Source organism: Panthera uncia, chromosome E1, assembly GCF_023721935.1.
Source record: "Panthera uncia isolate 11264 chromosome E1, Puncia_PCG_1.0, whole genome shotgun sequence".
In the NCBI taxonomy this organism is placed as follows: domain Eukaryota; kingdom Metazoa; phylum Chordata; class Mammalia; order Carnivora; family Felidae; genus Panthera; species Panthera uncia.
The window spans coordinates 31,082,245-31,153,490 of record NC_064814.1 but is presented as its reverse complement, the minus strand read 5'-3'; the positions used below and the strand labels follow the sequence as shown (position 1 = coordinate 31,153,490).

The 71,246-nt window shown below is 42.6% G+C and overlaps 2 protein-coding genes across 4 annotated transcripts; both read left to right on the top strand.

Annotated features, from left to right (window-relative positions):
• The first annotated feature begins 22,308 nt into the window (after window positions 1-22,308).
• Window positions 22,309-29,308, top strand: SRSF1 (serine and arginine rich splicing factor 1). Of its 2 annotated transcripts, XR_007459154.1 has the most exons (5): window positions 22,309-22,981; window positions 23,391-23,575; window positions 23,944-24,116; window positions 24,318-25,000; window positions 25,922-29,308. XR_007459154.1 is itself a non-coding variant. In XM_049636509.1 (4 exons), exons 1-4 carry the CDS (start codon window positions 22,788-22,790, stop codon window positions 24,510-24,512), a joined length of 747 nt encoding a protein of 248 aa, XP_049492466.1. In that variant the 5' UTR covers window positions 22,309-22,787; the 3' UTR covers window positions 24,513-29,308. The 2 variants fall into 2 exon arrangements, 1 of the variants encoding a protein (XP_049492466.1); XM_049636509.1 differs by having other exon boundaries at window positions 24,318-29,308.
• Window positions 29,309-41,690: 12,382 nt separating this feature from the next.
• On the top strand, window positions 41,691-55,962 carry VEZF1 (vascular endothelial zinc finger 1). 2 transcript variants are annotated; one of them, XM_049636507.1, is made up of 6 exons: window positions 41,691-41,993; window positions 46,719-47,413; window positions 48,184-48,247; window positions 49,327-49,528; window positions 50,798-50,944; window positions 53,834-55,962. In XM_049636507.1, the coding sequence occupies exons 1-6, from the start codon at window positions 41,961-41,963 to the stop codon at window positions 54,259-54,261; spliced, it is 1,569 nt and encodes a 522-aa protein (XP_049492464.1). In that variant the 5' UTR covers window positions 41,691-41,960; the 3' UTR covers window positions 54,262-55,962. The 2 variants fall into 2 exon arrangements, with proteins under 2 accessions (XP_049492464.1, XP_049492465.1); XM_049636508.1 differs by having other exon boundaries at window positions 41,696-41,993; window positions 49,345-49,528.
• The last annotated feature ends 15,284 nt before the right edge of the window (window positions 55,963-71,246 follow it).

Sequence of the window (71,246 nt, the reverse complement as noted above, 5' to 3'; positions counted from 1 at the left end):
ATTTTCTCCCTTTTTTTTTTATTTTTTTAAATTTTTTTTTCAACGTTTTTTATTTATTTTTGGGACAGAGAGAGACAGAGCATGAACGGGGGAGGGGCAGAGAGAGAGGGAGACACAGAATCGGAAACAGGCTCCAGGCTCCGAGCCATCAGCCCAGAGCCTGACGCGGGGCTCGAACTCACGGACCGCGAGATCGTGACCTGGCTGAAGTCGGACGCTTAACCGACTGCGCCACCCAGGCGCCCCTATTTTCTCCCTTTTATCACTTGTGCTTTTGATGACATAGCTAAGAAATCATTGCCCAACCAACCCAGAGTCACGAAGATAATCATTTGCTTCTCTGGGCATTCTGTTGATGTGTGGCAATTTTGGGTCAATTATAAAATAGAGACAGAGTTAATTAATGCATTATTATATCTTTGTTCTATAAAACTAATTTTTCTTGCCTTTATGTCAGCAAAATCATGAGTTATATCGTTATGATCCAAATTTTTCACACAATTCACATTGTATTGACAGTAATGATCTAAAGCAAGGGTCAGCAAATTAGGCCCACTGGGAAAATTCAGCCCACCGTATGTTTTTCTAAGTTAATATTTGCTGTCACACAATCTCAGTCATCCATTTATTTATTGTCTATGGCAGCTTTCCCCACAAAAGCACAGCTGAATAGTTGCAGCAGATATCACAGGCCCCGTTAGGCCTGAAATATTTACTATCTGGCTTTAAACAGAAAAGCCTTGCCAACCTTCAATTTAAAAGATTAAAAAACAAAATGTAATTGTATTCAAAATATATACATTTCATCAAAAATGTTAAAGTAAGTGTCAAATATTTTTTTTTTTTTTTTTTTTTTGGGACAGAGAGAGACAGAGCATGAACGGGGGAGGGTCAGAGAGAGAGGGAGACACAGAATCAGAAACAGGCTCCAGGCTCTGAGCCATCAGCCCAGAGCCCGACGCGGGGCTCGAACTCACGGACCGCGAGATCGTGACCTGGCTGAAGTCGGACGCTTAACCGACTGCGCCACCCAGGCGCCCCAAGTGTCAAATATTTAAAATGTAAAGTTATAGTCATGTTTCGGAGTTCCCTCTAAAAATTAAAAATTATCTATTGAAATTCAAATCCAAATTATAATTGGGGACCTGGGTGGCTCAGTCGGTTGAGTGTCCGACTTCAGCTCAGGTCATGATCTCACAGCTCATGAGTTCGAGCCCCGTGTTGGGCTCTGTGCTGACAGCTAAGAGCCTGGAGCCCGCTTCTGATTCTGTGTCTCCTTCTTTCTCTGCCTCTCTCTCTCTCAAAAATAAACATTAAATTTTTTTAATTAAAATTATGATAAATAAACACCAACCTTTAAATTAAAATACTCTAGGGGTGCCTGGGTGGCTCAGTTGATTGAGCATACAACTTCTGCTCAGATCATGATCTCACGGTTCATGGGTTCAAGCCCTACATCAGGCTCTGTGCTGGCAGCTCAGAGCCTGGAGCCTGCTTCGGATTCTGAGTCTTCCTCTCTCTCTGCCCCTCCTCTGCTCACACTCTCTCTCTCTCAAAAACATTAAAAAAAAGTTTTTTAAATAAATTAAAATACTCAAACTGATGTTTTAATTTAATTTTTTTGGAAATTTTAATTAAACCTTTTTTTTTAGAAAGAGAGCACGAGTGGGGGAAGGGGTGAAGAGGGAGAGGGAGAGAGAGAGAGAGAGAAAGAGAGAGAATCCCAAGCAGGCTCCAGGCCCAGCGAGGAGCCTGATGCGGGGCTCCATCTCACGACCCTGAGATCATGACCTGAGCCAAAATCAGGACTCGGAGGCTTACCTGCCTGAGCCAGCCAGGAGTGTCAAACTGTAATATTTTTACAAAAATAAAACTGTTCTCAATTCTAGCATTCAATTGTCCATCTAGTGATAATGTAAGTTATCTTTATCATGCTTCACGTCATATTACCTACATACATGCCCATTTAAGAGTAATAGGAGTTGTTTAATATTTCAACATATTTCTCAGTCCCTCTGTGTAACTTTGGCAAATGCCACACTAACCAGTGTGAACCATAAACGGAACATGAAGCAAGAGAAATGGATCTTTAGCACGACTGGGAAATGCTACATTATGTAAAAATCTATTGCATTTATGCCGTCTGAGAGAAAGGACTTAACAAGTTAGTTTGTCTTTTCTCTTACCTAAACCCTCTGCCACTCAAATCCACAGCATTCTGTCCCCAACACAGAGAGCAGCACAACCCATTCTGTTTCACAGACACTGGGCACAAGCTGTGGAGAAGTGCCAATCTGGGGCCTGAAGAGCATCTGACACGAGGGTCGATATTTAGAAGTCATGCTGGTTCCACACTGAGCATAGAATCGAGAGTAACAGAGGCACTCATGGAGTTTTTTGGTTTTTTCTTCTTCTATATGTAGCAGGTACTACCACTTATGTGGAAAAAAAAAGAAAGAAAGAAAGAAAGTTACCACATTCAGAGGCCTGTTTATGCCTAAAATAGGCATATCCCCTTTCCTAAGGGGAAAAGGGATTTTTTAATACTTGGTAAAATCTACATAACAAAATCGAGGCACCTGTGGTTTTGTTTGTTTAAGATTTTTTTGAAGTTTTAAAAAAATATTTATTTCTGAGAGACAGAGAGACAGAGCACGTGTGGGGAAGGGGCAGAGAGAGAGGGAGACACAAAATCCAAAGAAGGCTCCAGGCTCTGAGTCGTCAGCGCAGAGCTGGACCTGGGGCTCAAACCCCCAAGCCGTGAGATCATGACCTGAGCCGAAGTTGAAGGCTTAACTGACTGAGCCCTCCAGATGCCCCTAAGATTTTTTTTAATTATTTTTTTTAATGTTTATTTATTTTTGAGAGAGACAGAGACAGAATGCGAGTGGGTTAGGGGCAGAGAGAGAGGGAGACACAGAATCAGAAGCAGGCTCCAGGCTCTGGGCTGTCAGCATAGAGCCCGACGTAGGGCTCGAACTCACAAGCTGTGAGATCATGACCTGAGCCAAAGTCAGACACTCAACTGATTGAGTCACCCAGGCACCTCCCTAAGATTTTTTAAAAGTAATCTCTACACCCAGCATGGGGCTCGAACCCACAAACCCAAGAACAAGAGTCACATGCTCTAATGACTGAGCCAGCCAGGTGCCCCAAGGTGCCTGTGTTTTTAAAATAAATGTGTATTTGTGCTATGTGCTGAGACTAGAGCAGGAGCCTCTCCTGCCTGTGTCTGAAGGCCGCATTCCTGGGACAGGAAGAGATTAGCATGAAAACCTGAAGTTTAGGTAGAATCATTGTGGAATTAGTAACTAGGAACCAATGTCTCAGTACAGAATATCTTATTGTAATTCCAATCTATAACCATATTGTGGTCCTCAGTCTTTAAATAAGTCTGGTCGGTTGGCTTCTCTTAGATAAGAGATCTTACCATCCTATAAAGGTATAGAGGATGTAGATGTTTGAAATGTTTTAGAAAAGCTAACATATTAGAGAATTTAACCTATCAAATTTGTGATTTTAATTTGAAATGTTTAATGTCATTGGATTTTTTTAAGTTATATTTCTTAAGCTTATTTATTTATCTTGAGAGAGAGAGAGAGAGAGAGAGAGAGCACGGGGGAAAGCAGCAGAGGGAGAGAGAGACAATCCCAAGCAGGCACCTTGCTGTCAGCGTGGGGCTCCATCTCACAAACCTGTCATTAGATATTTTAAATTTTTTATTAAAGTACTCCATGCCTATGGGGTGCCTGGGTGGCTCAGTCGGTTGAGCGTCCAACTTCAGCTCAGGTCATGATCTCTCAGTTCGTGAGTTTGAGCCCCGCGTTGGGCTCTGTGCTGACAGCCTGGAGCCTGGACCCTGCTTCGGATTCTGTGTCTCCCTCTTTCTGCCCCTTACCCGCTCATGCCCTGTCTCTCTCTGTCTCTCAAAAATTAATAACCGTTAAAAAAATTTTTTTTTTCTTTTTAAGTACTCCATGCCAGGGCACCTGGGTGGCTTCCAACTCTTGATTTTGGTTCAGATCATAGTCTCACGGGTCATGGGGTTGGAGCCCGGCATCAGGCTCTGAGGTGACAGCATGGAGCCTGTTTGGGATCCTCTCTCTCTTTCTCTGCCCCTCCTCTGCTGGTGCATGCACCAGCACACCGCCTGCCCGCCCCCTCCCCCCGCCCCAATCCTCTCTCTCAAAAGAAAATAAATTTTTAAAAAAGTATTCCATGCTTTGCAGTGTAAACTATGTTCTTTTTAAAATTTTATTTGTTTGTTTGTCTGTTTGTTTTTATTTGAGAGAGAGAAAGAGACAGACAGACAGACAGACACATGGGGCTCGATGTGTGGCTCGATCCCACAGCCCTGTGATCATTACCCGAGTCAAAATCAAGAGTCTGGCCGCTTAACCAATTGAGCCATCCAGGCGCCCCAATGTAAACTATGTTTTTAAACGTAGTTTAAAAAGTGAAACAGCGACTTGAGACAACAAAAAACAATTGCTCCTGGTCGATTCCAGCAGTAAACATTTTCCATTCTTTTAGCTCTTCTTGTAATTGCCTCCATGTTTCTGTGATATACTGTTCTTTTGACTCATCAGTTGCAGATGATATTCAGTGACTTCTTATGATGTATGAGAGTGTTTACTTTCTTACATCCCCTATCCAACTTCCAAATATAGTAAAATCACAATTTTTGCTCGGATCCACATTTCACATTTTAGTTACCATGACTATGTAAATATTGTTCAAGGCTGATCCAATAGTATACAATGATTTTACTTCATCTCTTGTAAGTCTGTTTAGTTTTCCTGGAATTAATAATTAACTCAGTTTTAAAATAAACATTTCTATGTTAGAACCGTTTTAGATTTACAGAACTATTGCAAAAATATAACAGAGAGATCCCATAAAGCCCTCACCTCGTTTCCTTTATTATTAACAACTTACATTACTTACACTAGGGTGTAGTTGTCACAATTAATGAATCAGTAATGATGCATTAAACTTAATATTCTATTCAGTGTTCCTCAGTTTTTCCCTAATTTTCTTTTTCTGTTCCAGAATCCTGTATCCTTGGACTTCTCCTGGTCCTAAGAGCTTCACAGACCCTCCTTTTTATGAGTTCGACAGTTTTGAGGAACGCTAGCCAGGTATTTTGTAGAAAACCATCAGTTAAGATTTGTCTTATGTTTTTATGATTAGGCCGGGGTAATTTATTTTGGGGAAGAAGACCATTCTCATCACATCATGCCAAGAGTATGTTATCATCAAGCATATCATGTTATTGATATGTTGGCATTAACCTTGATCCCCTGGCTTAAGGGAATATTTACCAGCTTTACCGCTATAACATTAACTCTTCCCCCCGCCCCATTTCTATACTGTACTCTTTGGAAGGAAGTCACTATGTTCAGCCCACACTTAATGACTGAGGAGTTAGCTTTACATAAATTATTTGGAATTCTTCTATATGGGAGATGTATCTATTCTCCCCATTTATTCAATCATTTATTTGTACAGTATGGACTCACAGATATATATTTTAAGTTTATTTATTTGTTTTGAAAGAGCCAAGCAGGCTCCCTGCTGTCAGCACAGGGCCACAAACTGTGGGATCATGACCCGAGCCAATATCAAGTGTCAGATGTGTAACTGACTAAACCACCCAGGGCCCCGTGGATATATATTTTTTATACTTTGGGTTATAATCCATTACAAGGTTTTTTTTTCATTATTGTTTAAATTGTCCCAGCTTGGCCATTGGGAGTTCTGTTGGGTACCACCTGCATTCCTTTGACATATCTCCATCGTAGCAGGATTTTTTTTTTTTTTAAAGCATTCTCTTACTTTCTGGCACTAGAAAATGCTACAGGCTCATATTGTGTTTTTCCTGCTCCAGTTCTGGAATCAGTCGTTTCCCTAACGAGTCCCGGCTCCTTCTACTGGAGAACAGTATTAGAAGCCGAGATCTGGATGCTTGGTGTGCTCACTGCCACTGGGGTGTCTTGCTTCTAGGCCCTCTCAGCTGACAGAGATAGGAGATACACATGGTGTACTAAACCATGTATACATACATATCTATAAATATTTTTATATGTAGCTATATAAACATGAGTTCATACCATCTCCAACTCTACCCTGTTACCACAGGGATCATTCTAGTTCTTCCCTTTGCTTATCTGTAAGCTCCTATTCTGACAAGGACAACATAGCTCTCACTATCAGCCATCCACTTACCTGCTGGTTCAATTCCAACACACACACAGTTTTTTTCAGAATGATTAACCTGGGAAGCAATTAGTTTATGTACAGTTCCTTTTGTCTTTAGTTTTACAGACTGCACTCATTTCCAAAGGTACTTAGGTCAGATCTTCATTCTCCCACCACCTTCAGAGAAGTTGCTTCATATATTTGCAATATATTTAGAATCGTTTGTTAGATTCTGCATTTTGTACTGGGTTCCCTCAATCTCCTAAGTGATATTTAAAATTTGCATGCATTAAACTTTATACTCTTTATGCTATAAAGTTCTATGGGCTTTTGAGAAAGTTCTACAGGTTTTAATGTCTTATATTCACCATTAGAGTATCATACAGAACAGTTTCATCACCCTAATAGCTTCATTCCCCTCCTCCTGAGCCCCTGACAGCCACCAATCTGGTTATCATTTCTGTAGTTCTGTCTTTTCCAGAATGTCATATAAATGGAATCATACAGTATTTAGTGTTTCCAGACTGGTTTCTTTCCCTTCTCAGTATGCATTAAGACTCACCCATGTCTTTTCATAGCTCATTTCTTTTAATTGTAATTAAATTATCCCACTGTATAGGTACACCCATTGTATAGGTACACAAATCTCATTTTTCATGCACTTAAATTTCTCTGAACTTACCATTAAATCTTGTAATACTCCTCAGTATTGAAATGTTTTTCTTTTTTTTAAGTTTGTTTATTTATTTTTGGGAGAGAGAGACAGAGAGAGTGAGTGGGGGAGGGGCAGAGAGAGGGAGAGAGAGAATCCCAAGCAGGCTCTGCACTGTCAGCACGGAGCTCGATGTGGGGCTCGAACTCATAACCCTCGAGATCATGACCTGAGCTGAAACCAAGAGTCGGATGCTTAACTGACTGAGCCACCAAGGCACACCTGAAATGTTTCAGTAGAAGTTTAACATGGTCAAGTTTTTTAGATGATCTGTCTGTTACTTTTTTCCTGTTAGAGACGCCACACCAGCAGTTTTCCAGTCCTGCTCCAATCTAAACTAGCTGTCCTCAAAAGAGCTGCAGAATTGTCCTCCTGGGTTTGTCCTCTGACATCATGCTGGAAATTCCTTTGTCTCTTTCTACATAAACTTCTTGTTTTCTGCAACCAATGTCTTCTTTTTTCTTGGTTTACTCCTTTTAGTGAAACATATCCTCCGGCACCTTGCTGAGAAATAATGAATGGAAGGTATATCACTGAAAATTCTGGCTTCACTCATGATCAAGAGTCTGGATGTGTAAAGAATTGAACGTTGAAAACAAATGTTTACTCAGAAACGTCAAGGAATTGTTCCATTGTTGTTGTTTTAGCTTCCAGTGTTGTTAGTGAGAAATCTAATAATGTTCCGATTCAGGGCTTGGAGTGGGGGTAGGTGACCTGTTTTTTTGTTAAAAGCTTTTAGAATGTTTTATCTATAGGATTCTAAAATTTCACAATGATATAATTTGGTAAGAGTTTCCTTTTTGTTCATGGTGCTAGGCATTTGGTGGTCTCTATCCATTTGAAGACTCATACCTTTTAGTCTGGAAAATATTTTTGTACTATCTCAATAACATTCTCCCTACCATTTTGCCTTTTTGGGTGGGGGGAGGACACTCAGTAGTACTTTTTAACCTGCTTGAATTCTCTGATTTTCTTACCTTTTCTCTCCTTATTGTCATCTATTTGTTTTTCTAGTTTCTGAGAGGTCTCCTTGATTTTATCTCTCAATTCTTCTGTTTTGTTTCTTTTTCTTCTTCTTTTTTTTAATGTTTGAGAGAGGGAGGGAGAAATTCAGAGTGTAAGTAGGGGAGGGGAAGAGAGAGGGAGACACAGAATCTGAAGCAGGCTCCAGGCTCCGAGCTGTCAGCACAGAGCCTGACGCAGGGCTTGAACTTGTGAACCATGAGATCATGACCTGAGCAGAAGTCAGATACCTAACCGACTGAGCCACCCAGGTGCCCCATGTTTTGTTTCTTTAATTCTTACTATCATACTTTGAAGTTTCAAGAGTGTTCCTTTCTTAGGCGCCTGCGTAGCTCAGTCAGTTAGCTGCCACACTCTTGATCTCAGCTCATGTCTTGATCTCAGGGTCATGAGTTCAAGCCCCATGTTGGGCTCTGTGCTGGGCATGAAGCCTACTTAAAAAAAAAAAAAGTGTTCCTTTCCATGATTGTTTCATATATACACCATATATACATGCATGATCTCCTTCTTTCCTATTTATTTTCTTTAGTCTCCCTCTTTCTTGTTGGACATTTTCTTTAAACATCTGGCAGTTCTTGAAAGAATATCCAATGGAAAAAAGACAGTCTCTTTAACAAATGGTGCTAGGAGAACTGGACAGCAACATGCAGAAAAATGAAATTAGACTACTTTATTACACCACTCACAAAAATAAATTCAAAATGGATGAAGGACCTGAATGTGAGACAGGAAACCATCAAAACCCTAGAGGAGAAAGCAGGAATAAACCTCTCTGACCTCAGCCGCAGCAATTTCTTACTTGACACATTCCCAAAGGCAAGGGAATTAAAAGCAAAAATGAACTGTTGGGACCTCATCAAGATAAAAAGCTTCTGCACTGCAAAGGAAACAATCAACAAAACTAAAAGGCAACCGACGGAATGGGAAAAGATATTTGCAAATGACACATTGGACAAAGGGCTAGTAACCAAAATCTATAAAGAACTCACCAGCTCCACACCCGAAAAACAAATAATCCAGTGAAGAAATGGGCAGAAGACATGGACAGACACTTTTCTAAAGAAGACATCCAGATGGCCAACAGGCACATGAAAACATGCTCAATGTCGCTCCTCATCAGGGAAATACAAATCAAAACCACACTCAGATACCACCTCACACCAGTCAGAGTGGCTAAAATGAACAAATAGGAGACTATAGATGCTGGAGAGGATGTGGAGAAAGGGAACCCTCTTGCACTGCTGGTGGGAATGCAAACGGGTGCAGCCGCTCTGGAAAACAGTGTGGAGGTTCCTCAAAAAATTAAAAATAGATCTACCCTATGACCCAGCAATAGCACTGGTAGGAATTTACCCAAGGGACACAGGAATGCTGATGCATAGGGGCACTTGTACCCCAATGTTTATAGCAGCACTTTCAACAATAGCCAAATTAGGGTAAGAGCCTAAATGTCCATCAACTGACAAATGGATAAAGAAGATGTGGTTTACATATACAATGGAATACTACTTGGCAATGAGAAAGAATGAAATCTGGCCATTTGTAGCAACATGGATGGAACTGGAGAGTGTTATGCTAAGTGAAATAAGTCAAGCAGAGAAAGACAGATACCATATGTTTTCACTCTTATGTGGATCCTGAGAAACTCAACAGAAGACCAGGGGGGAGGAGAAGGGGGGAAAAAAAGTTACAGAGAGGGAAGGAGGCAAACCATAAGAGACTCTTAAATACTGAGAATAAACTGAGGGTTGATGGGGGGGGGGTGGAGAGGAGGGGAAAGTGAGTGATGGGCATTGAGGAAGGCACCTGTTGGGATGAGCACTGGGTGTTGTATGGAAACCAATTTGACAATAAATTTCATATTAAAAGATAAATAAAAATAAATAAATAAACAAATAAACAAACAAACATCTGGGAGTTCTTGACTGGCCATTCATATTTACAAGTAGGCACCACATAGTTGACTGAAAGCAGCATATATATGGGTAGGACTTGACCGTAGGAAGAACTGGCTACAATTCTTCTGCTTTTGGTCAAATTGAAATTTTCCAGAGATTCTATCATGGTGTCAGCCTCTACCACCTACGAACATGGTACCCTGTTTCTCTTTCATGGGTTGTGTGAGGGAGTTTGGCTTGTGGTTCAGGTGCTTAGGTTTGCCCTTCTGGGACTCTACCAGTCTGCTGAGTCATCTACTGCCCCCTTCCATTTTCTATTTTCTACTTTTCCCACTTTCTACTTCCCTGGATGGCTTAAGGCCTCAGATGTCTTGTACGTTTTATCCAAGACTGATCTTGTATTTGGTCTTTATCCTCATGTTTTTTGAGATGAGAATGGGACCGAAATGTCCATACTGTACCGTCTGAAAATCTGGAGTCTTCTGGAATCCTGCTTGTTTAGAAAGGTTTAATATTTATGATTTTAATCTGAAAAGTTGAAGAGAATTTGGTTAATTTTCTACATGGAATTGTATAATTATTGGGTTGGTAAGGAGTGTTACGTTAGGAAATTTTGTTTTGTATTAGATTTTCATGATGGCCATAAGTGGCATATATGGGTACCATTCCCATCACACTTCTGCACCCAGGGTTCTGGATTCAATGAATTATATCAATTAGATGTACTGAAGCCCTAATACAACAAACCGTAAAACTTTCTGCTACAGACAACCATCTATTATCTAAACATCTATTATCAGCAGCAAAATAGCTACATAGTAATGTCCACACTGAAGGTCTCTGACCAGTTGCCAATGGAAATGATCCAGCTCTTCTCTCCCACTTCAATAATACTTACTGCACACGCTCAGTTGCTTATGGTTGGCATACCAGAAATTAAGCTGAAGGAGATGGAAGATTGGGATAATCAGTCAAAGCCAAGACATCAAAATGACAGTATCAAATGTCAATATACTGAATACCCAAGCATCGGTGTGTATTTACTGGGCAACCTCTTTGTGCCTGTGCTGCAGGCTGAAAAGAAGAAGGCATGACACCTTTCCTCTTGAGGGTTTCAATTTACTAGAAGAATCACGACCGACCCCTGAGTGACAACGACCAAGTAAGACAGAAGATAGAAGTGTGGCAAGGTCCATCTTCCTAATAGACACTTTGCAGTGTGTAGTGCTGGTAAAATCTGAGGTTGCCAGTGTCCAGTCTCTAGCTTCTCGAGTGTTGAGAAGCAGTTGCATCAGTGTCAGTCAGATAGCACAATTCAGTGACAAGGCAATGTGGTGGTGGCTACTATGACTTCCGAATGGCATCCTAGGCAGCATGCTGGATTTTTTGTGTCTCAGTAGTTCAGGTTCTGGCCTCCTCGTCTCCGCTTTCCTGATTGTGGCGGGGGAAGCAACATTCTTGATGGGTTCTGCAATGCTCGGGGAATCACACCAAGAGGTATGCCTTGAACCCACTCCTCCATTGCTCCCAACAATTTTGCAAGTACCTAATTTCCTGTATTTAACCCCTTTCTGCTTAAAACACCCAGAGTGTTTCAGTTTTCTGCACTGAATCCTAACTGATGTAGGAGTAACATTAGGAGTTAGGGTTACTCCTAATGAAGGGTTGGAGAGAATCAGTTAGATTAAATATGTAATTACTTTAATTTCTTTAATGTTTTCTTTATTCTTGAGAGAGAATGTGTGAGCAGGGGAGGGGAAGAGAGAGAGGAAACAGAGAATCCCAAGCAGGGTCCACGCTGTCAGCACAGAGCCCGACGTGGGGCTTGAACTCACAAACCATGAGATCATGACCTGAGCCAAAGCTGGACGCTCAACTGACTGAGCCACCCAGGCACCTCGATATATAATTACTTTAAAAGTTGATGAACTACTTATTTAGCATGCAAAATGTTGAGGATTTTATCTTTTAAATATAAATATTAATTGAACGTTAGTCATAGAATAAGTAAAAATAATGGATGTTATCAACCTAAGGTTGATCTTAAAGACTTAAGAAAAGCTAAACTTTGAAACTTAAGAATTTTGGGGGGCGCCTGCATGGCTCAGTCGGGTAAGCGTCTGACTTCGGCTCAGGTCATGATCTTACACTTCATGGGTTTGAGTCCTGCATTGGGCTGTGTGCTGACAGCTCGGAGCCTGGAGCCTGCTTGGGATTCCGTCTCCCTCTGTCTCTACCCCTCCCCTGCTCACGCTCTGTCTCTCTCTCCCTCAAATAAACATTAAAAACATTTAAAAATAAAAAAATAAGGGGCGCCTGGGTGGCTCAGTCGGTCAAGCGTCCGACTTCAGCTCAGGTCATGATCTCATGGTCCGTGAGTTGGAGCCCCACGTCGGGCTCTGTGCTCTCAGTTCAGAGCCTGGAGCTTGCTTCAGAGTCTGTCTCCCTCTCTCTCTGCCCCTCCCCCAGTCACTCTCAGTCTCTATCAAAAAATGAATAAACGGTAAAAAATATATATATATTAAAAATTAAAAAGACTTAAGAATTTTAATATGTTGAATATCAACTGAAACGTAAGTAACCCCTTCCAACAGAAATCTCCCCTCAGATGTTAAAAACAACATTTAGCACTACCTCTCCGGTCCCTCAGAATCTAATATTGGAGAGTGTTCAATGAAATCTGTTGAGAGAATAAACGAGCAACAATAACATGAGACAGATTTCATCGCCACGATTTTCATGATGAAGAAAGTGAAGTTCAACTATGTCTCTTCCTCTGTGGGCTCAAACCTAGTTTGTGGGGACAGGGCTAAGCGCACCAAGAAGGTCGGAATCACTGGTAAATACGGGCCCTGTTACGGTGTCTCCCTCGCAAGGGAAAATGGTGAAGAAGAATGAAATAGCATAGCTATTGCTATAGCAATAGCTATAGCACAGCATAGCAGAGCATAGCTCCTTCTGTGCCAAAACCAAGGTGAAAAGTTGAGCTGCAGGGACCTGGCATTGTGGTTCCTGTATTAAAATGGTAGCCAGTGGGGCCTGGACCTACCCCGCTACTACTGCCGTCACAGTCAAGTCCCCCATCAGAGGACTGAAGGCACTGACAGGCCAGTAGAAGCTGCACCACTTGAAGCACTTCTAGCCTACAGTAAATGGGTTCGTTTGTGTAACAACAACAACAACAAAAAGTGAGGTTCAGAAAAGTTTATCACTAGACCAGTAGCCTTTATATTTGGGTGTATGCACCCAGACAGTATGTGATAAAATACTGTATTTAAAAAAATTTTTTTTAATGTTTATTCATTTTCGAGAGAGAGAGACAGAGCACGAGTGGGGGAAGGTCAGAGAGAGGGAGGGAGACATGGAATCCGAAGCAGGCTCCAGGCTCCGAGCTGTCAGCACAGAGCCCCACGCGGGGCTCGAACTCACAAACTGTGATATCATGACCTGAGCCGAAATCGGACACTTGACCAACTGAGCCACCCAGGCGGCCCAGTACTGTATGTTTTTTAATCAAATGTCTTATTATGTACACAATAGTGTAAAAGTCGTGCATATAATATATAAAAACATACATACGTGAGAGATTTGTGCTCAAAAGTGTTTTAATGATGGTGTGAGTGGTCAGGAAACTTTGTAGCCGTGGTAGACCAAAGGCACACTGTCAGGATAAGTGTCACGTACCCCTGAAGTCCAGCCTCGGGCCTGACAGAGTAAGGGTGTTCCATAAGTGTTCAGAATGAGAATGAATCCACGAACAGATGAATAAGTGAACAAAAGGACATTTATTTATTAGTCCAGATAATACAACTAGTAAGTGAAGGCGTCAGGATTCAAATTCAAATCTGCTCACCTCCAAAGTCCGTACTGTTATAAGAACATGTCACTGCTCAGAAACAGATCAGCAAGGACAAACCGAAGATGTTTTTCCAACTAGTTAGTTTTAAAACACACAGGCATAAACACACACACACACACACACACACACACACACAGCCCCGAGCAACAGAGAAAAGCATTACGTTAATCAGGAGGTTTTTATCATCCCGTCAGCTTTTCCACAAGGGAGACATTCTTCAGAAACATAGAAAGGCAAAAGAGCTACATCACATTCCCTCCAGTTATATATTTGGTTAGCACTAGAGGCTACATCCTGCATCTGACTAGAGGCCAGGGACACTTTTGTTTCTCTATGTGATATGTGGAGGGAATTTCAGAACTTTTTTTTTTTTTTCCCCACAGCATAGGCCATATCTCCCCCCTGAAAACAAACAGAGAAATTTAATTAAGACAAGAACTTCAACCTACTTTCCACTAAGCTATATACCCACAATATCAAGTTAGTCGCAAAACAGAGTTGAGTTTCACTTATTCCTTCCCCAAAGAATAGTACAGGGGACCACCAACTGAACCACAAATGGTGATAATCCAAGGGCATAGGTCTTCAGAGCCTGAATAAGAACCCCTGTAAAATTAGTGGGAACTTCTGTGTGAAGGGCATTCTACTGCTAGTTGACTTCTACATGCTATCACATTTAATCTTTACATCGACGCTGGGAAGTACTATTATTATCCCCATTTTATAGATGAAGAAACAGAGGCTTACGTTAAGGGACTTGTACAAAATCACACAGCTAGTAAATAGTACAGGGGATTTCAACAGAAGCCCATCTTTCCACCACACCAGAGTCCTGGATTCCAGAATAGGACACAGAGAGTAATGCCATTGCCTGCCCATGGTTGCCATTACGTAACAAGTGAGACCTTGGTTATTTTGTTAAGCCACTGAAATTTCTGGGACCGTTGTATTACTGCAGCCTTACCAAACAGAAGTTGGTTGAAGCATGTTTATTCACTGTTTGTTTATAGTGGTGTAAACTTTGGAAACTGATTTAATAACTTGGTACTGTGCAAATCATGCTTAGTGAGAGCCTCTGTTACTTTATACTATCCCCAAGTACCTCCTTTGATTTAGGAGAAAGGCTCAAAAATGATCGGCACTCCACAGGGAAGACTGAATCTGTGGCAGTATAGCTTTGGCATTCAAATAGTTGAATATAAATTGCTGCATCAACATCTAGATAAATAAATTGTTTGAAGGGCAATTAGAGTATTTGAAGAATACATTGTCACATGGAATTGTAACTGGAGCCCCAAATATTCCTATGTGTAGTTGCAAACTAAGAGTTTATAAGAAACTTTCTGGAACTGTGACTTGAGAAAACAGTATTAGAAGAAATGCCTAGGGGCACCTGGGTGGCTCAGTCAGTAGAGCATAAGACTCTTGATCTCAGGGTTAAAGTTCAAGCTCCATGCTGGGTGTAGAAATTCCTTAGAAATAAACTTTTTTAAAGAAATTTCTACAATTTTTTTAAAACCTGGATTTAGTTGAGGCTTAAAAAACCACGTTAGAGTGATAAGCAGTTATTGTATCCAAAAAGGTGAAAGATCTGAGTAATCTTTTAGACTGTTTCTTTTGTGTTAAGAAGCCTACCTAATGGGGCTTTCTAGTTGCACCAATTTAAAGCAACACCCACTTGCTCATTTTGAGAAAAACTATAAAGAAAGCTTTTTTCTAAATGCAGATATTTTAGACTGAGAAGCTGAAAATACTGCTTGGGCATATAAATTGTTTTCGGTGAATTCGTGCCATGCCTCTATAAAATTATTATACAGGCTTAGGAACGTATGGATAGAAATACTTCTTACCTCATTACTAATGTAGATATGTTTTTGTGGGGATGGCTTGTTTAAGCTGTTGCTTGCACTGTCCAAACTGAGATCCAAAAGGTTACATAAAGGCTATTGAGACCTGTTTTTCAGCTCTTATTAGAGGAACCGGAAAAGGAAAAATGTACTGGACTATGTTGGGCTGGCAAGGTTCGTCCTTGCCTATGTACTGAGAGTGTCCTACATGTGGTTTAAATTGTGAACAATCCAGACTTCAGAAAATACATCAATGTCAGCCCATTATGACCTGATCAAATTTTCTGGTGGAGTTGGAGGGAGAGGTTATATTTCTGCAGAAAAGAGAGGAAGTTCCTCTAAAGGCAAACATTCTCATTCTCAATCATCTTATATAAAGACAGATTCCAAGACAGGAAATGCAGACTCTGAGCCAAGGGAAAGAATTTTTCTCCCCTGGAGTCTGGATTCTATGGAGAGTAGACAGTAACTTGGAAGAAATCGCAGCCGGTGAGGCAGAGTGGCTCCTGGACACATGCAAGCAGGTGTGAGCCAGACAAGGAAGAACCTCATGGGCATGGGTCTAGATTATAGACTACCCAGAAGTCCAGCATGATGGTACCAACACCAGCCTAAAAGCCGGTGGGATCCTAGAACTGCAGAAGACGATCTGCAACTTTTAGAAATTTCATCTGCAAACCCCACAGTGAGTGGACATTAACAGATACTTCCTTAGACCAAAGCCTGTTATGAACTCTTTGCAGGTCACATTACTTCCATGCAAGAATGGTTCCAAAGACCTGCACTCTTGCACTGGCAATCCTGAGTCCACTAGGCTACAAAAGAATGTAGCCCAAAGAAGCAGAGCAACAGCTCCTCTTCAAAGCTGGTCCAAATGGCAGGGCAGCTGGTTGCCAGCAGGTCTTGGTACCCTATCCCTAAACTGCAGTAATGGCTGATGAAGCGTGAGTAAACAATGAGTCACTTGAAAAGCGTACTACTTATGTTTACAAATATTAGCAATGTAAGTAAGATATTACCCATGACAAAAACACTATAGAGAGAGGGAGAGAGAGAGAGAGAGAGAGACCATGACAAAACTGAATTTTTGAATTAGGTTTAAGTATTAAAAAAAATAACAAAAGCAGGTTATTTTTCCTCTCAGTCAGAGGTTGGCAAACTTTTTCTGTAAAGAACCACATGGTAAATATTTTAGGCTTGTGGGCCACGGAGTCTATGTTGCAACTACTCCACTCTGCAAGTCTAGAAAAGTAATTCTAAGAGTTTTCAGCTAACCTGGAATATCTTTTAAAACAATAAAGAAAAAATAGTCATACTCTCAAAACTTCAAATAAAAAATTTTATTGAAATTATTTCAGGGCGCCTCGGTGGCTCCATCTGGTAAGCGTCCAACTTCAGCCCAGGTCATGATCTCATGTTTCATGGGTTTGAGCCCCACGTCAGGTTCTATGCTGACATCTCAGAGCCTGGAGCCCACCTTCAGATTCTATGTCTCCCTCTCTCTCTCTCTCTCTCTCTCTCTCTCTCTCTCTCTCTGCCCCTCTCCCACTGGTGCTCTCTCAAAAATAAATAAATACACATTTTTTAAAAAGATACATTTTGGGGTACCTGGGTGGCTCAGTTAAACGTCCAACTTTGGCTCAGGTCATGATCTCAGGGTTTGTGAGTTTGAGCCCCACACTGGGTCTTGTTGACAGCTCAGACCCTGGAGCCTGCTTCGGATTCTGTGTCTCCCTCTCTCTCTGCCCCTCCCCAGCTCCCACTCTGTCTGTCTCTCTCTCTCTCAAAAATAAATATTAAAAAGAAATTTTAAAAAGAAATTATTTCCAATGCTTGGCAGCATTAACATATACTACTACTATTACTACTAATAATCATAGCTAATATTTACATAGGACTCACACTATTTGTCAAAAAAGGGTAGCATTTCTAGCAAATAAAGCATACCTGCTATTTTTTAAAAGATTTTTTTACGTTTATTTATTTTGAGAGTGAGTGAGCAGGGGGAGGGGTAGAGAGAGAGGGAGAGAGAATCCTAATCAGGCTCAACCCCATCCGCACAGATGTGGGGCTTGAACCCATGAACCATGAGATCGTGACCTGAGCTGAAATCAAGAGCTGGACGCTTAACCGATTGAGCCACCCAGGTGCCCCTGAAGATTTTATTTTTAAGTAATCTCTATATCCAACACGGGGCTCAAACTCACAACCCCCAAATCAAGAATTGTGTGCTCTACCAACTGAGCAAGCCAGGTGCCCGTCGCCATATTTTTTTAACAAAATTCCTTAAAGAGCCAATTATCCCAATTAGGGAATGTACAACATGAATAGAGTTTTAATTTTTAAGAGAAAGAACTAAGCAGGAAAAGGGAGTAATAATAGTAACAGGAAGAAGAAGACGTGGTGAAAATGTATCTTTGTAACAGACAATTTTAAGAGCTGTTTTCTGGCAAAATCATATTCTATTGTTATTAATAATGGGACCTTAAAGATGGGAAGAATTAGCCAAAAACAAAACAAGAAGAATCAAAGAACAAGGGAAGCCAGTCCTAAAATAAGATTACCAAGGGGCACCTGGGTGGCTCAATCAGGTAAGCACCAGACTTTGGCTCAGGTCAAGATCTCACGGCTCATGAGTTGAAGCCCCGTGTTGGGCTCTATGCTGACAGCTCAGAGCCTGGAGCCTCCTTCAGATTCTGTTCTCCCTCTCTCTTTGCTCCTCCCCAGCTTGCATTCTGTCTCTCTCTGTCTCTCAAGAATAATAAAAAATAAACAATTTTTTAAAAAAATAAGATTACCAAGACTGTATTATTAGATGACTTATTTGGGCCTGTAAAGTGGCCATCATTATTATGCTGTGAAATGAAAAATAATGCTTGTACCCATTGGGTCTACCCACTGGTAGCAACATGACGAGGTTTCCATAGAAAACTTCTCATCTAATTCTGCTCATCTAATGCCCCACCTCTTTCAAAAAGCAGTCAGCAAATGGTCAGTAATATTCATTTTAACAGAGATTTTACTGGTAGGAAGTTATAGTAGAAATCTGTCCTCAATATAGTTTATTAAAGAGGAGACAAATATAAATGAAATAAAAAGATATATACTATTTCTTCCTTTTTCAGAGAATATTTTTAATCACTGAAACAAGCGGAACAAGGGAAAAGAGTCATGCAAATGAACTGTTCCTGGAGGGAACTCCTATACACAGCAGAATCAAGTGCTCCTAATCTTTGGGTCTCTTCGCCCAGAAAAATAACAGTTATCCCCAAGGAAGACAGTAGGGATTGACACGTGTGTATGGAAAACAGGATTTCCAGATTTGGAAAGACGTATTTCAGTGCAAATTACTCTAGAACACTCCTAATCCCCAATGCCCTTAGAGAAATGGTACTAAAAAACTAAAAATGGTATTAAAAAAACACAATTTTATTGAGTTATAATTTACATACTATACAATTCATTTGCTTTGTGTACAATTCAATTACTTCTAGTATGTTTACAGAGTTTCATAACTATCACCATAGGTATAGAGATTTAAGTGTTTGGCAAATCACTGAAAACCTGCGTCTTGTAATTTCAACTTTCATGGTAATTAACTCTTTGAATTTTTCTTTTTTTTTCTCAAGTAATTATTTCCAGAATAAAATATAGTGCTGACACTAGTATATACTTACTAAATTGAATCAAAAGGCTTGAAAATTTTTTGAGGAAGTTTTCATAAATAGCAACAGTGCTGAAAATAAGGCAGTTTCTGAGAATTAAGCTAGTAAAATCTATACTTAGTAGATTAGTTGGTTGTGGGAGCAATCCATAAAACTGCCAGTGAATGTGTAAGTGAGGAGTTTACAAACACTCTGAATCCTTAATTAAAATGAAGATGGGGGTGCCTGGGTGGCCCAACTCTTAATCTCAGCTCAGTCCATGATCTCAGGGTCCTGAGTTCAAGCCCCACACTGAGCTCTGCGCTGGGCATGAAGCCTACTTGAAAACAAACAAACAAACAAAAAAGATGAGGATATAATCTCAGGAGGCAAGGTGGAAGTGGCTGTAATTTGGTCCACAGAAATCTAATCAATTGTCTAGTATACTGTTTAGACAAAGTTTATATGCAGATTAGCCTACAGAAAGAGAATTGCCAATCTTTACCCAGCATTGTCCAGGAAACAGACCCACAAAACCCATGGGGGTATGAGTTTTCCTGTCTTTGAAGAGGCATACTCTGAGATGGGGCAGGGATTTTTTCAGGCCTCGCCATTGTCTGAATGAAATCTCTCAAAACAATTCGTCTCATTTTGCTTTGATTCCTCATTTACTAAGCAACTGTCTGATATGCTTTCCAGACCCGCCAAAACAGTTATCTTTGGTTTGTATAATTTGAGCATCCTGGCTACCAAAAATTAATCTGTCCCCAACAAATGAACAAATGACTTGGTTTATTTTCTTATTTTTTGCTCTTGTGGACTAAAATATGTTAATCAACTCTGGGACATTGATATTACTATCACACCCTGAACTGTAATAATCACCAAACTAACGTCATCCTGGGAAATCTCGATAAACAGCCAGACTTTTCCTGCTACATCCTGAACTCATCATGGACCCCAGAACCCATAATTTGGTTACGTTCAAATACAATAAAAGAAGCCAACAGAGGAACAAGAATGTCTCATTCACTCTATATTAAATTCTACTTGGGGCGCCTGGGTTGGCTCAGTCGGTTAAGCGTCAGGGTCATGTTTGGCTGGGGTCATGTCTCACCGTTTGCGGGTTCGGCCCCGTGTTGGGCTCTGTGCTGACAACTCGGAGCTTGGAGCCTGCTTTGGATTCTGTGTCTCCCTCTCTGTCTGCCCCTCCCCCACTCACACTCCGTGTCTCTCAAAAATAAATAAAATTTTTTAAAATTAAAAAAAAAAATTCTACTTGTATTCCTCTGAACTGAACAAAATCAGAAATAACTGCATTAAATTGGAAAAGAATAAATCAAAGCCAATTCACAATTTTCTTATTTTTCTGGAACAAAAATGTCTTGAAATTAAAAGCAACTATGTTTAAATCACTTCAGTTATCATTAACATTATTCAACAGATGAACCTGAATAACTCTTAAGTGGAGGTATAAAATAACAAAGTGTGCTAACTAAATAACTATTGAACGAACCAATCAATACATGATATGCCTGCAACTTTTTAAAAAACTCTCATCTCTTCTGCTACTAACTGAATAGGACAGGGCTAGAAACTGAATCAATTTGTTGAAATAGTGTCTTTTTTGGTCAGCTTCTCATTTTAAAAACGATCAGGTTCTTTTGTTTTTATTAAAAGCTCACTGTCAAAAAATATCATTGAAGGATACTCAGTGAAGGATGGTCTGAAAGATAATCTGTCCTTCCCTCTAAAATTTTCAGAGGTTTCTTTTTCCCCTGTGAGAATCTAGACACCCCTTTAAGAATCTGATTACAATTTCAAATCCTCTTTGAAGAAAAAGTACATGCACATATACACAGAATTTTGGAAACCATCACAGAGAGTTCAAACACAACCAGAGATCCTCTATGGGTCCGTTGAGGATCAAATTGAATTTGTATTTTGGGATCACTCAGACGTTTGTAAAATGCACTGTCAACTTTTAGAACTAAGAAAACATGCCATTCTCCTAAACAACCTATTTATTTTCTAATTTCAAAGGCATTTAGACTTTTGAATATACTTGTGTTCCCTTCTTTATCATGACTTCCGGAATGAGCGGAGTGAGACTTGCAGTGCGTCTTTAGGAACCGATCAGGATATTACTGCTGGCATTTTGTGTAGTAACCTCACCCTGATTTCACCTTAATCCCTCCCTGCTTATTTTCCCATTCGCCCTGAGTTCTTGGTCCAGTTCTAATAATGTGTTATGGTATCTCTGTAAATTGCCTCACACACATCCTTGGGGACTGTTGCAAACAAATACAGAATATGAAGAAAATCATCCTTAAACACAGGGTGCAGATGTTTTAGCATATTTATGACTGCAGAGTTTTCTTAAAAATTGAACTCATTACTAATATTTTAAAATCCCAACACTTCACATAAAAATCCAGACTTCAGAGGTCTCTCTAAAAAAGTTCCTAACTCCCTGGGCCAGCAGGCAAGAGGGCTCAGTCCTGAGCAGCAACAGTGGTCTCCAGTGGTCACAGTTCTCACACATCCATTTTGCTTGTTTATATTACCTGAGAGGCCCGGAAGGAGTTCATAAAAGGGAACAAACTTCAAGATTTTGCATACACACACACGCTTTTCTCGTTCTTTCAAAGGGCTGGATACATAACAGGCACGTCACTCTTCAAGCCTTCACTGGACCTCTCCTCTGCGGTAGGGCTAGGCAATTAAAGAGAAGCTGAGGTCTGAGTCCTGGCTGACTGAATACAGCTCAAACCACCGCCACTACATCAAGGTGTGTTGAATTGAGCCATACAAAGTTAAGTTTTAAACCGACGGTGGAACGGTACTTGGTGCAAAGTATTTACCAAGGAGTCTAAGCTGGGTTGCCCTAAATTAGACGCTTATCTACGCAGCTCACCGCCTGAGCGCAGGAGAAGGGGCGGGAATACAAAGTCAAGCCTCGGCTCCTGATTGAATCACAAGCCTGAATCACAAGCGGCGGAACTCCTGGACTGGCCGCACTCTCCGAGAATGTCCGCGTTTCCGGAGCAACGGCCAGGTCCCTTCCCCTTTAACTCCGCCCCCGGCAGTCTTTCCCGCCAAAGGCCGTTAACGCCGCAGAGCATTGTGGGACACAGCTCAAGGCTAGGTTTCACCAAAGGCTTTCAAGGCGCGGACTTGTTTTTAAAAGGGACTCATTCCTGGGAAGGTTGACTATCCTTTAAGACTCATCAGGGATTAGTAGCCCGTTTACCGATGGATCTGTGTTTAATTCTTACCAAACGACTGGTCACTTCACTGGCAAGCCACTCCGCAAATCGGGAACGCGGGGAACTTTTTTCTCCCTTCGCGCGGAGGGTGACGTCGCACGTGCGTGAGCGTACCTATCGCAGTACCCGTTACGCTCTTGCGCGTGCGTACTGAGATCGAATAGCTGCTTCCTCCCGCTTCTCTTCCTCCCTCCCCCCATATCCGTGCGCCGAGCTGATAAAGGCGCCATTTTGGAGGGGCCGCGGGAGACGTGGTGTCGCTGCGGGCTCGCTCTGCCGTGCGCTAGGCTTGGTGGGAAGGCCTGTTCTCGAGTCCGCGCTTTTCGTCGCCGCCATGTCGGGAGGTGGTGTGATTCGTGGCCCGGCAGGGAACAACGATTGCCGCATCTACGTGGGTAACTTACCTCCAGACATCCGAACCAAGGACATTGAGGACGTGTTCTACAAATACGGTGCTATCCGTGACATCGATCTCAAGAATCGCCGCGGAGGACCGCCCTTCGCCTTCGTTGAGTTCGAGGACCCTCGGTGAGGCGGCCCGGGGCTTGCGGCCTTGAGGCAATAAGTTGGGAGTAGTTGGGAAAGGCCTTGATACAAAGAATGGGGAGGTGGGCTCTTAGGTTGGGGGTAAGACGATGTCGCCCATGCAGGAGTCGAGTAAGGAGCCGAGTCGCTGTGGCTTCTCTGGTGACTGGGCCCATGGACGTCCCCAGAGCGGACTTTCGGTCTCGGAGCGGGAAACTGAGGCGCTGAGGGCTGGTGTAGTGGTCGGGAACCTGGCGTGCTTCTGGGTGGGGGAGGGGCCATTCCTATTATGCAGCGCATGTGGGCTCTTCCATGCTGGGTGCGCATGTGCGGGGGGCCGCTAGTTCCCGACTGAGTTAGCTGCCCCTCCCGGTCCTTTTTCTTACGCCTTTTGCTTTCTATGATCACGCAGAGACGCGGAAGACGCGGTATATGGTCGCGACGGCTATGATTACGATGGATACCGTCTGCGGGTGGAGTTTCCTCGAAGCGGCCGTGGCACCGGCCGAGGCGGCGGCGGGGGTGGAGGTGGCGGGGCTCCCCGAGGCCGCTATGGCCCCCCATCCAGGCGTTCTGAAAACAGAGTGGTTGTCTCTGGTGAGTTTACTGTTCGTGTGGGTTGTTGAGAAGGGACAGAAACCACTTTTAAGTTTTTCCTTGCGTGAGCAGTGTTGACAAATGCAAGTTTTTGTGATAGGTCTTAAATTAGTTGCTCGGGTAAATTTAGTAACAAGGAACACTGTAGTGGAGATATACCTGTTACCACGTAGTTATTTACTATTAGGTTGAGTACCTAGAATATGAAGATCTTTGCAAGTAAGTTTGGACTCTGGATTCCAGGATCTTAGCAGCTCTTAACCTAGGATCTTGAGTCTAATTAATTTTAAAGTAGTTTTTGTTCTAGTGTAAATTTCAAGTTTAATGTGAAATATAGAGTGAGTGGTGTTGAAAAAATACCTTTTTAGGACTGCCTCCAAGTGGAAGCTGGCAGGATCTGAAGGATCACATGCGTGAAGCAGGTGATGTATGTTATGCTGATGTTTACCGAGATGGCACTGGTGTCGTGGAGTTTGTACGGAAAGAAGATATGACCTATGCAGTTCGAAAACTGGATAACACTAAGTTTAGATCCCATGAGGTAGGTTTTTTACACTTACTGTTTTCTTTGGCCAGAATTGGAAACAGTGGTCTTAACAGTGGAATTTGAAGGTAAGATTCAGGCAAGGGTGTCCAAGTAAAGTACCAGATTTCTGGTTTTAGTTACATTGTATTCGTTCAGCATGCCTGAAGACAGGTGAAAGCTTAGATCTTTCAATCGAAAGTTCTGTCTATTCAATAGGGAGAAACTGCCTACATCCGGGTTAAAGTTGATGGGCCCAGAAGTCCAAGTTATGGAAGATCACGATCTCGAAGCCGTAGTCGTAGCAGAAGCCGTAGCAGAAGCAACAGCAGGAGTCGCAGTTATTCCCCAAGGAGAAGCAGAGGATCACCACGCTATTCTCCCCGTCATAGCAGATCTCGCTCTCGTACATAAGATGATTGGTGACACTTTTTGTAGAACCCATGTTGTATACAGTTTTCCTTTACTCAGTACAATCTTTTCATTTTTTAATTCAAACTGTTTTGTTCAGAATGGGCTAAAGTGTTGAATTGCATTCTTGTGTAATATCCCCTTGCTCCTAACATCTACATTCCCCTCATGTCTGATAAAATGTATTTTAAGTGATGTCATAGACAGGATTGTTTAAATTTAGTTAACTCTCCATGCTCTTCAGACTGTGATATTGTGTAAATGTCTATTCTGCTCTGGTTTGTGTGAACTGGGGATGTTGGGGGGTGTTTGTGGTTATCTTACCTGGGGAAGTTCTTATGTTTATCTTGCTTTTCATGTGTCTTTCTGTAGACATATCTGAAGAGATGGATTAAGAATGCTTTGGATTAAGGATTGTGGAGCACATTTCAATCATTTTAGGATTGTCAAAAGGAGGATTGAGGAGGATCAGATCAATAATGGAGGCAATGGTATGACTCCAAGTGCTATTGTCACAGATGAAATTGGCAGTATTGACCTTATACTAAAAGGCAAGGGTTTAAAGTGATTATATACATCTACCTTAAAACACTTGCAAACATCTTATGCAGTTATCTTTAGCTACAATTGCTTTGCTCTTTAAACCTTGGCAATTGTGGCAAATGTTACATTGCCCATTTTGTAACAATTTATTTTGCTCCCTTCCCCCTTTTTTTGTTTTAATAGGGACTAATGTGGGAAGAACTGGCTAATTTGTCACAGTGCTTAGTTACAACTGTTAATGTGTGACCTGCTGTTGGTGTACATGTGGGTACAGGGTGTCTTTAATTCCAACCAGATAGAGTATAATATCAATACTGCTAAATCTGCATGTCCTCTGTGTGACTGATATAGCGTTGCTATTTCATTTTTTTAAGACAAAATGAAAGCAAAATAGAGAATTCCAATGTATTGGTGTAGATAATCTAGTTGGGAATACTTTTTAAGTCTCACCTTCCCCTTTTAACTAATATTCATAATTGACTCGTTTAAAACACTTTAATTTACAAATTAAATTGCAGATGGGAGCATTAGGTTTAGTTTAGACTTAGGGTGGGTAGCAATACCAGTAAACTTTTCAACTACATAACTTTTTGCAACCACAAAACCTGTAATACGCTGTACAGTAACAAGTGTTGGCATTATCAGTTGAACTGTAAATATAAAATGCTTCTTCCAATTAGTCTCTATGATGATTAAGTTTCTAAAATTTATCTGAACACCATTCAGAAACTTGTTTTGGGGAATTTGATAGTTATTGATGTACATCTGTTAAACTGATGACAGACATAACTCATCATTCCCCAGAAACCTTTTTTGATTACAGTATCTAACATTTTGCCTCCTCTTTTTTGGTTTTGCTGGTTATAAAGGTTTGGATTGGAGAGGGCTCACTGGATCCCAATCCTTGGAGCTGGATCATTGGATTCAAATCATAATGTGGATAGGATAGGGAGGATGAATTACAAGGATTCATGGAGCGGGATCAGATTACCAGGAACATAGGAGTGGATTCCTGCCCCAACCAAACCGCATTCGTGTGGATTTTTTTTTTTTTTTTTTTTTTTTCAATTTAATTGGCTTTTCCAAAGATTTTTTTTTTTCCTATTTTTGACGATTGGAGCCCTTAAGATGCACGATGGAATTGTGTTTTGCATTTTTTGGTAAAAGGAGCAAAGCGAGGACCTGGAGATAATACGCTGGAGCAATCTCCTTGGAAGGATTCAGCACGAGTAGATGGTAAACATTTAAAGGGGAAAGGGGGGGTTTGTTTAAAATAGTAAATCAGTAAGTCACTTCTAAATTTAAAGAACAAAATTGGAGTTGAAGAATAAGTAGGTTTCCAATTGGCTATTGCCGTTTTTCTTTGAAAAAAAAATAAACATTTTTTAAAAAACTATGCATGGTTGTCCTTTTTCCTCTTCATGTAAAATTTTAAGTGGGTGACTATCCGTTAATACTTTGATAAGATACTGATTCTTGTGTTATGTATTAGTAAATTAAAGCTTCTTGAAAGGTAATCTCTAATAAATGGTATTAGCCATCTCTTAATGTTAATTGTGAAAGTCTTCAGGGAGATAAGAAGGAATTTGGTGTATATAATATGGTAAATGGGATGATCTAGTTTCTGAAAGATAAGTTTCCCGTACTTTGACAAAAATGACTAGAAACTTATAGATGTTTATTTTTTGGTGATAATCTAGACAGCATAGGTTTTTGTGCAAAATTTGGGTAGTGACTAGTTAATGTTAACTTGGGGATAGTGTTGGAGATTGTCAAGCTCTTCTCAAAAATTGGTAAGTATTAAATGTTCAATTCACAGATTAAAAACAAATTACTTTGTTTTGAAATGTGAATACTACACTAGAATATTAACTGCTTATATTTGAGTGAATTATTGTTAATAAAAAGCTGGGCTTTAAAATTTTGCCTGTGAACCCTTGTCAACCATAAGATTATTCTGTATCCAAAACCTACCAAAGCAGTGATTTATAGCTTAGTCTGCTATTTCTTGTATCTTTTTACTTGACAGCCCCTTGGTGCTAAATTTTCAGTGAATTGGGGAAGTAGATTTTTAGTTAAAATCCCTAATCTTTTTCTTTTGATTTCCTCATAGCTAGTCAAAAACCATCAAAACACATTTTTTGCACCCAAAAGAAATAACTAAATCTTAACATTTGCCTTGGATGCTAATCAGAGTTGGAAGCTGAATTTAAGACCACTATGCAGGTGACATAATTTCAGACCTAGAAAAAACTAGACCTGATCTTGGTGGTAGAGGAAATGGGCCCCGAGAGAGATTTGCATAAGGGCACCTAACCAAAACAAGTAGATGAGCCTTGTGGAATGTAGGGAGGAAGGGAAGGGATCTTAAGTTCAAAACAGATTATTTAAGTAAAGAACTTGGTATAGACTAAGAAAATTACTAGTTCTTATGCAAGAATTTAAAATCCAATGTTCAAGAAGTGGAAAGATTTTTACTATTAAAACTGGCAAGTTCTGTTTTATGTGTAGAACATAAGTATTTTAAACAACTAATTTTGGGAAGGTTAATGTGAGCTAGGCTTAAGCCTGTGTTCATTGAATGTGTTGGAAATCAGACCAAGATGAAAATGCCTTCACTCAAGATTGAGTGCATTAAACCTGAGTTGAAAGATGTACTCTACTAAAAATCGTAGTAGTTCTAACCTCAGAATTGAAGTGAGATGAGAAATGTGTCATAAATAGGCTGTCTGAAGATGAGAGAACTTGACTGCATATTTATGAAAGAGAGGGGTGCGGGTCCAGACCGCTGGAAGCTGTGAGGGGAGATGTAGGCTTTGTTGTTTTTGTTTTGTTTTGTTTTTTCCAGTCTTAGGAAATGAGTCCTAAACCTCTCCTGTTTTGGCAGCTACTAGAAGAAAGTCATATTGTTTTAGAACTAAAAAAGCTGCCCTGTAACTAAAAAAGCTGCCCTGTATTGTTCCCCTTTTCTCTCCCTATTTGTGTCTCCTTAGAATAGTGTAGGGAACCTATAATTAGTTTGTTATTTTCTAACCAAGGAAAAACTCCTCTAAGTCTTTCTAAGAAGCAATTATTTTTCATAACGTCAGATTGAATAACCCACCTTGCTGTTCAGCCCACATCCTTCTGGAAACAAAAGGTAAGAAACCCATTTTCTGATTCGTAATTGTTTGGGATCTGAATTTTATTTTAAAATTTTGTTCAATAATTTTTTTTAATTTTGTATAACAGATTTTCCTCATTTAAAATGTTTTTTCTCCTAAGTTTTATACTTTTATAAATTTTGAGTGTTCCCATGGACACTCATTGTAGTGTTTAAGTTGAATAAGATTGATTTAGAATTTCAGCTTTCTCAGTTTTATCTTTGAAACATCTTGCTCATTAGGGCTGACGTGGGGTTTTTTGTTTTTTTTCAAGTTTTCTGTGTAGATGAACTGCGTCTTTTCACTTTGTACATGAAGCGCTGAAATTACAAATTAAGTTATATGTATGTATTTTTCATAAGTAGTAGTAAAAGCTATTAGGCTGAAGTTCTGTTGTTACATAACCATCCTTTGGTTTCACTTAGTTTTATCCCGGTATAGAGTGCAAAGGCAGAAAACAGGTTCACAATCTCTTATCCAAAAAACTCTGAAAACAAAATTTCTTGTTGAATGTAAAACCTGACCAGAATTGATGGCTTCATTTTGCACTTTCTGGGGCTACGCTGTCTTCTGCAGAAATATTGGTGTTTTGTTACACAGTTGCCATAGGCTTTGCTGAGGGTGTTACATGATACAGGGGCTATATACCATATATTTTAATATTATAAAGTGAAAATGACTCTAAATTTCAAATACATTTGCCTCCACAAGTTTGGGTAAGAGATTGTAGAGCTAATAGAATGAAGAGCTAAACCTGTATAACTTTGGGCTTGTGAGTGAAAAACCTGTTAAGTGTGGATCCTTTATTGAGATGTAAGTTCCCCATCTTTTTAGGCTGAAGCAGCCACGAGAAAAAAGGTATGACCCACATTTCTTTATATTCTGTCGCTGTTGTGGACTCAACAATTGTACTCCACTGAAGGAAATTCTGCCATCCTAGTGTATGTAGTGGTACATTTTATTCTTGGGGGGTAATTTTTTTCAGTACTTTACAGGACTTTATATTGATCAGTCTGATCCTATAGGAGAAGCTGGGATTGGCATGAAGTAATGAGATTATAAGGAAGCATCTGTTCATTGTGTTCATTTTGATTGCATATTGAACAAATAGCAATCCTGGCAAAAACTTTAAAAAGAGGCCCAGGAAGTTAGACTTATTCCCGTGATTGAGGACTTTGGGGATGCTTCTTGATTAACTTCAAAAGCTATACCTGACAGGCTTACATTAAAGGTGGTTGTGATTTTGTAGGAATCGAATTTTTGTTACAAAAAGCACTTGATGCTTCTGAAAAAATAAATTGAATAAATTAGTCTTTGTCATGTAGAAGTTAATTTAGGCAGAAATAACCTCATAATAAACATTCTAATAAGTTCTGCAGCTGGGTTATTGGGGAGAGAAAATTTACACTTAACGCATACCTTTGCATAAGGTGGTTGCAGTTGTAGGTAGGTGTGCAAAACGGATAGATGAAACAATACTTAAGATCTTGAGTTCTGCAGATCCTGGGTGTTTGTCTTTATCTCTTAAGCACAAAGGAGTTAACGGTCAACAAAGTTAAATGTCTTAACTCCTATAATTTAGGACTGTAATCTGTCAACTATTGATAGAACTATCGGTGTGAAGATAGTGGAAATTGAGAGCCTCTATAGAATGCTATATTTATCTTCACCAAATATGAACAAAACCACTTGTAGGGATGCCAGATGTCTAATTTTCTTTCTTTTTTTTTTAAATATTCCACTCCTGTTTGAATAAATGCTAGGGAAAACCGTATGGCCACTAGAGGGGGCTATTACACAAAATCAACCAGGAAATTATCCCTACTGTAAAACATCCCAAAGCAAGGTGGAAAGCAACTGCCTTAATCCTATTAGCTTCAAAGTTAAGTGGGGTTTTTTGAGTAAGTTTCCTTACTATAACTTTACCTTTTGCCTTCCCATCTGTTGAGTAGGAATCCATTTAGGTCTTGAATAGAGATTTACTAGTACTGAACGAACCTATAAAGAAAAATAGGTCTAGGTTTGGGGACTTAGGAGAAAACGCTGTAGATGTGAATTTGCTTGTTTTCCCTTGTACACCTACAGGTATAGATCAGTAAGGCCAGAAGTATAAGAATTGGATACAGGAGTAGATGTGCTACACAAAGCAATCTAGGCATAAAATTGGTCCTATACTAGGAAAAACAAATATGTATTCTGGGACCTTTATTGCTTGTTTATATGGCGTGAAACAGGTTTCTGGAATCTTCTTTCTTAGCATTACTGAAAGATTTAATGAGTATTAGTGTGTCTTAAAATCCTGCTTATTCATCAGGTTAACTGTTTACATTTGTCTGTTCTCTAGGCTTTGCTTAACTAGACACAGTATCTTGTGACCATAAAGTCTGTACACATAGTTCTCTTGTCATGTTTACTTAATGCCATTTTATATTAAGAAAGCTTAAATTTCAGCATTTGTCATTCCCATCATTCCCCTCTCTATAACCTTATATTGCAAAAAAACTCAAAGGACACAAACTTAACTCTTGTTTAAATTCACTATAAAAATACTGTTAAAAATTTTTAGGTCCAGTCGATGATACAGTTTACTCAAGAAAATGGGTATGGGAGCACACACCTTAAAACATTGATGTTAGAAACTTGGATGCTTTGAAGAATAAGATTCTAAAAGAGCAAATAAAAGTATTTTTCAAGAGAGAGCAGAATCAAGTTTACACAGAGGTTGCCTGCTTAACTAAGTTAATGTGGCAAGTGTAGCCACAGAAGGTGGTTGCTGACTAGCAGGCTTGGTGCAGGTTGGATTGAGAGGACTCTAGGTTGATTATGCCTGTGTCTTTAATCTTAGCAGTGTTAGCTATGGGGTCTCCTTAGCCGAACTTGTAAAGAAGCACTCTGAAACCAAAATTGTACAATTGGAACTCCAGAATTGACTTTGTAAAAGAAAAAAGCTGAACTTGGAGATTGTAAATTGCCAGAGGCATGGTAGAATTATGTCCTGAGGTGCTATTAGGGAAGCCTTAACACATAAAGTTTGGGATAAGTTTTCAAGTTGTGGCAACGATTAAGGTGTAAAACTTAGGAATGGACTGCTGTATGGGTCAAAAGACAACGGACAGCCTTTAACTAGGACTTGGAAGTACTGGGCTGAATCTCTCCTGCCCTTAAAGTGGCTTACTTGGAAATTTGAGTTAACAACATCTACTGTATGGTCAGTGAATTGTAAGTGTGGTTAGAATTTCATTAGTATCCTCACCGCAAGCCCCAACTGTCCACCAGCCACTGTTGGTAGGGTGATTTTTTTTTTTTTTTTTTTTTTAATGAAAAATTTATCCTGTCACTCCCTACTAGAGTATTTTGAAACCTCATTGCTTGGAGGTTAGTCTTAGAAATAAGGCACCTGAGGCCCTTGGTAACCTAGCCCCCAGCCTACCTTTATAGCTTCATCTCTAGCCCTCCCCTGATAACGCTCCATATCCCAGGACGTGGCGTTCCCTAGCATTTCTTGCATTTGGTCCTAGTGGTTTTTTTCTCCTGCAGTGCCTTCCATCTCTTCATTTAGAGAGATTTAACATTGGATAGTATGTCAAAAATCACCTCCTGGAAACTTAATGCCCGTCATACGGACAGAATCATTCCTTTGTGTGTGGACACAGACTTGTGTGTGTGTGTACCTTGAGTATAGCTAGGTCACCTAGCTTGCTTGCACTATCCAGCCATCTACTTCAACTTCCTTGTTTCATGAATTTTAATTTCCTGAGGAACCAAGGTGGTGTCTGGCACGATAGTCACTAAATAAACTTATTTGAATGAGCACTATTGGTCCTTCCCCTGTTCCCACAGAGTATTTCTACTGTATCTTAACTTTTGCCATTCTGTCTTGATTATCAGTGAGTTGTTTATGTATCTGTCTTTTCTAACAGGTCATAACCTTTCTTCCTCCCCCTTCCAGGTATAGCACAAAATAGCTATGCACTGAATAGACACTCAAGATAATCATTCAATTGCTTTGGAAGAGAAACCTAGAAATTTGAATGATTTCCCATTCTGAGTATCTTGAATAAGTAATCAGTAAATATAGGTCTATATTTTTTCTGTGTCTAAGTTGGGAATAAATCTTTGTTATTGATTGTGTAGTAGTAGAAGCTAAATATTTGTATGTAACATTAAAATATCATTTTCCATTCTGTGACCTCCTGGAGTGTTTCTAATTATTTTTGGAGACTTTTTTTTTTTTTTTTTTTTTTTTTGAGTTACAAAATAAACCAAAAGTGACATCCACGTTTTAAGGCGTGAAATGTTGGCTGGCACTAAAACAAAGACAACTGAAAATGGTTCCTTTGTCCTCTAAAACTAGGTAGTAGAATTGCATACCACTTTCTGTGTAACCAGTTTTTAGCCCAGTACCATTGTATCTACAACTTGAACTAGAGCTTATTTGCCAGATAAGTTCAAAATGCTGTTCAGTTTTGTGTTCCATCTCCATTTGCCATACCAGCATCCTTATCTATACACCCAAATTCATTACTGAAGTGTTTTAGCTGATTTCATGTCAACTCCCTTAATACGAATCAACAATAGGTCTACCTTTCCAATTTATCACTATTCTCAGTCACATCTTCCCTTCCTCTGGTTGATTTGGTAAATAACGGACCATGCTTGTTTTTACTTTTGTGTGTTTGTAGACCTTTCTCCTTCCCTCCCCATTAGTCACCCTGAAGCTTCCAAGTCCTGATCATCCTCTGTTAAACTTCATTCCTGAAACTATAAACTTCACATTTCTTCTCTGTGATGCATTTAATCTCACAAATTTATTTTATTACTATTGGAAGTTTTGTGGGTTTTTAGTACCCAGTGAGGTTTCTGTAGAAGTATTTGTATCTCCCATTCAGCCAAATGCAGTGCTGAAAGAACTTTTATTCCTTAGAAGCAACACACTATAGAAGTCTATTTCACAAGCTTGGGTTAACTGGTTGGATTGAGAAAACTATTGTGTTCTTAACACTGCATCAAATAATGGCTCCTCAGATGTGAAACTAGGAAATTCAAATTTAACTTCTAACCTAATCCAAGTAACTTTTCCCATTATAATGTTGCCCCAAGATCAGTCTTATAAAGTCCAGAAGAAAGTTGTTTTTGTTTTTGTTTTTTTGGTAAGCTGTGCACACTCTGAGAATAGATCATCAAGAATTGATGCTGTTGTCTCCCTAAGGGTAGAATGGTTCCCTCCTGGTGCTTCTTCCTGTGTCTCCTTTTTACATCATTCTTAGTCATGATTCTTAACAGAAGAAGCTTTAAATTACTTCCAGACTTTGTGGTCATACCTCAATGAGAATTCCTGCAGATTTCCCTTTGGGGTGGATTCTTTTGGTGGTTATTTATCCAAAAAGGCATTCATATGTGAAGATTTATATAGAATTTAGGAAATGGGTAATATATTTCCTTGGTTTGGGAGAATCTTAACATGACTTCAGGACTCTGCCCTGGTTAATTGTCTCAAAGCCAAGAGACTCAACAAACCTCTCCTTCGCTACCAGCATCCCCGTTCCTTTTGCCTCTAATTCAACCACCCCTTCATGATCAGCTAAAGACTTAAGCATTCTTGGACTAATTGCACTATAATTCTGCTTTGCTTTTCTTCACATTTATATATTGTTGCATATGATGTATGCGCTTGCATGTTGCTTTTAATCTGTTGTATAATTGTTTTGTGTACATATATTTCCCCTGGCTACATAGTAAACTGAGCAAGCACTGTTAACTTTTTGACACTTCCAAGATGCTCATATTGCTAATGCCTTAATGTTTATGAATAAATCTGTTCATAAAATCCTATACAGGTGCATTGCATGGCTTAAAGTGGTATGGTCCTCTAATCAGATTGGGCTTATTTCCAAAGTAGTGACTTCAAGGGTTCATGCCCTTGCTACCTTTTTTAAAGGAAAAATGCAAAGGCATTAAATACCTTATTCTCAATGAAAGTAGTAGTTAACTATTCCATTAAATACTTTGATTCATTTTAATCTTGGAGTGGTATTAGCCTCATTTTGCAGTTGAGATAATAGGCTGAAAGATACTAAAAGTGACAGGCCCAGAACTTGAATCTTGTGAAAATTTGTTCGTTTTACTACCACATTGCTTTTTTTTTTTTTTTTTTTTTTTAAAGCTAGCCTGCCTTTTTCTGTGGTGGTTTCTAGGGGCTTAAGTGAAAATCACCTGTAATATCCACCTGACGCCACCAGGGTGTCCCATGGTGCTGTCTTTGATCCATGTTTTAGTCTTCCGTGGCTGTGGCCCAGAGCTCAGCAGCAGGAAGGTCAGGTGATCCCTGACTTTCTAGTATGCAGTGCAAAGCCAGCATCAGAAATGCCCTTGCCCTCTTTTAACTCCTACTAGTCAGGCTGGCCTCAGGGCACAACCAGGGCTTGGCTAGCCACTCCTAACCGGGGGCAGGCCACAAAGGACAGTAAGATAGAAAAGACCCTGTGAATGGGTAAATGTCCACAAACATGCATTTGTTCTAGTAGCTGAATATACACTTAACACAAATTTGTATTAGTGAAAGAGATCCACTATAGAAAGATTGAATTGCTTTACTACTCGGGGTAGATGAATTTTAAAAGCCAATGTATGGCGACTTCAGTAATAGTCTGCATTACACTTAGCCCTGAGTATGTATACAACTTCTTAGGCATCCGTGTTGATATTTAACAATCCTTTATGATGATCTTTGGTGTTAAAGCTATAATTTATGTGAGAACTAATGAGGTGAAGTCTAGTAGTAAAGAAATCAAATGCTTAAAATTTTTTTTTCCTTCCAATCCTTTTTAAGCACTTCATACAAATGTCTGTGATTCTTTTCAAGTTTTAATTTTCTCTACTGGGAGGAGCTCCATAAAAGTATGTGCCCAGTGACTAGTACAGTTCCAGACATTTAATAGGTGCTCAATTAATACTTATATATTGAAATAGCAAAACTTCCATAATAGCTATGGGATGGTTATACATGAGCCATTTCTGTAAGGAGAGAGTTAGTGAGCACTTTGATTTGTCTTTAAGCTGATTACAACCCTTTATGAAGTGGGAAAGTAGTCCCTGAGAGGTCCTGGACTGCCTTGCAAAATATGAATGAAATAAGTCATTCTGGGTAGAAATTAACACAGCCTGAATTTGACCTTAACCATGCAATATCTCTAAGATTAGGTGTTCACCAGGGCTCTTAGAGCTACCGGGATAGGCTTACTAAGTTAAACATTACTGATGGCAGATGTTGGGTTGGTAGTGCCCTTTTCCCTTACTGTTCCCTATCTTCCCAGTGTGTCCCCATCCCCAAATTCTTGTGGTTTTAAGGAAATCACTGGAATAAATCCTAAACCTATCTGTAGTAGTCCAGCACCCTTTTCAGTTTTCTCATGTCTTTGGTGAGAGGCTAATCACAGATTACTGTACCAATTTGGACCCTTCTGTCTGCTTTGCCTAAGTGATCAGAATAACTGAGCTAAATTAACATATCAAACATATGGGGGCTTCCTCAAGCTTCATGAGTTTTTCTGAGTGTACTGTGTAGGGGACTGGATGAATAATTGGGAATAAAAGTTACTAGTTCCAGTGTTCCTGAGAAGCATCACTAAAGGATTTTTTTCATCCCTTAATTATAATTCTATAAATGCATTAATAGATTGTTCTGAAGATGCACTTCCACATATGAAGAGTAAGTATATTGCCTTTCCTATCTAAAGTGCAAACTACTAAAAGGCAGAAATGTGTATCCTAACCCCCAGAATGCCTGTTTCTGGGATTACTTTATACCTACCTGATGCTCCCAGAAACTTTTTCACCGGCTTAGATTGACTATTTGTGATTAAGTGTTGAATGAAAGGTGAGAGAAAGTGAAAGGAGAGGTGGGGCAGGCAGAGTAAGCTGGAAAAACGACGAAATAGCTGGGAGCTGAAGGGGGGTGGGGGGTACTTATGTAAGGTCAGTAAAACAAAAAGAAGAGGACAGGGTCAGGCCTTGGGGCTAGAGAGCTAATTCTGTCAACTAGTAGAGATTTGTATGCTTTGTTGAAAAGATAACTTCAGGAGAAAAATCTAGATTCTCCCATCTTCCCTGTTTACCAGAGTAAATTGTTCGTCAAGTCAACCTCCACTGTCTTCTAGGGATTCTGGTCCTCTTCAATTCTAGCAAACAGCTTGTTGTCTCTGCTCAGGCAATCAAGGATACAATGTTTCGAGTAGTATTTGTGGATAGCTGTAAGCTTGATGTTTTATTCACAGCTTAAGGAGCAACTGTGGAGTACAGCTGTTGTCCCTATGTTGAGCTTTAACAGCTTGCCAGGTTCCTGCACCTGCTTGTAGGCCTGGACCCAATGACTGAGCTTTAGGCAGTGTCTAGTTCAGGGACTGCTCAGGGTCAAGAAACATCTTTAAAGGAGTGAATTCCCTCCTTAGCCAGATGTTATGCTGTCGTGGCCTTGTGTTGCCATCTCTTGGCTTACTTTCTAGAGTGGAGAAGCCTTCCTAAAGCTTAGTCTAGCTAGTCTTGTGATGCCGCTTCAGTGTCTTAGGTCACCACTGCTCACTTCCCTCATGCAGGGAACATAATACATCAGTTCCTCAACACCTGTTTCATTATTCCCTGTTCCCTTTTTTACCAGGAATGGAGGGATCTACAGCAGAACATCAGATTGACCCGATGAGGCTTTTTCTTAATTCTAGGTCCATGAAAGGGAGAGGAAGGACTACGGACTCAGAAAGAGGGAACCATAAGATCCGCCTGCATTAATTAATATGCTAACTCTTTGGAGATTTCTGAGAAACAATCCTTCCTGAATTCTGGACTACTAAATCTGGTGTGAAGAAATTATCAATGAGGTGTGTCTATCAGGGTTCGGGTTAAAGAATATTCATTTGATTTATCTGTTTTTGCTCCGCCCCTACTCTTCACGACATTTGGACAGGCATTAATAAGTAGTGATCTCTTGTTGCAAATGAATAGTGTTTTTCTGGTAATGCAGATGAAACAGCACAATGCTGTTCAGTTTCATTACATCCATCTTTTAACTAGTGGAATGTGTGTGGGGTGGAGGCTAAAGCCACTGAAAAGAGTTTTACCTCTGTACCAGAATAGCTTCATGTAAGGATTTAATTTATGTTTTTGACTATTAGCATGATGATGTAACTGAGCTAAGCTTTTAGTTGGGTTTAGGCCCACCAAGTTTGTGTGACTTGTTAGGTATCAACTTTTTTCCAAGCTGAGCCATTACCCGGGGCTTGGGGCATCTGAGGGCAGGGAGGAACAGGTGGCCAAAGGAGAAATGTTTGGTGCCTGAGAGTATGTTTTCCAGTTGTATTGAATTTCTTACTTGGTGTATTTTTGACCTGTCTTACTTTCTTTCCTTCTTATGTGCTATGCTATTTTGCTGGCTATTTGTTAGATGTTCTCTGTCATTTAGGAGTTGTGAAACGGAAGTTAGCTTTTCTACTTAAATGCTTTGTGGATGGAACTGATAGGTTTAACATTGATTTCTGGTAGCTTCTTTCTAGAAGAGTTAAACTGATAAATGTGTTTCTATGGCTTTGGACTTGTTTTTGGCATCTTGGGGATGAGACCCTTCTTAGAAACAAGTGTTTTAGAACCCTCAACTACTAGCTGAACTAAATGTCTACCAGGAAAATGAGTGGATTTATTTCCTTTACCTTTGTTCTCTGTGATTGTCTAGCTGTCAAGGAACTTAAATAGGTATTCAGAGAAAAAAATTCTCCCTTGTTTCCCCTTCCTCACCTTACCAGTTAAAGCAGAAATAACTAGTGATGACACTTTAGGTGGTAGAATTGAAACACAAACCCAGCTTCTGACCACATGGGCCACAGGCAATTGGCTTAAGCCCTTAGTGTGGTTATGAAGTTGGGGTGGACTGGAAGGGGGTGGGGAGATTACTTCTGCTTTCCTCCTGAGAAGCTTGGCTGGGTGTTGTTGTTTTGGTTTGGTTTGGAGGAGGGGGGCGGGGTGCTTCCTTTGGTAAAATGTTCTTCCTTTCCTCCTTGATTGCATTGAGGCTGGTAATGAAAGGTAAACACTTCTCTCTGGCCAATGTTTTTTTGGTATTTGCAAATATTCCATTCTTGGCTTTTCCTAGATTTGTTGTCAGTTCTAGCTTTTTTGCATGAAGAATAAGTCCATTAACTTGACAGATTTGAAGCCTCTTCTAACTTCTTTGGAGTAGATATTCCCTACTGAAAGTTTTGGATTTGATTTGTTTTCAATTTGCTGAGAAGTCTTACTTGGGGACAGGTAATTGACAACAGCAGAGATGTTTCCTATTCCTGGGATTCTAAATCTAATTATAACCCCAATGTACTCACAGGATTTTAAAATTCTCTCCGAAATAGGAAGGAAATATCCTGTTACTTTCTAATGTTTGCTAAAAGTTGTCTTTAGAAAAGCTGATCTAAGTTTTCAAGTAATCTCTACCCCCAACGTGGGGCTCAAACCTATGGCCCCCACATCAAGAGTCACATGCTCCTCCAACTGAACCAGCCAGGCACCCCCTAGAAAAGCTGATCTTAATAGGTATATTCCTTTGTCATGTGTCATTAGCCTTTTGTCAACTTACATTAGAGCTCTAAAAAAGAGAGAGGGATGAGGCATAGTGAAAAACCTGTTACTTTGAAAGAAAGTGAGAGGAATAATTAACTGTTTTTGCGGAGTTCACAGCCCCAAAATTAATCTAGAACCAACTAATAGCACCAATAAAAATATTTACTTAGGACTTCTTATATTACAGGAAATGTTCTAAGCATTTTACATACATTTCTCATTTAATTCATGAGTCATCACTGTGAGATAACGCATTTATCTTGTCCTCATTTTCCAGATGAGGAAATAAATCCCTGGAAGGTTAAATGATGGGTTATATAAGCTGGGGCAGAGGAAGTGGGAAAGAAGAACCTGAATAAGATGAGGAGGAGGGGATCTTGAGTTTTATTTGGGTGGATGTAGGCACACTTTTTTTTTCTTTTTTTTGCTTAGACACCAAACATTTCAGTTATCATATTCGAAGGTAACACCACTGATTCACCCACTGAAAGTTGTTCACAGTAATCAGGATGAATTTACTCTTTAGACATCCTTAGTCTTTTCACTTTCTCCAGTACTGTCTGTGGAAGCTGGTTTGAGGAGAGGCTCATTTGTTTGTGGTTAAGGATATTGTCTGTCCTAAGGGTAGAAATGCCCCTTCTAGGGATGGAGTCTTTAATCTTACTGGTTAACCTCCTTATATTCCTCAAAACATTTGGACCTGATTGTTTTTGAGTAATTGTTCCAAACTTTTGGATGTTTTCCCTCTGGAAAATATCCTAAGGTTTAAAATTTCATCTGAATTTAAAAAGTTGTTAAATTTTCTTTTTAAGGGAGGGTTTGGGGAGCAGTCAGGAATTTGGGTTTCCTCTCATGGATAGAGATAAAATTAGCCATTTTCCTCAAGAAAAGTGATACATCTGAATCCCAGCTCTTCGTTAATGAGAACTGGACTGTTTTCACTTGACCTCTACTTCCTGTTGGTGGGAAACAGAGGTGCTGTGAGAAAGATTGCTGGAGAAGGATTTCTAGATCTCAGAATAAGTTCAAGAGTCTGGCAATATTGTCATTAGAATAATGGTCTTCATAAGCACTAGTTTTCATGATCCTAAAGCTTCATTTTTAACACCCTTTGAAAGGCTATAAAGTAGGAAAGGCTAAACTGGGGAGGAGGAGAACTTAGTAGATAAATTACATAGACCTTGAGGTGAATCTGTGCTCAAGAAGCAGAGACGTGGAGTCACTGAATGAAAATGAAAGAACAGGCAGTGTCTACGGTCAGAACTGAAAGGTTTTAGTTTACCTAGTTAATTCCTTAGATTTACATCTTAGTTTCCTCCTTATCTTGCATGTGCATATAAACTTAGGCTTACTGAGCCGTTTTCTTTTTCTCCCCAAATAAGACTAATTTTATAGGAGACATAGGGGCCACTGCAGCAGCTTAGCTGAGGAACGTATGAGAAACTGTTCATTTTCTGTCCCCTCCTGTCTTAGGCTGATCTGTCCCTTGATGTGCTACCTGCTTCTGCTACCGACCCATACTGCAGACTTCTCATTCATCCCCAAGGCCTCCAAGCAATGTCCAATAGGGAATCGACTCTAAAAGGAACCAGACCAGACCAGACCAAAAAGGTGTGCAGCCCTTTCATTGTGGTGACTGAGGGAAGGAAAGAATGGGAGGGGGTATACGTGTGTAGTGGATGGAAGGGAAACACAGACTGTCAAATTACTATCTCTCTTCAGTTTCTTTTAGAATAGAATTCTGCAACCATACTATCACTATTGTGTCAATATAGGGGAAGTTCAAGATGGTGACCTTGATTAGAATATGTCTGGAGAGGAATAAATGGAGTGTGTGAGATAAGAGACCGTTGGTTATGAAGGATGTTGAAGTCCTGAAATAATGTGACCATCTGAGGAATTTTTTTAAGCCAGAGTTTATAAAAATATCACCAATACAGCCTGCCCCCTCACTGCCCGCCACAGGAGACTTCTCAGACTGGAGACATTTGTTTAATAATAGCTTGTCTCTGATATTCCCAGTAGCTACCTCTCTGAGGAGGGGATAGCAAACGTTCAGGACACCATCCTACAAAGTTCCAGCAGCAGTGACGCCTACATGGAAGACTTGGAACTGCAAACAGAGGCTGGGGTCACCTCAGTGACATCTGACGCCGTCCAACCACAAGTTCGGTTTTTGTTCTGTGGGGCGAGAAAGACTGTACTAAAAGACAAAAATAATTTCTTATCTATACTTCCTCACTTGTTTTTGTTTATTTTTTTGGCGGGAGAGGGGGATGTTCGGGCAAAATTTCCTATCCTCTCTGGCGTTAAGGGGAGGATGGGAAAGCTCAGCCCTTCGCCCAAGAATAAGCCAGTAATGACATCTCTACGCGTGGGAAGTGTTTCCCTCAGCTGGGAGGATCTGAGGCTGCACCCCAGTGGGATTCCTTGCTAGAGCTGGAGGGCCGCCGCTCCGAGGTAGATGCACATCGTAAGCAGGAGTGCGGAGGGGTTAGCGCGCTGGGGATGAAATACCAGACGGGAGAGACACTCCAAGTCCTGGGGGCTTCCCCCAATTTGGAGGCACGGTAGTGCGGCGCATACGGGACTGAAGAGCCAGGTGACCGCCGTGGCCTGCGCCTGCCGCCGAGGGTCTGACAGGGACGCGACGCTGCTGGGCACCGCGTTGGAGTCCCGGGAGACGGCGCCGCAGTGCCCAGCGAGTCCGCGCCAGACCCTGGCGTCCTCCATCTTCTCTCCTGCGCTCCCCCTGCTCCGGCTGCCTGAGCCGCGGACCGCAGCACCACACACCCCCGCGGGGGGGGACGCCGCGCCCCATCCCCGCCCCCGGCCCCACCCCAGCCCCCCCGCGGAGGCCCTGACCCCACCGCCGGCGGGCGCTGGCTGAGCTCCGAGGCGGCGAGGCTGCGGCGGGGACGCCCAGAAGGGGTCCGGGCGGCTGGGGGCGGCGGCGGCCGGGTCGGGGCTCCCCCCCCGCCCGCGCTCGCCGCGGCGGTGGTGCGTCCCGGAGGTTACCGGAAGTGGCCGCGCTCGGCGCTGCCATGTTGAGGAGCCGCCGCTGCCGCTGCCGCCGCCGCCGCCGCCGCCGCTTTGTTGTCGCCTCCTCCGGCTGAGGAGGCTCCCCGAGCGGGGGGAGTGGGGAGGAGGGGGGTCGGCCGCCGCAGCCATGGAGGCCAACTGGACCGCGTTCCTGTTCCAGGTACTGGGGGCCCCCCCGGGGGGGGGCACGGGGGGGACAGGGGGGCCGGGCCCCGGGCTGGCGGGCGGGCGGGCGGGCGCTCCTCCTCCCCTCCCTCCCGGCTCCGCTCTCCGGCCCGGCCTTAATCCCCCTTTGTTTTTCCGCCCGCCCGCCCCGGCGGAGCGGGGCTGCTGAGGTGAAAGGAGGCGGCCTCACGGGGTGCGGGGGAGAGAGCAGGCCTCGGGGTGAACCCCGGGCCCCCCCTAACACACTCACGCACACGCACACACCCTTCCCTCCCGCCCTGAAGGGGAAGGGAGGAGGCCGGTCGCTGTCACCACCCGCGGCCCAGAGAAAGGAGGGCGCCGGGCCGCTGGATAGCGCGGGCCGCTTGGCCACCGCACGCTCGGCCCGGGCCCGCACCGTGGGGTGAGGGGGGGGTCCCCAGGTCCTACTCTGAGACACCCCCCCACACACACACACACTTCATCCATCTTTCGCTGTCCTGCCGTTTAACCTCCCTCTCCTCTTTTTGTGTGTGTGTTGACTTTCTGACCCCCCCATCCCCGCGAATAGCGGGTATCCCTGGGTTCCCCGCCACTCCCCCTTCCCGCCCCCCCCCCGTGTTTACCCTGTTGGGGGGTGTTCTGAGTGAGTCTCCCCTCCCCAAACTTTTTCACTGGATTACATTTTTTCTCTCGGAAGCCTTTGCCGAACCTTGGCAGCTGACACCCTCTCCCTCTGTCCAGCTCTCCCGCCGTCCCATTCAGCCCGGGGAATCCCCCAGCCGGGCCGGGGCGGGGGGAGCGGTGGGGGCCGGGACTCCAGGAGGCCCGACCTTCTCTCCCGGAGCGCTTTTCCCTCTCGTCCCACCTCGAACGTTTCCTCCTACCGAGTGGGGGAGACGGAAAGTGGAGACAGCAAACAAAGTCCGCTTACAAAGCCCCCAGATGAGTCATTCGTTGGGGTGTTGGTCTACACTTTCTGCAAGAAACTTAAAAGTGACTGTAGCCGATACGTTGGCACTCCTCTTGCCCGCCTGTTTTAGGTGGGGGACCCCTGTTGGGAAGATCTAGGCTGGAACTTATTTTTTCCCTGCCTCATTTCTATTTGCAAACGAATCACTTAGTGGGCAGTAGTGATGAGCTCACGGGAAAACTTCGGAACCGGAGGAGGTTAAGAAGCTTGTCACTTTAAATGCGTTCTTCCCGCCTCTCTGGGTTATTTTCCTTCTTTGAATAACTTTGTGAAATCCCAAACGCCTTGCTTGGGCGCTGGAGACCTTTGAAACTAACCAGGAATGGATGCAGAATTCTCAAAAAATCATCCCAGCCACTGGACCCATCCCAGTGGAGATGATATAGGGAATTGGATAATTCAGACATTACCTATTGTGTAGAGCTGGTATATTGTTTTCAAACATATTTTCTTTCAAATGTGAGTAAATTTGATTTTTAAGTAGTTATTGAAATATATTCGGGCTTCTTAAAATTGAAGATACACAAAATTTGTCAAACTTCTTTTCTCATCCTGATCTAGTATTGTTTTATCATGCTTTAAGTCTACCTAAAAAATGCATTGGGGAAGATATGATGTATAACTACCTGGCATCCAGATTGGTGTAAAGGTGGCAAATGCCCTCTCTAGAAAACGCTTTCAAATGGTCTTTTTAAAACATGGGATTAATGGGCCACCTAAGTGATTTTCATTTGAAGAATGCTTTTGATTTACCATATTAAATCTGCTGTATGTAAACTTAATGGTGATTGAAAAAAAGGAGAGTTCTTTATGTAAAGGAAAAACCTATAACTAATTTTTGGAAAGCTAGTTGAACATTTTTTTGGAATACTTTTATTCTTTTCCTGGATAAGACAAATGCCAATCATTTATTGATCAACTTGTTAATTAGACTTTATATTATTGAATTTTTTTTTTTCAGCAATTAAAATCTTTTTCTCCACCTGATGGAGAAGTGTGAAAGCTAATATTTGATCCTGGGCTTGGCAATGTGTGCAGTGAAAATTGTTGGAAAAATAATTTAGAGCCAAAGACAGTGGAATGGGTTAAGAGAATATTTCAGTCTTTTCTATAGAAAGGTATGAATAGACTTATTCAGTTTCAGTTTTAAGTAATTTTCCCTGGGGAAATGGGAGAGTTAAACTCTCTCGTTTGTTTCCTAGAGCATACTGTGGAATTTATATTTTAAAACAGTTTAATACCTGCTTGCTTTCCAGATAACCTGGTGGAAAGTGAAAGCCATAGCTGTTAAGATGTTTGATGGATGATTCTCCTAACAGGGCATTCAAGATATGACTCACTGATGCTAATTTGTTTCAGTACAAAATTTTTTGCCCTCTGGCACTGGAGATTTCATGGTGCTATATCCTACCACCCTGGGTGATGAAATAACATTTCTGTTTTGTTTTTTGCCAACCCCAGAAAAAGGAAAGCTTGGGCAGGGTTAAAAAAGCCTTCAAGTTGAAAGAGATGGGAGATAAAATGAAAGCTTTGGTTTGACGATACTAGTCAAATAAAAGTCTACCCAGAATTTTTTTTTTTTTTTTTTTTTTTTTTTTTAATCACTTAACTGAAGGCAGGCCATGGTGGTTATTTTACTCTGTCTCTCCCTCAGTGAACAAGTTGGGGGAATCCAGTTCCCCTCTTAGAAGGCTTCATGTAGAAGTGTGGGGACCCTAGGAATCCTCAGAGAGTGATTCCCATAGTGGTCGAGGCATTCTACAGCATTTCACCCAAGAAGCAGGGACCTGGTGTGACCTCGTGTGAGAGTGAGCTTCAGCAATGCTGTAAAAATACTTTATGTTGCCACAGACATCTGAATTGGTAAAATGGCAGTAAGTGCTTTTAGTACTCCATTGAACTAATGGTTGTTCAGAATTGAAAAATGCCTCTAAACATTATAAGTCTGAACTTTGGCCAGAAGATTTGCATTCTCTATTATCTGATCTGTTAGCCTTTGAAATTGTATATCGTGAGCTATCTTCAGCTATTAACTGTTTGTATACTGTATGGAAACTTGGGTATACAGGTTGGAAAGGGGGTAAGATTTGCATCCAAATTCTGTAAAGTTTCTACTGATGTCTCCTGGGCAGACCCTGACATTTACAGTAGCTCCATAAATTAAATTAAAAGTGGACTGTAATTCAGTATGATCCCTGAGTCCAGAAAGATACTCATAAGTAAGCACACAATTTCTGTATTTCCAGGACTGAAAGGGTGATTCAACCAAAATTATTAAATTGAAACTGGTAGCTGTGGATACCGCACTTCCTAATGATTTGGGGAGACTGGTTCCAGGCTTAGCTGCTGTGCTGCCATCACGTAAATATTACAGCTATGTGCGATAGACACTCTTATCCATCAGGGGAGAAGCGCTGAGCATGTGTGTCTGTCTCCTTGTTATTTTCTTCTTAATCAAGTTAACTGTAGGATTTGTGATTATAGAGTGAGAAGGGTAAATAAGTGGCTAGGGTGTCTAAGATGATGGGATGGGCCCTCCTAGGATGTTGTATGCTTAAGATATTTGGAACTCCTGCCTTCGAATGCATGTATCCTTTTAGGATTACAAAACTCAAGCATAGGGGCTTGAGCCCACTATCAAAAGTTGCAAAAATAATGGTGGTAAAAAGTACAACGTATCAGGAAGAACTATTTCAGGAATTTTCCCCATCATTTCCTAATTGTTTATCAGTATGGAGAATTTTAAAAGAAGCAAAACCAAGAGAGTAACTACTCATAAATACCAAGAACATGATCCACGACGAAATTTTGGTTTCAGTGCAGCTAAAGAAAATTTCTAGACAGCGTCCAGTTCTGGAGTGGAGAAGCACATTATAACAGCAAATGTCTAATACTTTAACGAAACATCCAAGTGCTGGAAGAAGATGAAAATGAAAGGAATTTTAATTATTTACGGTTTGTGTTCTCTTGCTAGTCTGTCTTTGAGAGTTTCAGGTTTGAACAACTAGTGTTGTTAAAGGATGCAGATTTCTAGCGTAAGAGTAAATGAACTGGGAAACAACTGACAGGTGTTTTGCTGTGGGCTACCTTCACACATGCCTTCCAGGCTGATTAATAGCAGGTTTAATTTCAGTCAATCTTTTAGTAATAAAGTAAAGTAAAAACTTTAAAAGGAAACTTACCAAACCGCGTATGTATTCAGACTGCTAGATTCCTGTTATCACTTAGCAACAGCCTCCTTCCTCCAGCACTAAGTTTTCTGATGGAAAGGGAGAGACAGTGCCTTTCTTTTCCTAGGTAAAATAGACAAATAGATGATTATGTGTATACATGTGTATGTATATGAATGTGTTGTGTGTGTGTTACTGCAGTAAGGTACTCGTAGATACTTAGTCTGGAGTGTGACTTTTTTTTTTTTTTTTTTTTTGGACAAGTTATTTAAACTTGGTTTCAGCACTGACAGACTAATGCAAACTGATTCCATCCGCTGGTATGTCCCTTATGAACCAGGGTGGTGTGTAGTCAGCTGTTTGAAAGCAAGATCACTGTCAGCAACTTAGTCGTACAAGTTTTGTGTCTGCACAGTGATTTTAATGCTTTGTACTGGAAGCTCTAAGGGTCACTAGGTGGTTGCTGGCTCACTGCTGCAGGGAGTAGCTTACAGGCTCTTTGATTGTTTCTTCTGGTCTCTGTTGTCTGTGGGACATGTTGAATTTTGAAGGCCATTGTGAGAGGCTGAGTTTCTGAAGTGTAAATGTTTGGTTTTAGGCCCATGAAGCCTCCCATCACCAACAGCAGGCAGCACAGAACAGCTTGCTGCCCCTCCTGAGCTCTGCTGTGGAACCCCCTGATCAGAAACCATTGCTTCCAATACCAATAACTCAGAAACCTCAAGCGGCACCAGAAACATTAAAGGATGCCATTGGGATTAAAAAAGAAAAACCCAAAACTTCATTTGTGTGCACTTACTGCAGTAAAGCTTTCAGGGACAGCTATCACCTGAGGCGCCACGAGTCCTGCCACACAGGGATCAAGTTGGTGTCCCGGTCAAAGAAAACTCCCACTACGGTGGTTCCCCTCATCTCCACCATCGCTGGGGACAGCAGCAGAACTTCGTTGGTCTCAACCATTGCTGGCATCTTATCAACAGTCACTACATCTTCCTCGGGCACCAACCCCAGCAGCAGTGCCAGCACCACAGCTATGCCCGTGACCCAGTCTGTCAAGAAACCCAGTAAGCCTGTCAAGAAGAACCATGCCTGCGAGATGTGTGGGAAGGCCTTCCGAGACGTGTACCACCTCAACCGGCACAAGCTCTCCCATTCGGACGAAAAGCCCTTCGAGTGTCCTGTTTGTAATCAGCGCTTCAAGAGGAAGGACCGGATGACTTACCATGTGAGGTCTCACGAAGGAGGCATCACCAAACCCTATACTTGCAGTGTTTGTGGGAAAGGCTTCTCGAGGTACTGCATTTTGCTTTGCTTTGCTTTCATTATGGTATCAGTGAACTTCAGTTTTGTCTCTTTGCCATCTAGAAGGTTTATGTGAGAATAGCTGTGGGCAGGCCTGTGTTATTAGAGGAGATTGGTGATAGATAAAGTATTACACCTCCAGGTCTCATTTCAGTGTGGTGTGGTTGGCAAGCGATGACACAGTGATTAGCTTAATATTTCAGCTGAGAAGTGCCTTGGTGGACTGGGGTCTTCATTTGGCACATCAGTAATTCTTGTCACTGCAAAACCACCAGTTTCCAATTCAGTCGGGTGACTAGATATGAGGTTCACTGTGCAAATCAAAGAAACTTATTTCCTGGAAGTTGGGATGACCTTGGATACTCTTAGTAAAAGTTGTAGGAGGACGTTTTTCCGTGTATCTGTGGTTACTAACATTTCACTAATTTTCATTTTCAAGGCTTTTAAAGTTAATAGAGTAGTAGCTGTCTCTGGCAAGTGTTAGGACTAAAACTTTGGGTATTTTATAATTTAAAGAACCAAGACCTAACATGATTTGATGTTGACTAGGAGAGAAAAATTAACAGGTAAAGGACTAAGACTTTTGTTTGTGGTAAGAGAGGTAAGGAGGCTTGCACTGGGGGGAGGGGGAGTTGGTAATTCGGCTAGCTTTCTTTAAAATGCCCCCCACCCAAAGCTGCCAAGCATGTAAACATCACAGTGAGTAGCATTTCTCAATGTGTGTTCCATTACATCTTCTGTTGAAACTCTCTCTTTCACAGGCCTGACCACTTAAGCTGTCACGTAAAACATGTCCATTCAACAGAAAGACCCTTCAAATGCCAAGTAAGAGTTAAAATGACTTATCCTTAGTGTAGCACTTAATGCACATTATCCAAAAGGTCTGAGCCAATCAAATCTCACCGTTCTTGAATAGTCTTAAAATCACTGACTTGAGTAAATGTGGTCCATTTGAATTCTGGTTTTATACGAGATAAATGACAGCTTCTATTTCTGTGAGGCAAGAGCATTTAAAAATGTAAATGTGTTGTTTTTGTTAAGCTACATTTCCCTTTCCTTAGGCAACAGTATTTATTGTTATAAGAAAAAAATTTATAGTCTGGCAAAGGTCATTATGTGTTTGGAATGAATGAAATAAATGAATGAAATGCTTTAAATTATTTGCCGGGTTGATGATTGAGGTTGTTTTAACTGTAATAGAAGAAAACTAGGAATTTTCTCCCAAATGTTATCACTTACCGGATGTTTGTCTGCCAAATTGGGGTATTTTCTAGTTGTTTGAAAATCTGTTGATTTTATTTCACATAAGTTGTGATAATGAAAAGGTTAGGAATCTTGCTAAATCAAATGACTTTTTTAGACCTCAGTAATTTTAGTTTGTTGTTGGAAGTCTTTTTGTGCTCCTTTCAGTTAAATGTGTTAATGACTGACTTTATTAAGTAAATGATTTGAACTGTAAGAAAAATCCAATTCGAGGAAGGAAGCTAGTGTCATTTGAATGAGTGCCTGCTATGTGCGAGGCCTCGGGCCAGTCTCTTAATCCCACCAGTAAATTTGTGAGGTAGGTATTATTTACCTTCATTTTACAGATGAAGAAACACATTCAGATAGGTTAACTAATTTGCTCAGTGTTACCTTGTCGTGAATCAAGGAGCTGGATTTAAATCCAGGTTTAACTGACTCTACGGCTCACATCTTTTCAGTACTTACTCTGTGTTGATATTTTTTCTTCCCTCAAAACGTAAGGGTCTAAAATTCATCGAGTGTTTTGTCATGATGGCGATTCTAGGTAACACATGCAGTTCAGATTCAACTCAGTCTGCTTGCGGACATGGATAGGGTAATGCCTAGAATATAACGTACTTTAAAATGAGTAGAACGGGATAGTCTATATTTAAAAAAAGTTTTCCTCCCTCATGCAGACGTGCACTGCTGCCTTTGCCACCAAAGACAGACTGCGGACACACATGGTGCGCCACGAAGGCAAGGTATCGTGTAACATCTGTGGGAAGCTTCTGAGTGCAGCGTACATCACCAGCCACTTAAAGACACACGGGCAGAGCCAAAGTATCAACTGTAATACATGTAAACAAGGCATCAGTAAAAGTAGGTGACACTTCAAATTATATTTCTGTCGCATTTGAGATTGGTGAAATCTGAGTGTTTTGATAATGTATTGAAGGTATTTTCACTGTGCTGTCAGTACATTCACGTTCATCTTACATGTTCCCTCCCATCACCAAAGCGCGTAAACACACGTCAATGGAGAGTAGATACTGATGTTAGAAACAGACCTCACCTGCATATATACAATACAGACAGCACTGACAAGCCCTCCGCTAATTTTGCTTTCAGTCCTGTGCTTGTCTACTAACGACACCCAAGTTAGAAAAGCATAATTTTCCCGTAGCTGTTTTTCAATGCGTCCCTTCTTCTATGGAGTTTGACTAAAAGGCTCTAGTGTTTTAGAATTGCGGCAGCAGAAGCCACACTAGGAAGTTGCATCTTATGCTGGGCAATTTTGATTGTTTTTATTCAGTGTTAGGAAGATTCTCAAGCATCAATGTCTCCTAACTACTGATTGAGTTAATAACATGCCCTTAATAACCTTAAAGATGAAAGGAGTGTTATTAAGTTTGCTTTTCAGACCCAGATCTGTAGAGATAGGACATCCTACCCATTTGAAGGTGTAAGTGCTTTGCCCACCTTAAATTCAGAATTGAAAAGAGACTCTTTCAGGGACTTGTGGATAAAACTTGATACTTGTATCTACCCAGGCTTTTTCTTTGAGATTGCCCTAATCACCAGGAGAAAGTGTATTTCTCATTCCGTATCCCATTATATATGTACTTTGTGCGGCAGAAACATTAAGTTCTCAAAATAGGTGGCCAAAAGTGAGTGGGAAAGAACGTTTATTGTGTTTTAATCTCATCCATTTTCCTTCTTTGTAAGTAAGTTGGGTTTATTATCTAGCATGTCACACTTTGTTAACTTTACAAAAACTTACTTCTAGTGCATGTTGTTGTGGTCAAGTAACCAACTATATTAGATATTTTGGTGAGTGTGAATTTGTCCATTCTAATGTTAACGACGTTCCCTTCCAAAAGACACTTGCTTTTCAATATAGCAAAGAATTCTTTTTTTCTTTTATATTGATTTTCCCTAGTTTTCTAGATTCCTTTCTTAATTTATCTACTTTGACCAATATAGACAGAAGCAGCAAAAGAAGATGCTCTGTAGTAAAAACTATCAAGTCCAATGATAAAGGTCAGAGAAGCATGAGGAGTCTCTAAGTATCCAAGTTTGGGGTTTTGAAAAAAAATGGCTGCACTTTTTCAAGGCAAATGTAGCGTTTCTGGTTTGTCTTTGGAGTAGCATGCATGAGTGAAGAGACCAGCAACCAGAAGCAGCAGCAGCAGCAGCAGCAACAGCAGCAGCAGCAGCAACATGTGACGAGCTGGCCAGGGAAGCAGGTGGAGACACTGAGACTGTGGGAAGAAGCTGTCAAAGCAAGAAAGAAAGGTAAGATGAGGCAGTCAGTGCTCCAAGTGTGGCTAAAGAAGTGTTTTCGTTCTGTAGTTTATTTTCTTAAAGCTTTGCTATTTTCTGCTTTGTAGTGTTCTTTCTGTATTGTATTATTCATTACATGTTTCCGACTTTATAGTGCTGATAATCTTTTCTCTTGGTCTTATCCTTAATCTCATTCAGTCTGTCACTGGGGCTGGCATTAGCTTAACATATATGTACCAAGTTGTCAGGAACTTTAGTTGTTACTAAAATTGAGAATGGTTCCCTTTCCTTTCATGTATCTTCTAAAGAATCAGAGCATCACTTTTCAACATAGCTTTTTAACTTCATACCTATAGCTTTTGGCTTCTAGACTGTTGTGCAGCCATTTCAAATCAATCTTTTTGTCTATGTACCATCAGCCACGGGAGAGATTCCCGAAATTCCTTCTTTCCTTCCTGACCCCTACCATGTCTTATTCCTGTTTTATTTTAAATTCATAAGGAATCCCCTGGATGTAGGCTTCTTGTAATCCTTTGCTGTGTGGTTTTTTCCCTCTTTCGCTTTCATGTAGTACGGCTGTTGCCTTGCACAGATCCCTTCTAAACACCCTGTACTTGGATAAAGATAAAAGGAATAGCCTCCTTTCTCATACATGTACTGGCATCGCAGCCAGATAGGCTTTCCACCCTTCCTCAGCTGCCACTTGCTCCTCTCTTGAAAATGAAAATTTGTCATTGTTCTAATAAAATGCTATATGGTTAGGAGAAGGGGTTGGGGGGTGGGGGGAATGTATACGTGCCATGACAATTGCCCAGTGAGTGAAAGAAAGCATGTTACAGAGGATGTTTTACTTAAAGGAGTTGAGAGTAAAATTGTTGAAGTCCTGGAAAAGGATGATGTCAGACTGAAAGGAAAATGTGCAGGGTTGGGAAAGTGGCGCATGTGAGGGTGAAAGCTCCCTCTTTGGTATAAACAAGAATATCCTTAGCAGTGCTACCATCACCTCAACAGTGAGTTGGTTTTCTCTTTCTTTCTGCACTCTTCCATTTGGTGTTGTATTTCAGTTTGCTTGCACAATAAGACTTGATTGTTTAGCTCATCTTCTGACCTCCATGAAACAAAATGCTATTGTAGTCCCATTTGTAGCATGAATATCTCTGGAAACCACCACTGATGTTAGAAACTTCTATATTCATGTTAGTAAAATGCCACATTTGGGGGCAGAGGAGACTCCTGCCCTGAAAATGTAAACTTGAATCAACGTGTCTCTTTTTTAAATAAGATAATGTTAAGTTCCCAAACCTGAGTGACAATCAGATCACCATCTTGGGAACTTTTTAAAAATACAGATTTCCGGGTTGCCTGGGTGGCTCAGTGGGTTAAGCGTCCGGACTCTTGATTTCGGCTCAGGTCACGATCTTGAGGTTAGTGGAACTGAGCCCCATGTCGGGCTCTGTGCTGACATTGCAGAGCCTGCTTGGGATACTCTCTCTCCATCTCTCTCTGCCCCTCCCCTGCACACACACTTGTGTGTGTGTGCGCTCTCCCTCAAATAAACATTAAAAAAAAAAACAAACCCAGATTTCCAAGATTCATGTAAATCTCACTATTGAATTTCCTGGGAGGCCTTTTTTTTCTTTGTTTCCTTCAAGCTCCCTAGATAAATGATTTTGATCATCAGCCAGGTTTGGGAATTCCTGACAGAGAGTATGGAGTTCCATCATACTGATCAAGGAAGGGCTGCATATTGACCCCAGGTTCCGTGTGAGGTGCTTTGACCCATATGTGTGGGAGTATGCAGACCTCCATCTTTAGTCTCAAATGTATTTCTCCATTTTGACAGCCAGGTTACACACAGCTAGCCCACCCACCTGTCTTCTTACTGCTGTTTTCTGACACACCAGCAGGTGGTGCTGAATTTTGTTGAGGGGTGGGGTGGGGGGGTCACCTCTGAGGCAAATTTTAAGAAATGATCAGGCATTGCTGGATAACAAGGACCAGCGTCCCCCAAATCACTGCAAGGGCTCCTTGCTTAATTATTCCTCCTTGATATGGTTGATTTATATATATGTGTGTGTGTGTGTGTGTGTGTGTGTGTGTGTGTGTGTGTGTGTATAGGCAGTTAAATGACACTAGGCATAAAATTGTGTCAGCATCAGAAACACAAGAAATGGGAGTTTGGGAAGGAGAATATAAACCCATTGAGAGATATTTTGTCTTAACATAGTTAGGAAACCTAACCGGAAACAGGATTATTTAACTAAACAATTTTTCTAAGACTGAAATAAACATGATATTAAAATAGCCTTTTTACCAGTCCTACTTACAGATTTTTAAAACCTTAACAGAATGTAGCTTCACCTCTGAATCTTTATAGAGTTCATAGCAGTGAGGACGCACAACTCTCTCCGCTAGTTACAGTGTGCCTTACCAGAAGATTTTTCTGATTACCTGTTCTTGTGTGACCATTGGCCCAGCGCTGTGTAAAACAGGCTCTTTCTCCTGGCCTGCCGATGGTTGGCTCTGCCTGCATGAAGCTGTAGTGAGAATACTAAGCCCTGCTTGCTATCTCTGCCCCCCCAGAGTGCCTTGCAGAAATTAACTGATCTTCCCAGCATCACTGTGAGGTAGGTACATAAATCTAAACTTGAAACCAAAAGCACCAGGCTGAACAGGTTGCCCAAGTCCTTGTGGGAGGTACAGCATCAGAAAAGAGATTCATGCACCCCGCCCCCCCAGTTCTGTGTTCAGAGAGCCTCCCTTCCTGATGACCACTTGGTAGAAAACTGTATTTTCATTCATAAAATGTGTGTCCTTTTAATTAAAAAAAGTTGATTCAGAAACTGTGAATTTTGTTCATTGCTTTGGGAGTCTAAAGGCCATTTTGTCTTCTTATTTTAGAAGCTGCTAACCTGTGCCAAACCTCCACGGCTGCTACGACACCTGTGACTCTCACTACTCCATTCAATATAACGTCCTCTGTGTCGTCTGGGACGATGTCAAACCCAGTCACAGTGGCAGCTGCAATGAGCATGAGAAGTCCAGTAAATGTTTCAAGTGCAGTTAACATAACCAGCCCAATGAACATAGGGCACCCTGTAACTATAACCAGTCCGTTATCCATGACCTCTCCTTTAACACTCACTACCCCAGTCAACCTTCCCACCCCTGTCACTGCTCCAGTGAATATAGCACACCCTGTCACGATCACATCTCCAATGAACCTGCCCACACCTATGACATTAGCTGCCCCTCTCAATATAGCAATGAGGCCTGTAGAGAGCATGCCTTTCTTACCCCAAGCTTTGCCTACATCACCACCTTGGTAAACAGTATTATAAAATCAAAATATGGGTTAAAGTAAATATTTACCAGCAACTTACTTTTAGTTTATTAAAGCAAAAAGTAAACCATGAAATCGGGAGATTTTATTACATTAGTTAATAATAGTGTAGTAGCATTTTTCTCCAATTTGGCTGGGATTATTCAAAGTAGGGTGTGTATGTAACTTATCACTGGACCACTTTAGTCTAATCAGAAATTCCTTTTAGCTGACAGCATTGCTTAAACAGGATAGTAGTTGGCAAGATAAAATGCCAGAATTAAAACCAATCATAAAAAAGCAAAACCCATTTCAAAATAAAAAAACAGCATTATTGTTTCTAATCCCAAGAAATCATTTTATTCTAAACACTAGCAAAACTCTTCTCCCCATATAAAGTGGATGGGTGGATGGCTGATTTTAACCTGAAGTCCTAAATCCACAGATAGAGAGCTAGTGTAGAATTGTCTGTGTTTATTGTTTTTATGAGTAAATACATGCATTGTCATAATAAAATGCATTTCAGAGAATATGCATTTTACCTTTGGGAATATGTTAATTTCAGGCAGCATTCCCTATGGGAAAGGTGATACCAGCTCTGATATGCAAAGCATATGATAATTTATCATTCTAACTTCAACATATAATAGGGATTGTGACCTGATATTTGGAGATGTAAATATTGCTCAGCATATTAATCCTGATGGAATATAGCATTGTAGTTGACTTTTTAAAAAAAAAAAAAAAATTAAAAAAACAACAACAACAACAACCAAAATATACAAATTGTGTTTTGGTAAGAAAAGGCCTCAACTGACAGCGGAGAAGTCAAGTGTGTGGACAGGCAGACTCCTAACAAACAGAGGCCAGTGGGACTCCTTTCAGGAGCCAAGGAGTACTTTGGAACAGTTAAAATATATTGCTTTAAATTGGAAGATGCTGGAGGCACTGGGATGTGATATGCCCCTCTCTCTCCCAATCAGAGCCTGTTGATGTTACAACAGGGAAAGATGTGTTAGTTGCTCACTAGAGTTTATGTCTTATATTAAATTGTATACAGTTTTTATTCTAACCACTAACTAGGTAGTATGCCCCTTCAGAACAGCAGAGTGTATCTTCTTTTTTTTTTTTAATTTCTCCTTCCGTTTCTTAATCAAGTATTGTGCAGATTTGTTCAACTTTGTAAATATGGACATCACTTTTTTTTTTTCTTTGAAAAAACACTTGTATCAGCTTTGTGGTGTTTTCAGGGAGACAGCTATCTGTACTCCCTGTAGAAACCCAGCAATGATTGTGCACGTTAAGACATGTGCTTTTTATTTCTTAGCAGGATGTTTTATCTCTGTACATAAAGTAAAAACCAAAAGTTAGGGAAACAGATACTCTTTACACCATCATGCCACACATGTTTTGAAAGCATTGTGTTTAAAAAAAAAAAAAAGTTACTAAAACCAAGACGCTGTGATTTTTTTTAAGTTGCAATATGTTTTGGGTTTTTTTTTTTTTCTTTTTTAATCTTGCAGTTAAGAGAAGTGGAATTTAGTTGTATTAATCTTGCAGAATGTTTGCAGGACTGACTATCAAACTGGATGACTTCCGTTTATACCCCACTGTGTCAGTTCAAGCATCAAACACCTTACATCTGAGGCAGACTTCCTACATCAGGGACAGGTATCTGTGTGTCATTATACAAAACAGTTCGAGGGGGTTGAACTACGTAGTAAAAAATAAAATAGTACTTAGTGTAAAATAATTTTATAAATGATCTTTTGTACTTTAGGACATTAAATTGTACAACTTTTGTATATATAAAAGCTTAGGAACTTTCTGTTTAGCAGGAAGGCAACACATTCCTACACTTTTAATGTATATGTTTGTTATAATGTCCATGTAAACATGCCCTATGTTTGTGCCTTTTAATTAGTTTGTCTCAATAAACAAAATGTAGAGAAAAATATGTAGCTATGACTTTGTTACAACTGTTCTATCCACAGTACAAAGATGGTTTGTTTTTAATCTGTAGAGCATTATGTGTGGACTACTGGAAGGACTTGTGTAGGGAAGGCCCATACGTGGCCCTGCTGAGGCCTGGATTGGGCAGGTAGTGGCCACACTTGGAGGAAGCCCAATTTCCTGGCATGCAGCCCCAGGACTGGGTTCTGGCTCTGCCTGCTGGGACCTGTCATCTCTTTGGCTGGGCTGGCAATCACCGTCCACCATGATTCAGACAGCCCAGGCTTTCTCCACAGTGGCCCAAGGAGCAGTCCTCAGTGGGGGCAGGTGTGGACCCTACCCCCAGGCTAGAGTGTGGTCGTCAGAACCCTGAAAGTATTAGTTCTTAAAAAAAAAAAAAAAAAAAAAAAAAAAAAAGATATATACTAGAAATGATTGTTTTATCAATTCATTGTATAATAAACAGGAGTGAGACTTCATTGTATGAGTTCAGTTAAAATGCTATTTTGTATGCATTCTTTATTCACTTAAGAAGCTTGTCTGCAATAATAAAGCCACGTCGTGTCTTCTTTTGGGAGGGAGAGAGTTGGCAGGAAGGGGGTGGCGGCGGGCCACTGAAGGGGGGGTGGCGATAGGTTGTGTGGTAAGATTCTCCTGTGTCTTGGAACTGGAATTGAGTTTTGATGCTGATGAACTGATTCAACCAAGTGTTGAAGGCACGACGGCCACCGCGCTACGAGAAAAACAGAGTTTATTTTTCCCTTCTGGTTGTAACCTGGTTGAGAGCTTCCCTTTATCAGATTGGCAGCTAAACAGTTGTATTAGATAATCCTCAAATCTGACATCAGCCTGTTATGCTCTAGGGCTCGCTGCTTGGCCTGCATTTGCCTTTTATTGTATACCCATTTCCCTCCTAAGGTGTGCTCCTAAACGAAGGTTTCTATGTAAGCAGATGATGATTTTTCCTGTCAATACCAGCACTGTATTACTAACATGCAAAATACTGCAGATTTATTTTGACAAATTAAAGTTAACCGGTCACAAATGTTATGGATTGCTTAATATCTCAGAAGCTTCACCGGTTCACCGTGATGGTAGAGCAATGTTGAAAGCACTTGCTTCTCCAGGTAGTACGCATCAGCACGGGGCTGGAGGAACGGGGAGGGACTGATGTCCAGCTGGTTGGTACCGAGCTCCTGCAGAGAAGGGAGGGTGGAAATGCACCAGACTGACCCCACAAGTACTGCCAGTCCGCCTGAGGAGAGTCTAGGCAGCCAGGCCTTGGGGCAGTGGCCCAGGCTTAGGCCCCTGTTCCACCCAAAAGAGAAAATGGATTTAGAACATTTCTCATGCTCTAGAAGCCAATTTCTTTACTTGTAAAGGGTCTTAGGCCCGTTTGTGTTCAACCAGATCCATCAGATGTCCGTTAGGTGCCAACAATGTGCCAGACACCATCCGGCACTAAAGGACAGTAAAGGCGGTTCCCATGTGGTTGCCACCTCGAAGGAGGCTGTTAAGAGACATGACAAGTACTCCAGTGACAGTATCACCAGATAGCAAATCAAGATGAACCTGACACTTCATTTAATGAAAAAGTTTTGGGTACCTACACCCAAATTCTGTTTTATATAGAATTGAGGCTTTTCAAACTTTTTCTGACGATTGCTTTAGTCTCTGTGGACTCCGTGAAAACAGCTGGAGGAAAAGTGTTCCTGGTGTTTTTGTCCGGAAACAAGAAGTGTTATTTCACTGAGTTGCTAGTTAATCTTTACAGTCCTGGGTGTACAAGTCTCTCTGCTCTTCTTGAGGGACTCTGCAGTTTAGTCCTCTCCAAAGAGACCTGGGTGCAGGATGGAGAGGGGATAGTGAAGGTTTTCCCTGAAGTGTCCTCGCGGATCACTGGACTAAAAGTCCAGTGTGCTCATGGGATGTAATCACTTTCCCCTCCCTGCTCTAATAAATCTCGCCCTCAGTCCTGCAGTCTTTGCATTTCCTCCTTAAGGAGTCTCGTAGCCTGAACAAATGCCATTTGTCCCCATTTGGGCCTATAAATCTCCCCCACAGCTGGTCTGACCTTGACAGATTACTGGATAATCTCCCCCTGGTCTTGTAAAAATGGCGGGGGGGGGGGGGGGGGGCGGCAGGTCAGTGTAATGGTTCAGGGCTCAGTACTGACTGACTGGCTGACTGTGCATTGATCTGGACACCAGCTTCTCTTGGTTGCCCACTTTTGGGCAATCAGACCCATGTGGTTCCCAAGGAAGGAATGGAGAGAGGGTCAAGGGCTTTGCTTTGTTGGATTTTTCTGTAATCTAGCCCTCTCCTTGAGGCAACCCATCAGGGGTTGGCTCGTTAGATTTTCCCTTCCCAAAACAGGCACTTGACCCAGATCTTGGCCCTGGACCATGAGGGTCAAGTATACTTCACTTTACAAAAACTACCATGTCATGGGAAGAGAAGGGATTTTCACACTTAAGAGTCTGTATCACCCCTGACTTGCATCATAATTTCAGAAATTTTCTTCATCCTTGATTATCTTAAATTGCCATCCCATCTCCTTCCCAATCCTAAATATCTCTTTGAAGAGGACGTAAAATAAGAATTTAAAATCACTCTTCTTATGGGAATGAATCCTTTCTGAGTGTGTACCTGCCAACCATGCAGGAGGAATTCTCTGGAGTATTTTGTAAATTTATATTCTTTATGGGTTTTTCTCAGAAGTGAGGTTCATATGCATTTGGCTGCATCAGCCTTGTTACCTGTATGTCACTTTTCCCTAAACACATCTAGAAAGGGCCTGGAGCAAGAACTACCAGGCTAAAGAGGGACATTTGAGGACAACATTGTGTTCTGCCAGTGAACTATTCCTTTGGCACGGGGGTGGGGGTGGGGGGGCGGTGCAGAAGCAAATGGAGAGGACAAGGAGACCAAGGGGGAATGGAAGGGACGTGCTGCCCATCATGCCCATCAGCTCTGTCTGAAAGTCAGTGCCAGGTCCAAGACTGGGAGCAGATGTACCAATTCTAGAGGCTGCTCATGGAGAGAGGAGCCAGCCTCAGAGACTGGGATGCAAATTTAAATCTCTGTCAATCTTAGGGGCAGTCAGGGGCCACCAAAGGCACAGTCTTTACAGAGTCCGCTTAATCCACTCAGAGATCTGACTTGGAGCCTGGATCCCCAAGGCCCTTGCTCAGGAGCCAAGGAATCCTCGCTTTGTTAGCGGGGAAAAGAGCCAGAGAGACATCAACTTTGCTTAGTGGGGGGAAGGGGAGAGGGAGGAAGGAAATGGGAGACTTGGAGGTTAGGAAGAGGCCCAGGGAGGGGAGAGAGATTTTGGAGAAAATGTCCTTGTGCTTCCTGTGGTGTAACCCTCACCCCGGTCCCCTCCCCTTTCCACTCATCTGCCCTGGGTTGGACATGATGACTCCGAGGCCTCAGAGACAGGCTGCTAGTCCAAGCCAGCTGTGATCATTTCAGCTTCAGTCAAGGGGCAGGAAAGATGTGTCTTCAGCCATAAAAAGGATGAAATCAGTAGCTGAAGAAACAGGCAAGATTCAAGTGATTAGTATGGAATCCCCCTACGGTGGGGGTCTATGAGCCACTTCTAGCTGAAGAGGTGGGCATCCTTCCCGGAATGCCACAGCGTCATCCCAGGAGAGCAGGCCCTGACTCACGGTGGCCTGTCCAACACAAGAGAAGTTCTGCCACTTTGTCAACACCAGGAGCTCCGTGGCCATCAAGGATCGCTGAGGGAGAATGGGGCAAGGGTGGAGGTGGGGAAAGAGAGTCAAAGGAGGTGGAACCTTTCTATGTGCTGTTCCCTAGGCCTAGAACGGCCTCCCCACAAGCAACTTTCCCATTTCCTCCATTATGAACCCCTAGAGGTCTTGCAAAACCAATGTAAATGTGGCTCCCTCTGAAACCTCCCCTGTAACTTTAGGTGGTTGGCTCATTCCTCCTCAGTGTGACAGGAGAAGTTGGCAGATACCCAAATAAAGTAGAGGTAGGCGAGCACCCTCTGGTTTCTAAGTCCGACTGTGGGTTCCACATCCCCTAAATCTCTGGTTCCAAATTAGTGGGGCTGTGACAGCCTGTGGTTTTACTGACTTTGCCCTGTATGGATGAGTCCCAGTGTCCGGGAAGCCTGAAACACAGCAAAGAACCAAGTGCCAAGACCAGAAACAACAGCAACAGGTAAGTGTGGCCCCCAGAGGATCCAGTGGAGGGTGAGACCTGGCAGACCGTCCCTGAAATACAGGGTTGCAATCAAAAGCAGAGTTGGAATCTGACAGGCCTGGGTGTAAATCCAGGCTGTGCCACCTGGAGCTGTGTGATCTTGAGCAAGATACATAACCTCTCTGGCCTCCCTTTCCTCAGCTGTAGAATGACAGTAAGAATGGACCCCCCCCCCCCCTCCACCTGGTCCTCCTATTTTCCTATCCCAGGAACAGCAACATCACTTTGCTCAGAGACACTAACTGCATTCTCCCTAAGACCTACAAAGGAGCCAGGTGCTTTCCTGCATGGCTTCCCCACCTCAGACTCTCAGATTCTGAGGACTGGCATCCAGCATAGGAACCAGAGCCTCATGCAAGAATGAGACAGTTAGATGGAAGACGCATCTTCGGAAAAGCAGCTAACTGATGGCTGGCCGGAGATGTGGCAGACAGGGCTCAGGTTAGACCCAGGGAAGAACCACCGGGCTGGGAGACCTGGAAAAGTGGTCATGACATGTGCCCAGCTGGGGACGGTGCATCCTGCTTCAGAGAAGTCTTTCCATCTCGCTTCCTGCCCCCACACGCACTACATCCACACAAGATCCGCGGTCCCACCTCCTGACCAGAGAGTGAGTTCTTCTTACAGTGGACTGCAAGTCTGGCTCGGGCCTGCCCTCCTGCCTTCTCAAGAAGAAAGGAAGCACCGCCTCCTGCCCAGGCAGGATGGGGGAGAGAAGCCTGACAGCTTCCTCACACCTGCTCGCTCCCGAGTCAGTCCCAGTCGGCTCCACCTGCTCTCTTGAAGGAAGGCGTCCCGGGGCTCACGCGCTCGGAGAGGGGGGGCCCCCCCGCAGAGAGCGAGGCAAACGTGGGTTTTGCCAGGGCCGCATCGGTCAAGCTCCCGTGGTCCCCAAACTGCCATGCCTAGCGTCCGGTGCCCTCCACCGTTTGGCCCGATCTACTTTGCCGGCCTCCCCTCCGCGATCCCGCCCCCGGGCCGACCAGAGTTACCGCGGGGCTGCGGGGGAGCAGCTGCGAGCCACCAACCCGGGGCGTGACGGCCCGCCCCCACCGGAGCACCGCCGAGCCGGGATTGGTTGAAATCTCCTGCGTTCTGATTGGTCGAGTCAGGGTGTTCATTCACGCCGAGCCGTCCTCCTGCAGAAGTTTCTCCAGTGCTGCTTCACTTTCTTCTCCCCGCACGGTAGTTGTACGTTTTCTATGTAAATAGGTACAGTGCAGCTCTATGCTTCCGCAGGTGAAGTGCCGCCGAATAGCGTTGGCCCCTGAAGGATGGCCGGAGCTGTCACTTTATTGTAGCCAGCACCCAAATCACACAGGTGCGGCGAATCGGGAGAGGCTTGTGGGAAGCTGGGGGGACTGCGTTTTGCAGCCCTTGGGAAGGCCGCCGTTCATCCTGGGATGCCCTTTGCTGGGTGGCCTTTCAGAAGACTCGCTATTGCTAGAAACCAGTCCGTTCTTCCGCCTACGCTTACATTTCACATTTCATTGCCTTCTGTCATGCTGTTCCATATGCTAGGAATGCTTTTCTCACTCACTTTTTTTTTTTTTTCCAAATGTGGTTAAATATTCCTGCTCACCAGCATCCTCCGGAGAAAACCCTGATTGCAGGGCTTGGACACAGAAAACGTAAAGTGAGCTTGAAATATTTTTCAAACACTTTTTATTTGGAAATAATTTCAAAATTACAAAAAGTTGCAAAAATGAAAATAGTGCAAGAAACACCTGTATACCCTTTACCCGGATTCACCTATTGCTAACATTTTATTCCGTGTTTAATTACATATAGGCTCTCTCTCTCTAATTTTTTAAAAACTATTGCAGGGTTTCATACATCACGGCCCTTATCCCTAAATACTTCTGTATGCATTTCCTAAACATGGGTAATGCTCTTACACTCTTATACTCTTATTAACTTTATACACTTACATCTATATAATAGTTTCATTTAATCTACCATCCATATTACAATTTCGTCAGATGGTCTAATTATATCCTTGACGGCACCCAGTATAAGGTCTAGTCTAGGGTCAGGTATTGTGTTTAGTTGTTGTGTTTCTTTAGACCCCTTAAAACCGGAACATTGATATGACTACCTTTATTTATTCTTATTATTTTTTAAATTACAGACCTCTGCTTTTTTTTTTTTTTTTTTTTTTTTTTAATAGAACGTTCCTCTGGGTGCCTGGGTGACTCAGTCGTTTAAGCGTCCAACTCTTGGTTTTGCTCAGGTCATGATCTCACAGTGCATGAGTTCGAGGCCCGCATGGGCCTCTGCACTGACAGCACGAAGCCTGCCTCTGATTCTCTGTCTCCCTCTCTCTCTCCCCCTCACCTGCTTGCTCTCTATCTCTCTCTCAAAATAAATACATAAACATTAAAAAACGAGAAGACATTTAAAAAAATAGAACATTCCTCGTCTTGTGTTTATCTGATGTTTTCCCATGGTTAAATTGAGATAACGCATTCTCAGCAGGAATACTGCTGAGGCAATGTGTCCTCAGGATATCCTATCTGGAGGCACATGATGTCCCTCTGTCCCCCATAGATGATGTTAATTTAGATCACCCAGTCAAGGTGTTGCCCAGTTTCTCCACTTATGATTACTTTTCTCCCCCTTGCAACTAATAAGCAGTCTATGGGAAAACACTTTAAGACCATTCAAATATCCTCCGCATCAAAATTTCCCCCTAGATTTAGCATCCATTGATGGTCTAATTCAGGTTTACCATGGTGGTGTAAACATCTCTTTGCACAAGTTTGTAGAGATGGGAATGTATCTGATAAAATGGGAACATACTGAAAGAACACAGGAGCAAGGAAATGGCCAGAATCTGGAACAATCTAAGCATTGAAATAAATAATGATAATAAATTATAACATTGAAGGAAAGTAATAATCCAAGAACCCACAGTAAACCAAGCCTGGGGTGGCTCAGTCTGTTGAGCATCCGACTTCAGCTCAGGTCGTGATCTCACAGTTTGTGAGTTCGAGCCCCACGTTGGGCTCTGTGCTGACAGCTCAGAGCCTGGAAACTGCTTTGGATTCTGTGTCCCCCCCTCTCTGTGTCTCCCCTCCTTGTGCTCTTTCTCTCAAAAATAAATAAACATTAAAAAAAAAAACAACAGCATAAATCTCAGTTTGGGCTTCCAGTGACCCCACCGTGCAGTGGTAGCTATGCCCCTCTATGCTACTATATTGCTGTGCCTCTCCTCTGACCTGCCACCATCATGTGACACTTTCCTAATCAGGAAACAGAGCTGAATTGAGCCCTGGCCTCTATCTCCTCCTGCCCCAAGGGAAGCAGGCCCTGCAGGATCAGGTATGGGACCTGGAGCTGAGGGTCTTGGACCCTGGAAACTGAGTCACAGCCTCAGGGTCCCCTTGTCCCAAGGGTTCAGCTCTGCCAGAGGGCTCTATTTTCCCTTTTAAAGAGACACCCAGTAGGGGCGGCTCGGTCAGTTGAGCATCCAACTCTTGATTTCTGCTCAGGTCATGATCTCCCGGTTTGTGGGATCGAGCCCCACGTTGGGGTTTGCACTGACAGCGTGGAGCCTGCTTGGGATTCTCTCTCTACCTCTCTCACTGCCCCTCCCCTGCTCATTCAGTCTAAATAAATAAATAAATAAATAAATAAATATAAACTTAAAAAATAAAAGAGACACCCAGTAAGTGGAATCTCCCTCAAAGACATCACTCAGCCCTCTAGGGAGGGTCCCCTGCCCACCACCTTGGAACTGGCCGTGGTACAACCCCAGGGAAGCTCTTCTGCCAAAGAAGAAGATATTCCTGCCTTTCCACTAGTGCCCAGAGCCTCACTCAGGGGCCGATGATGTAGCGCCAGCTTCCTCTCTTTCCTTCCTTGGCCATTTACCGGCCCGCCCGAGGGGTCCTCCCCAGATGCTCCTTTACCTGTGGCTCTGCTCCCCAAATCCGACTCAGGAATATTCATCTTGCCCCATCCCCAACCCCCTCCATGAATCATTATTGCTGGGACGGACCAGATCTAACGTCTTAGACTAATTTGATTTCGGGCAGGCCTCTTTGAATTATAAGAATGACAGTAAGCAAAACAGGCATCATTGTCTAAGTGTATTACAGTGTTGAGGAACGGACACTGCAGCCAGACCACCTCCTCCTGATCCCAGCTGTGCAAAACAAATGTGCACAAGTTACTTAATCTCTCTGTGCCTCAGTTTCCTCATCTGTGAACAAGGCCTGATGGTAGTACCTACCTGAGGGCTGTTGAGGAGTAAATGAGGTAAGAATGTTAGTGTTGGGGAGCCTGGCTGGCTCAGGCAGTAGAGCGTGCAACTCTTGATCTCAGAGTCCTGAGTTCAAGCCCCAGATTGGGCATAGAGTTTAAACGTTTAAAAAAAATTTTTTTTAATTTTTTATTTATTTTGAGAGACAGAATCCCAAGCAGGCTCTGCACCATCAGCACAGAGCGGGATGCGGGGCTTGAACTCAAGAACGGTGAGATCGTGACCTGAGCCGAGATCAAGAGTCAGACACTTAACCGACTGCGTCACCCAGGAGCCCCTAAATTTTTTTTTTAATTTTTTTAACGTTTATTTATTTTTGAGACAGAGAGAGACAGAGCATGAACAGGGGAGGGTCAGAGAGAGAGGGAGACACAGAATCTGAAACAGGCTCCAGGCTCTGAGCGGTCAGCACAGAGCCTGACGCGGGGCTCGAACTCACGGACAGCAAGATCATGACGGGAGCCGAAGTCAGACGCTCAACCGACTGAGCCACCCAGGCGCCCCTTTTTTTTTTAACTTTAGAGAGAGAGAGTGTGGGGGAGAGGGGCAGAGAGAGAGAATGTCAAGCAGGCTCCACACTCAGCATGGACTCGATCCCAGGACCCTGGGATCATGACCTGAGAGAAAATCAAAAGTCAGTGGCTCAACTGACTCAGCCACCAGGAGCCCTGGGGGTAGAGTTTAAAAATAATAAAAATAGGAGCGCCTGGGTGGCTCAGTTGGTTAAGTATCTGACTTTGGCTCAGGTCATGATCTCAGAGCTTGTGGGTTCAAGCCCTGCTTCAGGCTCTGTGCTGACAGCTCAGAGCCTGGAGCCTGCTTCAGATTCTGTGTCTCCCTCTCTCTCTGCCCCTCCCCTGCTCGTGCTCTGTTTCTCTCAAAAATAAACATTAAAATAAATTAATTAATTAATAAAAAGACTTTTAAAAAACAATGTAAAGGTTAACTGGCACATAGTAAGCATCATGTGTTTGCTTTTATAATAATTGTAATTGTTAACTCCAGGAGTGTAGTGAAGGGTATGGACTCTGGAGTCACAGGCTGGGTTTGTACCATGGTTCTCCCACTTATGGTTGGAATTTGGGCAAAGCTTTTGACCTCCCTCTGCCTCAGTTTCCACATCTGTGAAATAGGAGTGAAAAACAACGCTTGCCTCTTAGGGTGTTTCTGGATTAAATGAGGTAAAATGTGCCAAAGTGCTTAAAACAGGGTCAGACACATTATAAATTGTTCAAAAAACTTTATCATTTACTATTATTATTTTTATTTCACTGTTTTTATTTTTAAGTAATCTCTACGCCCAATGTGGGGCTCAAACTCACAACCCCAAGATCAAGAGTCATAAGCTCTACCGACTGAGCCATCCAGGTGCCCCACACCATTATTATTTTTAATCTAGTGAGGAAGACAGTGATATTCTTACTGTCGTTTTAGAGATGAGAAAACTGAGATTCAGGCTAAGTACCTCGCCAATAAGTAGTACAGCAGGGATTTACTTGTGCCCTGGTCTGACTGGCGCCAAGGTCTTGGTCACCACACTATGCGGACGGAGCAGGTTTAGAGGGAGTTTACGAGGAAGAAGGAATCTGCTGCTCCGAGCCAGGATTGAATGTCTAGCCTCGTGAAATATTTGTGCAGGCTCAAAAGCCACTTCGTCAAAGGCGCCCTCTCTGATCTCTCCCCCTTGACAATGAACCCCTTCCTCCCTAGATCTGCTTACACCTTGACCTTCATGTCACACTCTGCCTTGTCTTGTTTGCCAGCTGCTCCACATCTACCTTCCCCTTAGACTTGGGAGGTGAGGTGAGGAAGGGCTAGACATTGTTCATTTTGGGGGTCTCAGTATGGGAAGTGGGCGAAAAAGGTCCTAGAACTGGCTTGAAATTGCCTAAGTTAAATGTAATTACGGAGGGAAAGGTATTTATGTTTAACTTTCCTCCTTCCAATCAAGGTGACCCTGAAAACTATCACAGACATATACATATATATGATTACAAAGGAATGTACATTCAACGTAGGAAATTTGGCAAGTCCAGAAAAGTATTAATTAATAATAATTATTAATAAAACAAAAGTTATCTGGGGTGCCTGGGTGGCTCAGTTGGGTAAGTGCCCGACTCTTGATTTCAGCTCAGGTCATGATCTCATAGTTCATGGGTTTGAGCCCCAAATGTGTTTGAGTGCTCTCTCTCTCTCAAAATAAATAAACTTAAAAAAAAGATAAAATAAAAGTTATCTATAAAACTCTCATTCAACAATTTGTTAATATGTTGGCAAATTTTCTTCTATGCTTATAACTAAATAAATAAAAATAAATAAACGGGCTCATAATGCATAAGCTGTTTCATAGCCTCCCTTTTCCAAACACATTGTGAACATTTTTGTAGACATTAAATGTCCTTTTTGTTCATTTGTTATTATTTGTTTATTTTGGGGAGAGTGCAAGCAGGGGAGGGGCAGAGAGAGGAGACAGAGGAGCCAAAGCAGCAGGCTCTGTGCTGACAGCAGCAACCCAGACTCGAACTCACAAACCACGAGATCATGACCTGAGCTGAAGTCGGCTGCTCGACCCACTGAGCCACCTGAGGCCCCTGGATAAAGGTTACCTGAAATTCCATTTATGTATCCCTGATCTCCACCCCACTGCCTTGTAGAGGACAAGCTAGCAGACTTTGTACAGGAGGTCAGGACCCCTGCAGCCTTACAAACTGCTACCCGTGAAGGGAGGACATGTGGTTTTTGTAAGGGCAAACCAGACGCGTCTCACCCACCTGTCAGAAGTCAGTCCTTTGGCAAATAGTTACAGACAGTCCTTGCCTTTCAGTGGTCCAGTTTGTGATTTTTCGACTTTATGATGGTGCGAAGCACATACACATTCAGTAGAAACTCTACTTCGAGTTGTGAATTTGGATCTTTTACCTTGAAATGTGAATTTGAATCTTTTCCCGGGCTCGTGATATACGAGGCTCTCCCGTGATGTCGGTGGCAGGACGAAGCTTCTAGTCAGCCCCAAGATCAGGAGGGTCACAACCCATACACTGATAACCATTCTGTACCCATACAACCGTTCTGTCCCTCACTTTCAGTACAGTATTCAATACGTGACATGAGACAGTCAGCACCTTATTATATAATTTTTTTTTAACGTTTATTTATTTTTGAGACAGAGAGAGACAGAGCATGAACGGGGGAGGGTCAGAGAGAGAGTGGGACACAGAATCAGAAGCAGGCTCCAGGCTGTGAGCCATCAGCCCAGAGCCCAACTCGGGGCTCGAACTCACAGACCGCGAGATCGTGACCTGAGCTAAAGTCGGACGCTTAACCGACTGAGCCACCCAGGCGCCCCAGTCAGCACCTTATTATAAAATGGGCCCTGTGGTAGATGATTTTGCCTACCTGTAGGCTAATGTTAAGTGTTCCTAGCACAGGTCAGGCAGCCTGGGCGAAGCTGTGATGTTCAGCAGGTTAGATGTATTCGATGTGTTTTTGACTTATGACACTTTCAATTTAGGATGCGTTTGTCGGGACGTAGCTACTGTAAGTTGAGGGAGATGTGTACTCACTCATGGCGCTGCCAGGCTGGGTGGTGCAAGCACTGAGACAGAGGACACCCCCTGTCTCCCAGGAGCTCACGCGGAGAGCTACTACCTTACCCTGAGCTATATGTAGGCAGGATGGACAGAGGGACCGCTGGGGAGCAGCGGGCTACTCAAGAGAAGGAGAGTTCGCAGAAAGTGCTACAGGCATGACATTGGCATTGGTGCCCCGGGAAAGGGGTGAGGGGCCTGGGAATCCTTCTCTCAGTTGGAAGTCAGGTTGGCAATCCCACAGGTTTCCATCTAGTTACCATCCCGGGAGGGGAGGTGCGTACTCATTTATTTTGAGTAAAAAATGTCTCCCCTGTTTCCGTGTTTCTCTCATGTGTTCTTTCAAAACCCCCACGTGTTACTGCCAATTACTTGTCAGCGTCCTCTGAGTTTCCTGCTCAGATCGGTAAAGCTGGAGAAAGGGATAGGATTACCCCAGTTGTCTGGATGTTCGCGCCACTTTCTTTTCCACCTTGGACCTGACTAAGCTTCAGTGATGCTAGAAGGCTTCTCTTTAGGGCAAGAGAATGGGCTGTTTCCCAAGCCGCAGCCACGTGTTCTTGTCCACGATTTGTGCCCCAGCATTTGTCTGGGGCTGCGGAAATCCCAGAAGGGCAATGTCTGGTTTTCCCTGGGGTCCAGTTGGAACCCGCTCTTTCCAAGCCTGAGCCCCACAGCTCAGCCTCACCCTCATTGCAGAGGTGGGACACAGCGGATATGCTCCCACTTATCTGTGCTTAGTATAGCCACAGACTTGGCAAGAAGCTTTCCTCACCTTCCCATTTGCTCAGTGGGAACAGCAAGTGGTCTTGACTGTCCTAGCTTGGGGGTAAGGGGCAAGGACAGGAAAGGGGAGGGACTGGAGTATAGGCGAAGGGCAGGCTGGGAAGGGCCTCCCGAAGGAGTTCAAATTTTATTCTCCAAGCAATGGGTTGTCATTCGTATCTTTTCAACAAGACAGAGACATCACCAGTCTAAGCTTTAGAAAATAACCTGCCAGCATCGAGAAGGACGGATTGAAAGTCAGGAGCCCTGGTGGCACCAGCAGAACAAGGGCAGAGCCGTGGGAATGCAGAGGGGGCACATTCCAGAGACATTCAGGAAGTAGAAAGCCCTGAATTCGCAGCATATGAACTTGGTAGCTCAGATGAATGGGAGGTGCCCTTCTTCAGGACAGAGAGTTCTGGCGAAGGAGGATGTGGAGTTCACGGCTTCCAGGCTTGCCACGCTGAAGGTGAGGTGGTTCTGCGCCAGGCTGTCCAATGGCAGTTACACATTCCAGGCAGGAGCTCAGGAGAGGGAGTGGGGACCCCAGAATGGGTCATCACCCCAGACAGCTGGCGGCAGACGCCGTGCTACTATCATCAGTAACGATGCTAGCCGTCACTGCACATTTTGATGTGCCAGGCAGTGGTCTGGGCGCTTCACATGCGTGGATTTGTGTAAACCTCACCCCGATCTTTGGAGGTAAGGCACTGTTGTGAGCTCCAAATTCAGGTGAGGAAAACAGGCCCAAAGAAAGTTCAGTAACTGCCCTAAAGTCATGCAGCACGCAAGTGGGGGGCAATCGGGGCTTGGTACCTGCTCCACTCTAGCCCCACTGGGAGAACATCTTGGGAGTTGTGGGATTTAAGGAAAAGGCAAGAGGACTGTACCCTGGAGAAACTCCTGGGGCAGGCAGGGCTGAAGAAAGGAAGGAGCTGGTAGGAAAACAAAGGTGGGAAGCCACGGGGTGGGAGTCATTTCAGGGTGTTAACTGCCCCTGGAATGCTGGGGGCAGGGTCTCAACTGCAGGATCCAATGGGGATTGAGGGATTAGACAGCATGTCTGGTTTCTTTCTGGAGAAGTTTATTGAGCTATCGAGGAATGGGCAAGAGAGAACCAGGGCAATGGCCGGAGGGCAGGGCAGGGTTACAGGCTTCTTAAAAAGGGGGGCATCCCTCAGGTTTGAAGGTATGAAGCAGAGAAGGGGAGAAAGAACCGATGGAGCCTCCTGGAGCGTGGGGGTTGTGCCTGAGAGCATATGTCATCCTCTGAGCTGAGCAGGGACAACAGGGGCCCAACCCAGGGCAGAAGCTGGGGGAATAAGGTGGGGGTGGGGTGGAGGAGGAAGGAACAGGACTTGGTAACCAATAGAATATAGGGCAAGGGACACTTGAGATCTGAGGTTTCCAGCTGCCAAAGAGGAGGAGGAGGAGGATTGGACAGGCAAAGGCTCCGAGTTCGATTTTAGCCTCCTTGCCTGTGAGGTGTCCGAGGGACCTGCAGGCCTGGCCTGGGAGCCTCTGGGCCCTTATGGCTCAGAGGCAGTGGTAGGAGTGAGGGAAGTTACCCAGGGTGGGTATCAGAGGCAGGGGAGGGGTCTGAGGAAAAGCTTCCAGAAAGACAGCCCTGAAAGGAAGGATAAGGTAGCGATGCCCAAGAAGTGTCCTTCAATGAAGAGCGTCCATTCGAGTGACTGATTTCATTTGATGACTGTATTAATAGCGTATTAAAAGATTTTATGAACACTCAGGGGCAAATGCAAATAGCGGTATCTCCAAGTCTGCGGATGCGTTTTCCGGGCTCTGCAGGTGACAGGGAGGAACTGCAGAAGCATCTTGCAAGTAGGCAGAAAAGTGAACCGCACTGTGGGCTGGAATAAGGTAACACTCATGATGACATAATCTAGAAGACCCGCAAAGAGGATCAATCCCAAGCTCCCAGTTACAACTTCAGGACAGGAGCCAGGAGGCAGTTGGTCTAGATTAAGGGTCTTTGATCTGGGGTCTAGGGACTACCTCCTGAGGTTTCAAGCACCCCCCCCCCTCCCGGCAAGGGCATGTACCACCAAGTGAAGGAGCATGAGGTGGGGTGTGGGGTGGAGAGGAGATCCTCAGAGGGTCTGGGCACCCCACCCTGGAGCTGTACTCCAAATGCTAACCTGATGTTGGACCTCCCCAAGGAGG

What these genes read in the sequence shown, in the direction of transcription:
- SRSF1 (XM_049636509.1), top strand. Translation starts at nt 22,788, where the DNA reads ATGTCGGGAGGTGGTGTGATTCGTGGCCCGGCAGGGAACAACGATTGC. An exon ending in AAACAGAGTGGTTGTCTCTG is followed by an intron (nt 23,576 to 23,943) that starts GTGAGTTTACTG and finishes ATACCTTTTTAG; the next exon opens with GACTGCCTCCAAGTGGAAGC. An exon ending in CTAAGTTTAGATCCCATGAG is followed by an intron (nt 24,117 to 24,317) that starts GTAGGTTTTTTA and finishes TCTATTCAATAG; the next exon opens with GGAGAAACTGCCTACATCCG.
- VEZF1 (XM_049636507.1), top strand. Translation starts at nt 41,961, where the DNA reads ATGGAGGCCAACTGGACCGCGTTCCTGTTCCAG. An exon ending in TGTGGGAAAGGCTTCTCGAG is followed by an intron (nt 47,414 to 48,183) that starts GTACTGCATTTT and finishes TCTCTTTCACAG; the next exon opens with GCCTGACCACTTAAGCTGTC. An exon ending in TGTCAAAGCAAGAAAGAAAG is followed by an intron (nt 50,945 to 53,833) that starts GTAAGATGAGGC and finishes TTCTTATTTTAG; the next exon opens with AAGCTGCTAACCTGTGCCAA.